General features: G+C 42.7%; 1 protein-coding gene and 1 long non-coding RNA gene across 3 annotated transcripts; one reads left to right on the top strand and one right to left on the bottom strand.

The window, feature by feature from the left end:
- Positions 1-22,454: 22,454 nt before the first annotated feature.
- On the bottom strand, positions 22,455-38,598 carry LOC116981326. The gene is made up of 4 exons (XR_004414211.1): positions 38,432-38,598; positions 30,049-30,088; positions 29,090-29,447; positions 22,455-22,493 (listed from the first exon to the last, which is right to left on the bottom strand). It is a non-coding gene; the product is annotated as an uncharacterized LOC116981326 (long non-coding RNA).
- Positions 38,599-60,494: 21,896 nt separating this feature from the next.
- Positions 60,495-63,513, top strand: ado (2-aminoethanethiol dioxygenase). Of its 2 annotated transcripts, XM_033034283.1 has the most exons (2): positions 60,496-61,100; positions 61,137-63,513. In XM_033034283.1, exons 1-2 carry the CDS (start codon positions 60,723-60,725, stop codon positions 61,590-61,592), a joined length of 834 nt encoding a protein of 277 aa, XP_032890174.1. In that variant the 5' UTR covers positions 60,496-60,722; the 3' UTR covers positions 61,593-63,513. The 2 variants fall into 2 exon arrangements, with proteins under 2 accessions (XP_032890173.1, XP_032890174.1); XM_033034282.1 differs by having other exon boundaries at positions 60,495-63,513.
- The last annotated feature ends 8,576 nt before the right edge of the window (positions 63,514-72,089 follow it).

Genomic DNA, 72,089 nt, shown 5'->3' with positions numbered 1-72,089 from the left:
TGGTAATGCTACTGAATGTCAAGGATGCGTAGTTATGCCCCTGTCCCACTTAGGAAACCTGAACGGAAACCTCTGGAGACTTTGCGCCCCATCCAAGGTTTCCGTGCGGTTCCCGGAGGTTTTTGTCAGTCTCCCTACCTGCTTCCACTACCTGCAACCTCCGGCAGCCACCTGCAACCTCCGGGGACCGCACGGAAACCTTGGGTGGGGCGCAAAGTCTCCAGAGGTTTCCGTTCAGGTTTCCTAAGTGGGACAGGGGCAGAAGGCTCTCCCTTGATGGAGATGATCATTAATGTGTGGGAGAAGGATCATCTAATCATCAACATCTGATGTACACGTGACCACCCCAGTCATGCTGGCAAACATTCACTATACTAGATATTGCCATGCCACATTTATTTCCATGGGTCCTGTGGCCACATTGTCATTTCAAATCCATTCCTGTCCAAGTGGTTGAACTGTGAGTGACACTGTCTGGAGCCCCAGCTGATGAAACCAGTTTGGAATGCAAGAGAGACGGCAGGAAGAACACATAACGAGGCTTGTGGCCCCACAGAGGACAAACACAGCAGCTAATGCGATGTAGAAGCTTCGCTGCTTGCATTAGTGACAACACAGGAAGGGACAATGATATGCAGCCACAGTGGGATGTAGCGGTTCACAGCAGCAGATGTTGGCCTGGACAAACACATATTTACGGAAATGTCAATTACGGAGATTTTATTGAGCTCAAGATCAGAGAAATCAAGGAGCCAGAGAGATCTCTGAAGCAAGAGCTTCAAACGTCACCAATTCCTTCTCTCCAGAGATGCTGCCTGTCCCACTGAGTTACTCCAGCATTTTGTGTCCATCTTCAGAATATAGTCTCTCTGCTGGGAGATAAGGGGGGCTTCCATAGCAGGAGGAAGGAATGGTGAGTTTGCAATTCTCAGAGAAAGACGGAATACACCAGAAAGTATTAGAAAAAAAAACTTTTCCGTGAAGCTTGATCATTAAAAACAATCATAATGGGATCAACATGCAAGGGACAGGATGGAGAGATCGTTTAAGAAATCAGTACCAATAGGTTTAGTTTCAGGTTAGTTTATTGTCACGTGTATCGAGGTACAGTGAAAAGCCTTTGTTGTGTGCTAACCAGTCAGCGGAAAGACAATACATGATTACAATCGAGCCATTCACAGTGCAAGGGATATAAGATAAGGGAAAAACATTTAGTGCAAGATAAAGCTAGTAAAGTGCAATCAAAGATAGTCCAAGGGATATCAATGAGGTAGATAGTAGTTCAGGACTGTTCTCTAGTTTTGTTCGGATGGTTCAGTTGCTTATTAACAGCTGCGAATGGGTAGAGGAGGATTTAATAAGTGGATGTAACGTACCTGCCTCTAAAGTGGCTTATACCTGACTGTCTCTCAGGTGCAGGGGTAAGCGGCACTTTTGGAAAACTGGAGAAGATGAAGGAGGGGTAGGGAGGAACAAACTAGAGAGGAACTGAAGGCCCAGAACTACAAACAAGTTTAGCAGATCAGAAAGCAAGTTTAGGGTGGGATTGAAGTGCGGTAAACAATGAATTACTCCCACACGTGCTTCATTTACTGAAAAAGGATCAATAGGTGTGAGAAATCTGTGCATGTCTCAATGGTGGTTCTGGAAAAGCATTTCCATTTTGTGTTCTCTTGCACCAGTTTGGAGCATGAAGAAAAGGGTGCTGTCAAAATGTGACATGCGGACAGGGCGGTCACAGTGGCACAGCGGTAGAGTTGCTGTCTTGCAGCGTTTGCAGCGCCGCAGACCCGGGTTCGATCCCGACTACGAGTGTTGACTGTTTGAGGTTTGTACAATTTCCCCGTAATCCGCGTGGGTTTTCTCCAAGATCTCACACTCCAAAAGATTCTTTGGCTTGGTAAATGTAAAAATTGTCCCTCGAGTGTGCAGGGTAGTGTTAATGTGCGGGGATCACAGGTCGGCGCAGACCCGGTGGGCCAAAGGGCCTGTTTCTGCGCAGTATCTCTAAAACTAAAAAAAACTAGAACTAAAACATGGAGAATCATTTATAGAACCATAAATAGAGCTACTTGTAGGAAATGAAAACAATGAAATCAGAAAAAGTAGAAACAGATGAGTAAAACATAACATGGGAATTGAGTTAAAATAGAATGTAAATGGCATAAAGGGAAGCCAACCAATTTCATATTGATCAAACATAAGGACACTTCAATCCCATCCTATTTTTTTGTTGGTTCTTTCTCCCACATTTCGCTTCCCCTTATGTACATCCATGATTTTTTCTCTTCAACAACTCTTCTTTCACTTCCCACTACTGTCCTGGTGAACAAATGTCTCCAGAATTCTCTCTGAGGTTGATGAGTGAGCTCGAGTTTCACCCACAACAGAGCAGGAGGGGAAGTGGGCATGCATCGGTACGCTCCACCAGTTGAGATGTTGGGGGCATTTCCAGTGTGATTGGTGACTGTACTGCAAAACCAGTTGGAAGTGGTGTTCAGTTGCAGATAATGTAATCCCAAAATGGTTTGCTGCTTCCGTGATGGCAGGATATGTGATGCCTTGAGACACAAGGAGCTGCAGATGTTGGATTGTTGAGCAAAACACAGAGTGATGGAGGAATTTGGCAGGTCAGGCAGCAATTGTGGATGGAATGGTCAGACTATGGTTTGGGTCGGAACTAGGGTTGCCTACTGTCCCGTATTAGCCGGGACATCCCGTATATTAGGTTAAATTGGTTTGGCCCATGCGGGACCACCCTTGTCCCGTATTTGACTGCTACTACTCGGGTCGAGGGGACTGTCGAGTCAGAGCGCAGTGTCAGGCCCCGCCTCACCCATCCCAACATAGTGCAGCTCATGGAGTGCAGCAGCAGCACCTCGCCCGTGGCCCCGTCGGTCGGCAGACCGGCCAGCTGTCCGACCTTCGGACCTTAGCTCACCGCTGACACCACCACCCCCCCTCCTTCTCATGGCCGATCATCGGTTCATGAGTTGGAAGGGGTGTCGGACTTTGTGCGTGAAAACTCCTCAGTTGGCCCGCCGGCTGGGCTTTGTGTGCAGTCCAGCACCCGGGCCAACTCATCATTCACCCAGCCATGACTGAGTCGGTCAGCGAATTGCCGTTGGGAATTAGTCCCTTATTTTGACCATTTGTCCCTTATTTGGGAGTGAGAAAGTTGGCAACCCTAGTCAGAACCCTTCTTCAGACTTAGTCTTGGGATTATTCCCTGTGGTATTTGCTAGTGAGGGTAGAAATAAGAGGATAGAACAGATGAAAACTGGTGGAGGGGGCCTTTAGGAACTCAAGATCACTGGGATTGCTGCTATGGTACTTGGGACCTGTACAAGAAGGATGGGTTGCACCTAACCTGGAGGGGGACCAATGTCCTTTCAGGAAAGTTTTCTCATGCTGTTTGGGAGGGATTAATTTGGCAGTGGTGCTGGTGGCAGTTGGGCGGAGGGGTGGAAGCCTAGTTGCAGAGCTGCAGACAAATCCATGAAACGGAGCCAGGCTAGGGAGTGTAGGAAGGCTGACAGGCAAAACAACATTTACTTTAATGCAAGCAGCCACACAGGTAAGTCAGGTGAGTTTAGAGCATGGATCAGCACTTGGAATTTTAATGGTGTTGCAATCTCGGAAAAGTGATTGAGGGAAGAGAGGACCAATAGCTTAATGTTCCGAGGTATAGAAGTTTTCGACACAACGGAGGGTAGAAGGGGGAGTCACACTGCTGTTTGGCGACAACATAACAGAAGTACTTGGAGAGGAATCTTGGAAAGTCCCAGTGAGCTCAGACAGTAGAACTTAGGACAAAAAGTGGTTTATTTTGCTGAGATTTTACCTGTATTGGCTTTCCATTAGTTAGCAGGAATTAGAGGAATGGATATGTAAGCAAATGGTAGAAAGGTGTTTGCGGAATAGAGCTATACAATAGAGACCAGTAGAGGGGGATTTTAGCTTTACTATTATTAAATGGGATTGAGTTTCGGCAACGGGCTTGGATGGGATGGAGTTTGTCAAGTGCATCCAAGAAAATTCATTGACACAATATAGGGAGAGTGTTATGGTGTAATGATCAACCTTACCTTAAACTGGACAGGTGTTGGAAGTGTCGGTGGAGGGAAACTTGGAAAGAATGACCATAAAGGTAATTGTGGAAAGGGAAGAGGTTGGTCCTAATGGTAAGATTTTGAATTGGGAGAAGCTGTAGCATTTCTATAGCATGAGGGGAGTCCTGGGGAAAGGTGACTGAGAGCAAGTTCTTGTAGGAAAAAGCTGGCTGAAGAAGGGTCTCGTCCCGAAACTTCACCCACTCCTTCTCTCCAGAGGTGCTGCCTGTCCCGCTGAGTTACTCCAACATGTTGTGTCTCCCTTAGAAACCAACAGGGTAATCTATGTGTGGAGCCAGGCTACCGATGAGGTTTTAAAACAAATACCCCTCATCAGCATTCACCAAGGAGAAGAACGTGGAAGATAATGAATTCAGCAAGGGTTACATGGATGATATGGAGCAGATCTGTATTAAGAGGAGGGAGGTATTAAATATTAAAAGCTTCTTATACACCACTATAACATCTGCCACTACCAACACCTCTGGCAGCATGTTCTAGGCACCCACCACCCTCTGTGTAAAATACTTGCCCCATACATCTAGGTTCTGACCCTCGACCCTAACTATGCCTCTTTTAGAAGACCTTTGGATTCAAACATTGATGCGGTTACATCTACAGGGGAAGAGGCACTGCCTCGTGTCATTATGAGTAACAACATATATTGGATGGTTAAGCTAAAGGTAGATGTGCATCCTATTCTATCTGATACCTCCGTTTTTTTAAATCATAGTGAGCACAATAGTCTTAGAAAGCTGCATGCTCCTCTGTGACAATTTGAAGGGATTTGATTCATGCCTTTAAAATAATAAGAGGACACTCCAGGTGGAGACTTCCTGAATTTGATGTTATATAACAACTGAATTAGGTTAGAGAACTTTCTATTCAAAGAGGAAACTATTAAAGTTTCCTGATCATCATTTTTATTTAGTCATGTTCTTGCTTTGACATATGTGGCCTTACAGAAGTCTTTGAGCAGGGCAGTGCACAGGCAACTGTTGGAGAAGATGCCTGTGCACTGAATTGAATGTGAATTGAATGTGACATTAAATGGATCGTGCTTGGTTAAGGCAGAAAACAACTGCTAAGAGTTAAGAGGGACTACTCACGATGTACCTCAGTGTGTTAGATATTGGACCAGAGGAAATACTCCCAAATGTGCCAATGATAAAAAGGGCACGGTAAAAAAATCTCAACATCAAAGGAAATTAACATTAAGATGGAAAATGGACAAAAATGGACCAGTTAATGTGGTGTTAAATTTTGCATTAAAGGAAATAATTGTATTCTGAACAGGAGGGACGGTAAACTATATGGATGTTAGGACTTGGGGATTTCAGATTCAAAGTATTAAAAGTAACGTGACATATGGGAATATATAAAGATAGCAACAAACATGAGGTCAGCATGTACTTACCTTGCCAAGCCTCTTCAAAGCATTGACAAGATCAAGGGATAATCTGCCATGGCTGATATTGCAATGATTTGCTCCATCATCTCAGGCCAAGCACATACAGCTGCCTGCTGAGGCGGGTGCCCCACCAAGCCAAAGATAAAAATCTTCCAAGGGCTCACTTCTACACATCGGGCCTCAGTCACAGTGCAGACAAATTCTTCCTCCTTGGACTATTGCCAACTCTTTCAACATCCTGAGTGCTTCAAGTGTTTCCTTCAGTATTTAACTATAATAGGAAGTAACAGCAAATCTTTGGGGCACTTGATGCTAACTCTTGCCTGGCATCCATTATTTTCTGCAGTAGATGTGTGGACTTCACAATCAATTAAATGGGGGAAAAAAGGAGAATATTTCTGTTGAAATCTTGCTCTACTGCTGATGAACAGGGACAGGCTGGGAGCAGAGAAACACAGGAGAAGTTAATCATTCACCCCTTTAAACCATTCTTAGCATCAAGTTACCTCACAACTGATCGGTACCTCAGCTGTTTGCAGGCCATTGTTCCGAATCTCTTCATTTCTTAACCATATAAAATTCTGACACTCATGAAACATTCTCATCTCTCCCAGCAAAAAAATCCTCTCGTTTAATTTTATATTTAGTCTAGAAACAAAATACTAGACAGAATGCAACTACAGTATTTTTGAAAATAACTTTATGTTGACTCACAGGGCATAATTTTAACCTCAACAACCCAGAAGGACAAGCAAATTTGCATTTATTGAATGCTTTCACTCTGTATTTATGTAAGTGAAACGTAGGATCTGATCCGTGTAACAGACATTCATCTGGAACTCACATCATACCTGTTTTGTAAGTTACATTAAACCCATTGCTTAAGAGCTTTTTTCTAGTTTATTCATCCTTGGAATGTAAACATTGCTAGTGAAAATGTAATTTGCAGTCAATTCCTAGTTATATACAAATGGTGATGATGTATCTTCTATCTTTGGTGATGGTGGACTTTCTTTTTGAAACTAGAAGCAACTTGAAACAACTACCTTGGGTGACAAAGGAAGGAGCTGATATTGTTGTGTAAATGGAGTTACAGAGAAGCCAGCCAAAGTTTGATTGCCATGCTTACACAATGCATAGGAAAGAACTGCAGATGCAGGTTTACATTGAAAATGGACACAAAATGCTGGAGTAACTCAGTGGGACAGGCAGCATCTCCGGAGAGAAGGAATGGGTGACATTTCGGGTTGAGTCTGAAGAAGGCATTCGACCTGAAACGTCACACATTCCTTCTCTCCAGAGATGCTGCCTGCCCCACTGAGTTACTCCAGCATTTTGTGTCTATCCAATACCATTGCGGTGAATTTTACTTACATTCATGGTGGTCACGGTGGCACAGCGGTAGAGTTGCTGCCTTACAGCAAAATGCAGCGCCAGAGAACCGGGTTCGATCCCGACTACGGGTGCTGTCTGTAGGGAGTTTATACATTCTACCCGTGACCTGTGTGGGTTTTCTCCGAGATCGTCGGTTTCCTCCCACACTCCAAAGACGTACAGGTTTGTAGGTTAATTGGCTTGATTAATTGGCTTGATAAAAATGTAAAATTGTCCAAGTTGGCGATATGCAGAGTATCGCCCTGCGGACTACAAAATTCAGAAGGTTCAGAAGGTTTCATATCCACATTTCAAGATTTTAACCAGAATTATTCAAACAATCACAGTTGGATTTGAGCTTGCATTCTCTGGATCATTACTTCAGCAAAAAAGCACCACATGCTCAAGATGCATAAAAGCAGAGGCTCGCTGGGTTTACTGTTGGATCTCAAAATCATCGTTAGACCCCCTTAGATCAACATGTCGTCAAGTAATGCTAGAATGACCATGGGGGGGCACTTTATCCTCAAACTCAAGTTGGAAGACACAATTCCAATGAACTTTGTGAGGCTGCATTGTTCTCTGAGATAGTGTGGGTGCAGCAATGTGAGCACTAATTATGAATAAACTGGATTTTGCCTGACAATGCACAGTTTATTTGAATTCTGAATGTTTTCATTGGATAATTGAGTGCAAAAGCAGTCACAAAATATATTTGCTCAATTGTGTTGAAGCAGAAAAAAGAGCATTCTCGCCTCTGAGGCAGGTGGTGGAGGGTTCAAGCAAGACACAAAGTGCAAGAGGAGCTCAGCGGGTCAGGCAGCATCTGGGGAGGGAATGGACTGCACAACGTTTCGGGTTGGGATCTTTCGTCAGACTCAGGGGGTCTCGGGTGGAAGGTTCAAGCTCCGTTCTAGCACTTCCATATAACCATATAACAATTACAGCACGGAAACAGGCCATCTCGGCCCTTCTAGTCCGTGCCGAACACGTATTCTTCCCTGGTCCCATCTACCTGCACTCAGATCATAACCCTCCATTCCTTTCCCGTCCATATAACTATCCAATTTATTTTTAAATGATAAAATCGAACCTGCCTCCACCACCTTCACTGGAAGCTCATTCCACACAGCTACCACTCTCTGAGTAAAGAAGTTCCCCCTCATGTTACCCCTAAACTTCTGTCCCTTAATTCTCAAGTCATGTCCTCTTGTTTGAACCTTCTCTACTCTCAGTGGGAAAAGCTTATCCACGTCAACTCTGTCTATCCCTCGCATCATTTTAAAGACCTCTATCAAGTCCCCCCTTAACCTTCTGCGCTCCAAAGAATAAAGACCTACTTCAATTGTAGGCTAACTCTCTTGTCTACACTGAGGGAGTGCTGCCTCACTTGGGTTGACAACTTTCAGGTGTAATATTATAGAAAATCCCTGAGCACTCTGTCTGAAGGATATTTAAAAAATACACAAATGTAATTCAAGAAGAGGAAGAAAATTCTTCCTCATGTCCAAACCAGTGTTTATTCTTTAGTATCTAATACATTAAGCAAATGATGTAGGGCAGCCATTGGTAAGGTACTTAAAATTGGAGAATTCAATGCCGTGTCCTATCCAGCCTCTCCTTATAACTCAAGACTAGTCCTGGTAACATCTTTGCGAATATTTTCAGCAGCCTATCCAGCTGAATCACATCCATCCTATAGCTAGATAAAGAGAACTGTGCATAATACTCCGAGTGCAATGACATCAACGACTTGTACGGTCGTAACATGAAGTCTGATCTCCTATATTAGTGGTCTCACTGCTGAAGACAACTGATGAAGTCCCAACTCCTGTACTTAATGCTCTGACTGATGAAGGTATCACTTAAAATGTTCCTTATCTAGCATCCGACTTGTTGGTTTGCTGGGGAAGACATTGCTGGTCCACTAGTAACTGCATCCCCCCCCCCCCCCCCTTCCCTCTGCCCCCCCCCCCCCCCCCCCTTCCCTCTGTCTCCCCCACTACTGTAAGGTCTCCAGCTGAAGAGGAAATCAGACGCTGGTGACGTGCCCATATCTAAAGAGGACCTCACTGGTTTGAAGTGAGTGCTTTGCCAAATATTAAAAATTCAGGTAAGAAACAAATGGGTAAATCCCCATTCCATTTTCCAACTTTGTAAATGTTCTTAGGTCCTATCATTGTCCTGTGACATGCTTCACAGATGCTGCCTGACCTAGTGAATATTTCCAGAACTTTCTGTTTTTTGTTTCTTCATCCATTTGACCTGTTTTCAACCAGGGTCGGAACCTGGTTTCCAGCATATTTCCTCCAATGCATGAGCAACAAGTGATATTGATGCGGGGAAGGAATATTGAGATAAATACTGGGCATTAGTACAAAAGTGCAAGAGCTGTTCCAGCAACCACCTTCCATCCCCAACATGAAATCTTCGATAATCCTCTTAGAAACATAGAAAATAGGTGCAGGAGTAGACCATTCGGCCCTTCGAGCCTGCACCGCCATTCAATATGATCATGGCTGATCATCCAACTCAGTATCCTGTACCTGCCTTCTCGCCATACCTCCTGACCCCTTTAGCCACAGCTAACTCCCTCTTAAATATAGCCAATGAACTGGCCTCAACTACCTTCTGTGGCAGAGAATTCCAGAGATTCACCACTCTGTGTGTGAAAAATGTCCTTCTCATCTCGGTCCTAAAAGATTTCCCCCTTATCCTTAAACTGTGGCCCCTTGTTCTGGACTTCCCCAACATCGGGAACAATCTTCCTGCATCTAGCCTGTCCAACCCCTTAAGAATTTTGTAAGTTTCTATAAGATCCCCCCTCAATCCTCTAAATTCTAGCGAGTACAAGCCGAGTCTATCCAGTCTTTCTTCATATGAAAGTCCTGACATCCCAGGAATCAGTCTGGTGAACCTTCTCTGAACTCCCTCTATGGCAAGAATGTCTTTTCTCAGATTAGGAGACCAAAACTGTACACAATACTCCAGGTGTGGTCTCACAAAGATCCTGTACAACTGCAGTAGAACCTCCCAGCTCCTATACTCAAATCCTTTTGCTATGAATGCTAACATACCATTCGCTTTCTTCACTGCCTGCTGCACCTGCATGCCTACTTTCAATGACTGGTGTACCATGACACCCAGGGATCGTTGCATCTCCCCTTTTCCTAATCGGCCACCATTCAGATAATAGTCTACTTTCCTGTTTTTGCCACCAAAGTGGATAACCTCACATTTATCCACATTATACTGCATCTGCCATGCATTTGCCCACTCACCCAGCCTATCCAAGTCACCTTGCAGCCTCCTAGCAACCTCCTCACAGCTAACGCTGCCCCCCAGCTTTGTGTCATCCGCAAACTTGGAGATGTTGTATTCAATTCCCTCGTCCAAATCATTAATATATATTGTAAATAGCTGGGGTCCCAGCACTGAGCCTTGCGGTACCCCACTAGTCACTGCCTGCCATTGTGAAAAGGACCAGTTTACTCCTACTCTTTGCTTCCTGTCTGCCTGCCAGTTCTCTATCCACATCAATACTGAACCCCCAATACCATGTGCTTTAAGTTTGTATACTAATCTCTTATGTGGGACCTTGTCGAAAGCCTTCTGAAAGTCCAGATATAACACATCCGCTGGTTCTCCCTTATCCACTCTACTAGTTACATCCTCGAAAAATTCTATAAGATTCGTCAGACATGATTTACCTTTCATAAATCCATGCTGACTTTGTCCAATGATTTCACCACTTTCCAAATGTGCTGCTATCCCATCTTTAATAACTGACTCTAGCAGTTTCCCCACTACCGATGTTAGACTAACTGGTCTGTAATTCCCCGTTTTCTCTCTCCCTCCCTTTTTAAAAAGTGAAGTTACATTAGCTACCCTCCAATCCTCAGGAACTACTCCAGAATCTAAAGAGTTTTGAAAAATTATCACTAATACATCCACTATTTCTGCGGCTACTTCCTTAAGTACTCTGGTATGCAGCCTATCTGGCCCTGGGGATTTATCGGCCTTTAATCCATTCAATTTACCTAACACCACTTCCCAGCTAACCTGGATTTCACTCAGTTCCTCCATCTCATTTGACCCCCGGTCCCCTGTTATTTCCGGCAGATTATTTATGTCTTCCTTAGTGAAGACAGAACCAAAGTAGTTATTCAATTGGTCTGCCATGTCTTTGTTCCCCATGCTCAATTCACCTGTTTCTGACTGCAAGGGACCTACAATGGCTTGTAAATGCTGCCCATGTTTCTCTTCTAAGAAACATCCCGACTTCCAGGAGAAAAAAGAATTTATCGAAATACTTGATTCTGCCTTTATCTAATATCTAACAATAATTAACATTCACCCATTCATCAGCCTTCACTGCCTGTCTTCATGTTTCCCAATGACCACAGCTTGAGATGTGTAAGGCTGTTGTGCTACCACTGAAGACATGCCTGACAACATTGCTGAGTGATCTTGAGTAGCTCTGGGCTTTGAGACACCAAGACTGCATTATCTCTGACAAGGGCTCTTTGACCGGAAACACTCACTCTGTTTCTCTTTCCACAGCACCGCTGAATGTTTCGGGCATTTGAATTTAGTCTTCCGTCATCTGCAGCTTTCTTTTATGCATCGTCTCGGTGTGGGCTGAAGCAGTCTGGCCAAGCTCACAGAGTGAACGATGGAGGAACATGTATGATATCACCCCCAGTGTGAAACAAAGGGCTCCTTTTCCATGGATGCAAGGTCCCTGTCTTGGTTCTGTGCCTCTGTACACTCAGATCTGAATGACAGAAGAATGCTAAAATGACATAATATGACCCAAGTGCCTGGCAATACTAACACCTAGAATGCAGACGGCATCAATCTGACCTTCCAAATAAATAGTGATGATTGTCTGGAGAGTCTCCATTATACTGCAGGCACAATAATACAGACCTGTCTAGTTGGCATTAATCTGCCTCCATAATAATGGCAAATGAGGACACACACAAAACTGGAAGACCAGCATCTTACAGGAGAACCTTTTTCCCAGGGTGTAAATGTCAAAGGTTAGAAAGCCGGGCTTTAAGGTGAGGGGGCAAAGTTTAAAGGAGATGTGCGGGGCACGTTATTTAGAGAGTGATAGGTGCCTGGAACATGCTGCCAGGGATGGTGGTGGAGGCAGATATATTGATGCTTTTAAGAGGCTTTTGGATAGGCACGTGTTTGCAAGGAATGGAGCGATATGGATCATGTTCAGGCAGAGGAGACTAGTTTAACATGGATCATGTTCTGCATGGATGTTTTGGGCCAAAGGACCCATTCCTATGTTCTAAACATTTATTTCCAAAATTATTGACCTGAAAGAGAAGAGAAGCTGGTAGAACCAAGGAACAGAGAGAATGAAGAGACTGCTAACAAGTACTCCAACCTGCCTTGCCTTACAGATTCTGTACTGCAAAGATCAAGGAGTGAAGTAATTCTGCAATGATGCCTCTAATCATCGAAGCGACTGGAGGTCAGCAGCTCATTACTTCCCTTCACCTTCCAAGGCAACTGACTTAGAAAATTAGATGACTTTGCAAGCACTGTATATACATCCCAAAACACAGGTATCAAAGACGTGCATTTATACAGCATCATACATAACTGAGATACCCCAAAGCTTTTAGTATCAAATAAATCAATTTGAAATGTAGCCTTTGTTATGAAATAGAAAACATGGCAAGCAATTTTCACAGTAAAATCCCCTGACAATAATAAGTGACTCTATCAACCGTTTTAGCTAATAGTTAAGGGATAAATATTATCCGGGACCAGGGAGATCGTCCCGTTTCCAAACTAATACAGGGGGATTGATTATCCTCACATCCCCTTTTATGGGACATCAGCTTCAAGTCGGATCTCAAAGATGGCAGCTTAAAGAGAGAGGTACTCACTATAAAGCTAAACTGTCAGCCAGGGTTACCTGCTCCAGAGACAAACCACGGGTATGGATCTATTATATATTTTTTATTTTGAAATCTAACAAGCCCCAGATGACTGATTAGAGACACCCAGATAAATAAGCACTCCTTCTGCCAAATAAATAGTGTTCCTTTCACTTTCACTGTCATCTGGGGCCGTACTTTTTAGTTTTGATTCATTTGTTAAATAGCTACCTAACTTACCTTTAAAGTGTTCATCCACAGGCTGTTAATCATCCTCAACAAGGACAATAAATGATATTGATTTCAATTTGAAACACACCTTGAGATCCCTTTTAAATTACGGTCTTAATATTTCCTCACCCTACCCCTCACTTATGAAATCTTTCAGTCTGGATCTAGCAAGTGACACCAACAGCAATTATTTGTTTTTTTTTTAGCCTTTAAGGGAGGAACGAGCTTGATAGAAATATGTTTTTTGTAAGTTAAATGGGAGTCCAGTCCACATCAAATGCCTTGACAGCCCACCCGAAGATGGAAAGCTGTCACTGAGACAGCCTCACCTCCCCATACGGAACATGCCACTAAATGAAGTTCTTCAGGAATAAAAAATCTCCTTTCAACCATAACAATAACAGACAGTCAGGGAGAATCCATCAGTCTCAGTTTTGAAGGCAATGTTTTCTCCCATATTATCCCCTCTGTCATGTACTTCTCAACTTTTCAAAGAGCCCCTGTCTCGTACATCATTTTTATTACAAAGGTTGAAAGCCCCTGAGGGGTTTCCATTCCACACTGTCCCACCCTTGAAGTCTAACTACCCCCAAGAACCTTTGGCTCAAAAGACAGCAACAATTCCCAGCTACAAGGAACAAATTACCATCCCAATTGAAGGTCCTTTTATATTAAAAGGGCCTAAACTGCACCACAAAGTAACATGCAGTCACTTTCTGGCAGATCAGCAACATTCTGATCAAGCCCAAAACTCCAATATTGTTCACTCACTGAAGGGGCTGCTGACTGGAATCTATTTGTTGCATCAGCAAGGTCTAAAAGACTTTAAAAAATTCAACCCAAGCAACATGGTATAAATTTAGTAAATTGATCTCATCTCAATGACATGAGTGAAGAGTGAGCGATAGAACTGTTTAAATAGCGTTCCACTCTGCAGGCCAAGTGTGAAAGATGTTCAAGTGTAAAAATAAATGTATTTTATCGATTAGCTGTTAGGAGCTACCTTTGTGAAAAATGGTGTTGTAGTAAATGGGTTTGATGGGAATAGCTCATCAGCTCGGACAGGGATCAAGGGGAGAGTTGTCGTCACTGTCAACAGTAACTCGGGCCCCAGCATGGCATGGGAGTTCATGAGGTCCACCAGGCAACCAGCGTGGCATGGGGAGGCAAAGATAGATCCTCACTCTGAAATTGTGATGGTAAGAATCTACAATGGCAGGGTGAGAATTTGAAGAAAAGGAAATGATCTTGGCTGTTAAGGTGAAGACCGTCACTCCTTCTTACGTGTAAAACATAAAGTGCTGGAGTAACTCAGCAGGTCAAGCGGTATTTGTGAATGGAATGGATAGGCGACGTTTCAGGTCGAGACCATTCTTCCGAATGAAGTAGGATTCTGACTTGAAACGTCACTTATCCATTCCCACCACAGATGTTACCAGACCCGTTGAGTTACTTCAGAACTTCGTGGGTTACTCAAAATTCCAGCATCTATGGTTCCTTGAGACTCCTTCTCACAAATTACTCTCACTGTCCTTGCATCTCTTGTACATGTTTCACTCTCTCTCACCCTTCCTCTCATCCCACCTGTTCCTTTTCTACTTTCCTCTTTCTTTCCTCCCAGGGGAACTGACTCACACTCACTCTCTCCCTCCCACCTTGTGCCCGACGTCCATCATTCTGATTCTTATTCGCGTTCAACTGTTTATTCTTCCCCACGCTCCTTGCTTTGATCTTCGCCTTGTTCTTTTATGCACACACTCCTATGGTCCATTGCCATGGCACCACTCTTGCTAAGTTATGCACATAGGGCTATGCCTCACCCATCAAAGAAGACCTCAGCTGCCACTTGTACAGCTAAGTGTCAAGAATGTTAGAGATAAATACAGTGATCTTGCACAAAGTCAGGGAGGGCTAAAACGTTAAATGCTAATTCTCTGACTCATGCTCTCTTTGCATGCCTCCAAAGTTGGTGTACAGGAGTACTGAATTTGCAAAGAGTGAACAATTGAATCACCCTCGCCGAGGGAGATTAATCCAGTATAGAAAGTCCCAAAAAAGCAACTATGCATTATTTGAAATAAAAATAGCTGTAAAATCTCAGCTCAACCAGCGAGCGTGGAATTGAAAAAACAAACTAATTTTTCTGCTTTAGATGGGACCGCTCTTCAAAATGCTCTACTACTTTGAAAACATTGCTTCTTGCTGCAATTCATAAGGCAACAAGGAGTCTTTCTTCATCCCACAATACACTCAGTAAATTGAACTGTAAGTAAGGTATTTATTAACAGAACCTTTTTAGTCTAATGAATAGCTAAAGCAGTAATCAATTTGTTGGTGCAGCTTTGACTTTTAAACCTCACAATTTATTATATAAATTATAGTAATTTGTATGTAAATGCCATATCCTGCTGCTCAGTGGTTTCAATAATTAGAAAGCAGCATGAACTCAGGCTACACATCAAATAGCTTCTCCTTTAGCCACTCTAAATGGGAGACGTCCCTTCTTCCTTTGTAAAGAAAACCCCAGAAGGAATATCCTTTCTGCATCACCCTGCATAAGATTTAAACAGGATGAACAAATTTTCACGAGGATAATTCTTCAGAATGCAATTTTGTTAATAGCACAAAAATAATGCGCTAATAACTCTTGAACATTTTCGGACAACTATTGACCACAGGTGCAAATATCAACATATTTTCTTTTAAGTTAACCCGAAAGAATATAAAATCTGGAAATGTTAAACTGTTAGTAGTGAAAGTCACAATGAAGTTGCTGATGTAATAACAATCCAACCGGTTCATTAATGCACTTTATAATATTTCTAAAATATGTATTGTTCTTAACTGTTCCACCTCTATATAGGTATATATATAATATACTGATATACCTGACGTACAGCCCTCCACTCACTCTGCAGTAACCTTGACTTGATCATCAAACTCGTCGACAAGGGAGGCGCCATGGTAGTCTGGCGCACTGACCTCTACCGGGCTGAGGCCAGGCAACAACTCTCAGACACCTCCTCCTACTCATCCTGTGACCATGACCCCACAGATGAGCACCAGACCTTAATATCACACAACATTTCTGATTTTATTACTTCCAGCTCTCTGCCCTCTAAAGCCTCCAACCTTCTCGTTCCCCAGCTCCGCTCAGCCCGATTTTATCTTCTCCCCAAAATCCACAAACAGAACTTTCCTGGCAGACCCATTGTTTTGCTTGTTCATGTCCCACCAAATTAATTTCCACATTCCTCGACTCCATCCTATCCCCTTGGTCCAATCCTTCCCTACCTATGTCCAAGACACGTCACACGCTCTTCGTCTCTTCAATGGCTTCCGTTTTCCAGGCCCCCAATCCCTCATCTTGACACTCGACACCTCTATCCACCACCAGGAAGGTCTTAAAGCCCTCCATTTCTTCCTCAACCGCAGAGCCAGCCAATTTCTGTCCACAAATACTCTCCTCCGCCAAGCAGAGCTGGTCCTTACCGTCAACAACTTCTCCTTCAACTCCTCCCACTTCCTCCAAATCCAAGGCGTAGCTATGGGCACTCACATGGGCCCCAGCTATGCCTAACGTTAACCAGGGTGTATGTACTACTGCTTCGCTTCCTGAGATCACAATCTCCTTTGCCTTGCTGACATTGAGGGAGAGTTTGTTGGCTTAGCAGCAGGTTACAAGGTTCTCAATCTCCTTTCTGTACTCCGTCTCATCATGATTTGATATCTTGCCTACAACGATGGTGTCATCTGCGAATGTGTAAATTGAGTGTGATTGGTATTTGGCTGCACAGTCAGAAGTGATTAAGGAGATAAATTGGGGGCTGAGAACGCATCCTTCTGGAGCACCAGTGTTGAGGATTATTCCAGAGGTTGATTTGTTACCCAGGGTTTTGGAGATACAGTGTGGAAATCAATGGTCAGTGTGGAAATCAATGGTCAGCCTACTGAGTCCATGCTGACCATTGATCACCCACACACTATTTCTGCATCCTGCACACTCGGGTCAATTTACAGAAGCCAATTGGTCTACAAAGCCACAGGGTGAGTGGGCAAATGCATGGCGGATCCAGTATAATGTGGATAAATGTGAGGTTATCCACTTTGGTGGCAAAAACAGGAACGCAGACAATTATCTAAATGGTGACCGATTAGGAAAAGGGGAGATGCAACAAGGCCTGGGTGTCATGGTACACCAGTCATTGAAAGTAGGCATGCAGGTGTAGCAGGCAGTGAAGAAAGCGAATGGTATGTTAGCATTCATAGCAAAAGGATTTGAGCATAGGAGCAGGGAGGTTCTACTGCAGTTGTACAGGGTCTTGGTGAGACCACACCTGGAGTATTGGTCTCCAAATCTGAGGAAGGACATTATTGCCATAGAGGGAGTGCAGAGAATGTTCACCAGACTGATTCCTGGGATGTCAGGACTTTCATATGAAGAAAGACTGGATAGACTCAGCTTGTACTCGCTAGAATTTAGGAGATTGAGGGAGGATCTTATAGAAACTTACAAAATTCTTAAGGGGTTGGACAGGCTAGATGCAGGAAGATTGTTCCCGATGTTGGGGAAGTCCAGGACAAGGGGTCACAGCTTAAGGATAGAGGGGAAATCCTTTAGGACCGAGATGAGAAAACATTTTTCACACAGAGAGTGGTGAATCTCTGGAACTCTCTGCCACAGAAGGTAGTTGAGGCCAGTTCATTGGCTATATTTAAGAGGGAGTTAGATGTGGCCCTTGTGGCTAAAGGGATCAGGGGGTATGGAGAGAACGCAGGTACGGGATACTGAGTTGGATGATCAGCCATGATCATATTGAATGGCGGTGCAGGCTCGAAGGGCCGAATGGCCTACTCCTGCACCTATTTTCTATGTTTCTTCCCCAGGTACTTTCTCGGGGCAACTAGAGGAAATGTAACACCTGTCCCTATACTTCCTCCCTCACCTCCATCCAAGAACCCCAGCAGTCCTTCCAGGTGAGGCAGCGGTTCACATACACTGGATACTCCCAATGTGGCCTCCTTCACATCAGCGAGACCAAGTCTAGACCAGGTAACCGTTTCGCCAAACATTTGCGCTCGGTCTGCATTTTAATTCCCCTTCCAATTCCCACCCCTACCTTTCTATCCTGGGCCTCCTCCATTGCCAGAGTGAGGCCACACGCAAACCTGAGGTACAGTACTTCATATTCTGCTTGAGTAGCTGACAACCCAACAGTGTGAACATTGAATGCTCAAATTGCAAGTAACACCCCACACCCTCTCTCAGTTCACAATAATTACTGTAATTATTTACAGCAGGAATTTCTTCTGGAGAGCAGAAACAGTTGGGGATGAACTGGCTCAAGTAGAACATGATTCAGTGGAAGAACACTTGGGGAACAGTAATTACAAAACTATTTGGCTTGGAGTAGTTTATCTACCCCCTGTGGAGGATAAATCACTGATGTTATTTAAGGAGGAAGTGGATACGTTTTGGAAAGTTCTGGGAATTGGCACAAAAGAAAAGGTTAGAACTGGCACAGAAGAAAGGGTGAGGCATGGGAAGATCAGCAGGATGCATATTCCTTGGAAGGGCGGGTGACCTATTCTTGGCCCAAGAGTTTTGTATCACGATCCACTGACGATGAAGGAAAAGTAATATATTTCAAAGTCAGAATGGTGCATGGCACCCTCTGATATCATAGAGTCACCATCACAAAATTTACAGAAGTCAACTATCCTAACATCCTTGAAATATGGGAAGACAATGATTATGCACAGATGATTTGACAGTGCCTTGAGGTCAGCATGGAGAAAGTGGCACAGCTCATACCTAAATGTCATGCTCAACCTGACCTTTATCATCAAGGTGGCACAGTATCCAGCTACCAATCCTGACATCTATCCGTGTTGAGTTTACACCTTCTCTCTGTGACTGTGTGAGTTCCCTCGGGGTTTCCATTTGCTTTGCACATTTCAAGAATGTTAGGATAGTTGATTTCTGTAAATTGGTTACGCTGTAAGTGTCAGACGGGTATGATGTTGGGCATGTCAGATAAAATGGGTTACAAGGAAATTGTAGTTATAGAGAAGTTAGGTGGGGACTCGAACCAGTAGGATTAATGTGAGAGATGGCTTAGACTCGAATGTCTGAATAACTTCCTTGACAAGGAAATGTTGAATCATGTATTATTCCTCCATCATACCAGAATCTACAATCCTTCCTTATAGCTGCCCAATATCTAACCATGGTTAAACTCTCCCAGGTTATGGCAGCCTGTACCTACAAATCCAGCTGTCCACAAACCGAATACTTTTTGAAAATTAATGAACAAAAATCAGTACTTTAAAAAAATATTGGAATAATTATTCAGGAAGTAGTAACAAAGCACTTAGGAAAAAAAAGTAATTGAATTGACTAGAATCAACATTTGTGAAATGAAAATTAAGTTGATCAAATATATTATTTGTTTCTGAGGGTATAACAAGTAGACTGTACAAGGGATAAACTAGTGTATGTGATATATTTAGACATTTGGAAGGTATTCAATAAAGTAAAATTGCAAAACATAACTGGAGCACCTGATTTGGGGATGGGAATCATATCTGGTTAGTGGGAGGAAACAGTGACTGGAAATAAATAAGATACAAAGTGCTGGACTGAAGAAGGGTTCCAATGCAAAACGTCATCTATCATGCAAGCCAGCATCTGAAATTTCTTGTTTCTCAACTTGGAGTAAGTCATTTTGGGGTTTGGAGGGTGTAGCTGATGGTGTGACACTGGAATCGGTGCTGGGATGCCCGCTATTTACTATCTGGGTGAGTGGTCTGAATGAGAGCAACAAGTGTATGAAACCAAGGCTACCGATGATGCAAAGCTGGGTGAGAGCGTGGTGAAAGAAGAATTGAAAAAACTTTCAAGGGGCCACTGACATGGTAAGTGATTGGCAGACGGGACACATTATGGAAACATGTGAACTCAACCACCTTGATAGTAAAAAACTATTTTTAAATGGTGAGAAACTGAAAAATTGTGGTTTTTAGAAGGACTTGGTTGTCCTTGTAAACAAATCATTGCGTTAACATCCAGATAAAGCAAGTAATTAGAAAGGCAAAATGTATGTTGCTATATTCTGTAACAGGAATTGATTACGAGACTAAATGCCTTACAGCAATCATGCACAGTTCTGGCGGCTTCATTTATACTTAAATAGAGCTGGACTCCACATCCAAGAAAGCATCTAATTACAACAGAGGGAAGACAACAACCATATAGATAGGTGCTATCACTGCGTTTGGTAAGAAACATTTAAATAGGTACATGATAGGTTTAAAGGGATATGGGGCAAATGCAGGCAGGTGAACTAGTGTAGATGGGACATATTGGTTGGCGTGGCAAAGTTGGGCCGACGGGCCTATTTTCCACACTGTATGACTCTATATACTTGATTGTTTCCTGGGATGAAGGGATTAGCCTATGAAGAGAGATTCAGTGGCCATATTCCCTAGAGTTTAAAGAATGAGAGAGCAGAAAATTCTTCACCCAGAGAGTAATACTTGGACTTCACACCCTAAGAGAGCTGCAGAAATTTAGTTGCTGAGTTTCATTTCTATCCTCGAGTTTAGTTTCATTTCTATCTTCAATAAGGTTTCAACGGATATAGGATAGCAACAGGAAAATGGGACTGAGGTAAAAGATCAATTATTATGTTCACAGAACATTGTAGCACAGAAACAGGCCTTATGCCCATAATGTGTGTGCTGAAAATGATACCAAGTTAAACTAATCGCTGCATGCATGTGATTCTTATGCTTTCATTCCCTGCATGTCCATATGTCTAAAAGCCTCTTAAATTCCATTATCGCATCTGTTTCATCACATTTAGGAGCGTGTTTTAGGTGCCCACCACTCTCTGTGTTAAAATAAAAACATGTCCCACACATCCTCACATTCCTCCTCTGGCCTTTTTAGGCTATGTCCGTTTAGTTTAGTTTAGTTTATTTGGAGAGATACAGTGTGGAAACAGGCACATTAATTGTACAGTTCTCTAAAGTTTGACATTTCCACCCTGAGAAAAAGATGTAAAATTACTCAGCAGTGACTCAGCAGGCATGAGCGACCAAATGGCCTATACCTCTGACTCCATTTCATATGTTCTTTTGTTAAATATCTGGGATTACTAATCCTGACATTCCCCTATAAACACAACTCACCAAACAAGTCCATGAAATGGGTCAAATCGCTCAAGTTTCTATTTAACCATTGTTATGTTACTGATATATAAATGTTCAAATCTCTTATGAAAACTGTGTTACTGGAAAAAAAAGATCTTCGAATTGATTACAGGATTTGATAGAGTAATTGCAGAGAAATTATTTTCTTTTCTGAGGGCATTAAGAACGAGAGGACATTAAAATTAGTGTGTTCATTTAAGAGTGAGATCAGAAAGTACTTCCACACAGAAGAGTCGTGGAATTCTAGCTTAACACCTGTCACAGGAAAATGTTAGAAGTTGTTATTACAGACATTATAGCAGGACACAAAAAATTCAAAGTAGTGCAGAAAAGGGAAAGGAAAATCGTGTATGACTAAGTTATTGACTTCTTTGAAGTGCTGCAGATAAAGGGAAAACACAGACTGCGCTGGGTTTAGATTTCCATGAGGCATTTGATAATATGCTGCATCAAAGGTTATTGTGGAAAATAAAAGCTCAGCATTAGAGCCAACATATTGGTCCGAACATGATTGAATGACTAACAGAAAACAGGCAATAGGCATGCTTTGGTATTGATTTATTACGATCGTCACGTGCACACGATTTGCCATTACAGTAAAAAAAAACTTTGTGTGTTATCCACTCATACTATATATGCGTACAATCAAACCATTACAACAGGTAGGTTAAAGAGAAAAATACCCAAGGGTAGAATATAGTGTTACAGCCACAAGGAATAATGCCTTAACCTTTTACAATTTACACAAATGATTTATTTGAAACAGAGAATGTTGTGGTTGCAAAATCTGCTGAGGACACAAAGACAGGTAGAAAAGCAAAGAGAGATACAAAACGCTGGAGTAATTCTGCAGGTCACGCAGCATCTCTGTAGAAAATGGATAGATGATGTTTCCGGTTGGGAGCCTACTTCAGAACCAACCCAAAACGTCACCTATTAATTTTCTCCAGAGATGCTGCGTGACCTGCTAAGTTGCTCCAGCATTTGTGTCTATCTTTGGTATAAACCAGCATCTGCAGTTCCTTTTTATTACAGGTAGAAAAGTTTAGTTTAGATATACAGTGTGGAAACTGGCCCTTCGGCCCACCGAGTCCACACCGACCATGATCACCCATATACTAGTTCTATCCGACACACTAAGAACAATTTACACAAGTCAATTAACCTACCTGAATGTCTTTATGATGAAGGAGAAAACTGGAGCACCCGGTGCTGTAATGCAGCAACTCTGCCGCTGCGCCACTGTGAGAAGTTGTGAGAAGGGAACAACAATGGGTTTAAGCAGCTTAAGTGAATGGGTAAAGGTCTGGCAAATCATGCACATTGTGGAAAAATGTGAACGTCTCCATTTTTGCAATAAAAATTGCACGTTATTTAAAGGTGAGAGATTGCAGAGCTTTGAGATGCATCTCAATGTCTCAATACACGAGTCACAAAAGACTACTATGGAGAAAGAACAAGCACTTAGGAAAGCTAACAGAATGGTGACTTTATTACTCTTCGAATTTAAAACAAAGATCTGACGATAGTATTTCAGTTACATTGGCCAATGAAGAGACCACATTTGTGAATAGTATTTATCTCCTTAATAAAGCCAATTTGTTAAAAGCCATTCAGAAGAGGTTTGCCAAGACCGATACCTGGAATGGGCTGAGCAAGCTCAATCTGTGTTCTCTACAGTTTGGGGACTTGATAGAAGCAATTAAGATCCTGAGAGGACTTGACAAGGTTCTTGTTGAATCGTTGTTCCACTTCTGGGAGAGTCTAGAATTGGAAGTTATTACTTAAAAATAAGAGGTGATTGTGATAAGCAAAGGGTGAAAGATTTCCACAGTAGATAACATCCCACATGACCTGTTTCTATTCCTGATGTACATGTTCATGTTTTCCAAAAGGGCTGTGCACTTCAGATAAATTATGTTTTTCACAATTGATATTCAATACATTTGAGCACAAATTTGTCCTTCAGATTGATGATAAAACCCTGATGGGTTATAATTATGCAACATCATACACCAAGTAAAAATGAAACACATAGTAGATGATTTGTATTAGATTATGAACTAACTGATATATAACAATCCTAACCATGCATCAAAAATATTTTTATGGTTGTAAAATATTTAAGACATCCTGCAGTTGCGAAGAGCACTACTATAAATGCAAATGCATTCGGCTTTCTTCAACCCGATGCTCCAAATTATGGCAACACAGAACTCCAAAAAACTATAAGACACTCAATAATAATGAGTTGCAAACTCTGAAAAGTTAAGACACAGCTGTGACACCAGAACACAGTTCAAGCCTGCATTGTTGCTTCCCCCCCCCCCCCCCCATTTCCAAGTGTGCTTCAAGGTTAATGAAAAGGAAATGGTTTCACTTGAGTTTAAAACCCTACTGTGGTTTTTCTTTAAAGTCGAGATATCTATTTCACAGCAAGCATTTGGCTTTAACAGAGCTGTGGAAGAAAGAGGAAATTCTTGTTCCATAGATGTGGTTTGATTCTTGTTTCCAAGCTATTGCAAATGTGGAACAAAAACAAGGTTCTGCATGTGGCTGGTCAGGAAATACTTGATGACGATGTATTGCACCCTGTCGTTTTATTCCAATCACTGTGATATTCATTTGTGGAAGTAGACTATTTTGGTACCTCACCCGGACATCCGAAAAAATGTGGTGATACTACAACACTAGGAAATGTCCTGGTATTAAAGGGTCACCCACCACATGAAAGCAGGGGAGAAATTCTTGCCATTCAGTCTCTTCAATTATTACTGGTAGAAAACCAGCTAGAGGCTAATTGAATTCCATAAATACATTAATACTTCCCCTAAGACACCACTCCAAATCGTCTTTGGTATCATTTATGTACCAAGAAAAAAAGATTATGATTTAGAAGTTTATATTCTATTTTTAGGTATACTGGACACCATTGCAGTCTTTAAACAAAATCCTCATTAGTGTTACTATGTTTCCAGGAGCTATCCCTTAAAGACAAACCTGCACCACACAAGAGCCACTGCTGCTATTTGCAGAGATGGTGTTTAATGAGGGATGGTTGCACTGGTGATAGTGATAAGAGAGGGAAGGGAGCATGTTCCAAGGTTACCTTAAAGAGAGTAGAGAGGCTGGTGGAACAGATTCCCGGCAAGGGAAAAATAATGGCCAATAAGTTGCTCCACATCATTTTGTTTGACATTTGACCGATAATTGGTCTTTATTGGATGGTTTCAGTGCAGCCGAGGTCTCAAGTGCTATCGACAGCTTTACAAGGAATCCTGGCAAGCCGTGGCCCATCCCAATGGCAGGCTTAACTCACACATCGCGGAACCAGAGATGCGCCGCGCGGCTGCAGATGGCTATCGGGATGTGCCGTGGAGCCAAACAACCCAGCGGGCAGACCGCCGAGAGTGAGGAGGAACTCGCATCAATGAGTGCGAGGAGAGCCGCTGAGAGCAAGCCAGTGGGGGGGCCCATTGAGAGCGTTGGGGGACCCACACCACTGAAAGCGAAGAGGGTCGCTGAGAGCCAGGAGGGCCACCGGGAGCAATCCAACTCGGCAGCCGTAAACAAGGAGGGGGGGGGGGGTCCCAGCAGGGGTGGGGGCTGTTCGACTAGAACAAAGGGGGAACCCGGCGGGGGGCTGCCGAGAATGAAGGAGGACCCAGTGGGGGACCTGTGGCCACCTACGGCGACAGGCCTGGTTCAACGCTGCGAGATGATAAAATTGTTTGATGAACTTTTTGTAACTTTATCGGCGCCAGAAACTTGCTAACTCTTTGCGCACTGCCTAGGTGAGGTTGGGTGTATGATTTTACCGAACTGCATATAGAAACAAAGAATTTCACTGTACCTAGGTACATGTGGCAATAAAGTATCATTGAATGAATCATTGGATACTGCTGCCAGCTCGGACAGCCCGAGTCCGTGCGACGTTAGCTCAATGGATGTCAATGTATTGGCCAGGAGGTTTTCATCTTGGGCTAAATGTAAAGCGTAACCAGATCCATGACGAGTAGTCAGACAGTCCTGTGAATGTTACAAAATACATAAGACCGTCTGTCGCGCGGTTCATAATAGAACGTTGAATGGCTTCCTTGTATCAGACGCACACTTAATTATATCACCAGTCATAATGCCCATTTCCACCAACAGAAATTGAAACTGAAAAGTTCCAACCTGTACTCTCTTTGGAAGAGTTCAAATGCGACTTGGTGTACATCATGATACTTTGTTAGGGGTTTTCTATATTTAAAGAGACCCTGCTGATATGAAGGCCTCGACTGGATAGCTACACAGCTCGCTGCAGCCTGTTCACATGGGAGAAAAGTACACAGAGTTTACTAAACTCAATAGGGTGAGATTCTCTTGCACGTAGTTTCTGAATTTCACTTGGCACTGAATTGATGACATCAAACATGCCATCAGCAACCTTTCAAGGTGCACAGTAATTGGGACGACAGATGGCACAATGGGCTAAGTGTTCGGCTGGCGACCGGAAGGTAGCCGGTTCGAATCCCGCTTGGAGTGCATACTGTCGTTGTGTCCTTGGGCAAGACACTTCACCCACCTTTGCCTGTGTGTGAGTGATTGGTGGTGGTCGGAGGGGCCGTAGGCGCAGAATGGCAGCCACACTTCCGTCAGTCTGCCTCAGGGCAGCTGTGGCTACAGAAGTAGCTTACCACCACCGAGTGTGACTGAGGAGTGAATGAATAATGCGATGTAAAGCGCCTTGAGTATTAGAAAGGCGCTATATAAATCCCATCCATTATTATTATTATTAGTAATGCTAGCAGCTGAATCAAATGGAGAACCTATCCCTGCAGAATGCAGGATCTTCCATCAATGAGGACACATTTTAACTATGTTATAGATGACTGTAAATGCACCAGCAACACAAAGTGAAATAATACAAAAATTGCTAATCAAAACAGTTGCGTCACTAGGGTTGGCATGGTCACGTTGGGTCAAAGGGCCTGTTTCTGTGATGTGCGATTCTATAACACAAGAAAATATCAGGCCTCTTGGCCCTTCAAGACTGTCCCATCATTCAATATGATCAAGAATAATCTACGCTATTCATTGTAATCACCTCCACCTTAACTACTACTAATGATCTAGCCTCCACAACCCACTGGGGTAGATAATTCAAGAGATTCCCCACCCACTTTGAAAATACATTTCTCATACTTTCACAGTGATCTGTGTCTATGTCCCCTTGTTCAAGGTTCGGTCATGAGTGAAAACATCTCTACATTGGATCTTTAACTTTGTGGTGCCTTTGCCATTTGGCAAGCTTGTAAGTTGCTTAAAATCTCCTGGTGCCCATTATTAACTTGTGCGATCCCTTGTGCAGCTGCAGTCTTGCTGATAGAAGTTACTTCCTTTCTTATCTTCTTACAAAACACAGGAGGAGGCCATTTGGCTCATTGGGTCCATGCTAGCTCTAAAAAGAGCAATTCCATTTGTCCATTTAGAGGGGAAATTTAGAGGGGAGATTTAGAAAAAATTCACATTTTCTGTACTACTGAGACCTATTCTCTCTCACACATGCTCGTGCACATTTGATTCTTTTTAATCTGTATGGAAGGAAATTGGAGAACTGGGGGAGCGTCACTTGGGTATGGAGAGAACATGCAAACAGCACAAACTACTCCTGAGGCTCTGGGCCCTTGCATCTGCTACGCCAATGTGCTATCCTTACCCTTTGAGTCAGCACTGAGTCCCGATTACTCTAAAGAAGTTGTCGACCTGGACAGACTAGCTTCACATGTGGGCCACAGCCAAGTTAGGCCGCAATGTGGAATGGTTGGCTGTGGGGCATGGGGCACTGGAGAGGTCAAGGTGGGAGATGATTTGGGAGTGAGGTAGGATATCAATTTCCCAAGCTTGCGCATTAGAGGGGCTGGATAGATACGATGCTATGGTTTATGGCAGCTCCATTGTTTCAGACCCAGAGCCGAGTTGAATATGTCCACATATGTCCTCTCCTCACAGTTCTCATTCTCGTCTTATATAGCACAGATGAGATCTCCAACTGTATCAGCGAACGACCATCTAGGAAGATAAAATACAGCCTCTGTGCCTCCATTGTCACTGTCACTGGAACAAAAGAGACTGTCAGATGGGATTGCCACCAATCCCCAGCAAACAAAATATGTGGGTCAGGCAGCATCTCTGGAGAAAAGGAATAGGTGACATTTCGGGTTGAGACCCCGCTGAGTTACTCCACAATTTTGTGTCTGTCTTCGGTGTAAACCAGCATCTGCAGTTCCTTCCTAAACATGTGCATGATTTCCAGTTTGGTGGACATCGCCTCTTGGCTCATTCTTTCATGAAGCCAGTCTCGGAGGTGGTGCTGTGAGCAGCAAGAAGCACAATGAGGTCATCATCAATATTCTTCCCTACCTGTCTATGTCCCTTCTTGCACCTCTATTTCATCCTGCGCTATGGCCTCTATCAGCCGGGGGAACATACACGGTCTATTCCGATACTTGCAAAGACAAACAGAAAATGTGGTCAATACACCCTTGTGGTGATATGGCAAAATAGACAAGATAGCATTTGCTGCTGACCTAATCAAATGATGCGTCATAACAACAAAACATTGGCAGCACTTGCTTTTGGAGATTTGGGCGAGCTAGCCCCTTGGCCTGTTAATTGGAGGATGCTGTCCTTTATTGGAACAAATACTGCAATTATGAAGGCCTCATTGGTTTCCCTCCACTTCATCACCGTCTTTGCTTAAACAGAAACATAGAAACATAGAAAATAGGTGCAGGAGTAGGCCATTCGGCCCTTCGAGCCTGCACCGCCATTCAATATGATCATGGCTGATCATCCAACTCAGTATCCCGTACCTGCGTTCTCTCCATACCCCCTGATCCCTTTAGCCACAAGGGCCACATCTAACTCCCTCTTAAATATAGCCAATGAACTGGCCTCAACTACCTTCTGTGGCAGAGAATTCCAGAGATTCACCACTCTCTGTGTGAAAAATGTTTTTCTCATCTCGGTCCTAAAAGACTTCCCCCTTATCCTTAAACTGTGACCCCTTGTTCTGGACTTCCCCAACATCGGGAACAATCTTCCTGCATCTAGCCTGTCCAACCCCTTAAGAATTTTGTAAATTTCTATAAGATCCCCCCTCAATCTTTTAAATTCTAGTGAGTACAAACCGAGTCTATCCAGTCTTTCTTCATATGAAAGTCCTGACATCCCACGAATCAGTCTGGTGAACCTTCTCTGTACTCCCTCTATGGCAAGAATGTCCTTTCTCAGATTAGGTGACCAAAACTGTACGCAATACTCCAGGTGTGGTTTCACCAAGACCCTGTACAACTGCAGTAGAACCTCCCTGCTCCTATACTCAAATCCTTTTGTGTTGAGAGACGTTGGCTAACCATTCTATTATCTGCCCTTGGGTGGTGAGCGGCATTGGTGAGGATAGGAGATGGTTTAAGAGGCAGCGGGTTGTGTGGATGGAGCAATAATTTGTGTGATTAGCAGATGTGTGTGCATGCAAGCTTGTACAGGTGTCAGCATGAAAGAGAATCGTTTATGCCAGCTACCCTTGTTTCACAGCTGTTCTTGTTGTGGAAATTTGCTCTTACAGAATTCACAAATCAGAACCTGGAAACATGAGAAACAGAATAAAATTAGCTCCAATTGAATTTATGTGAAAAAATTATTAAATACTTAAAAAAAAATAAAAAGATTTTCAACTTGCATTGCTGGATGCATGCAAAGATGTGGCTTCGCGCTATGGAAAAGCGCAATAAGGCACATTTTCCGGGAACTCAACCACCCCATATCACCTGTATTGGTGAAGAACTCACTTTGACGTCTCTAATCAGGTCATCAGATTTCTTGTAGCATTGCTTCGTAATCTGATGATTTTCACTCCTTGACGAGACAATACAGGGTACCGCTTGGTAGACGCCTCCAAATGGCAGCTGTGACGGTTTCAGTTACCACGGTGCAGAAGACATCCCTTTTGGCATGAAGCTCTCTTTTAGGACATCAATGACCCTTTCTGAAAATCATGGAGTTCTTTCCCCCCTCTCTCCTCCTTGGCAGCGGGATTTAATGATCTTGCTGCTTTTCTGCCTTTGACGATGTACATTTAAGGACTGACATTCTTCCACATTTGATAGACAACAAGCTGTTGGCAGCTGCGTTCAACCGAGCCTCACCCTGTCGGGGGACAGTGCAGGTTCAAAGTTAGCACATGTTTCTGGATGAAAGTAACGTCAATGCTATTTCAAGTACTTTTTTTTGTTAATTTCGTAATTTTCTGTAGGACACATTTGTGGATATTTACACAAAGCATATGGATGGTTATGGACTATAAAAAAAAAGAGATATCCATCCTTTAAACACGAGCGACTTACTGTCACACAATACTAGTCCAGTTCATTGTGTTTCAGTATTAACTTTTACAAATCTGGAAATATTTCTTGTGTTGATTTTGTTTGTCAATGTTATTTGAGACTTGTTGGTGCCGTGTCTTTCAGTAATTATCTGGTATTAATCTAACACATTGTGTCTCAGTACTATATGGTACTAATCGGCTAACATCTCATTACTTTCTTATATTTGTAAGGATTTGATATGTCATTGTCAGCTGAAACCTACATTGCATTTTATAACTAATTATTACATGTATTAGACTGGTACTTTGTGTCGGTATTATCTGGTATTTAAAAAATAGAAAATAGCAGGCGCTGGTAATGTGAAATAAAAACAGAACCACTGTCAATCATTTCAATAAACAACTGAGAAGAAACTTCTTTACCTGAAGATACAAATGCTGGAAATAGCAGGTCTGGCACCATCTGAGGAGGGAGAAATGCAGAGTTAATATAGTGAAAAATTGTTAAGCTAGGCTAATGACATGAATCATTATTGCTGTTCGGTTAATAATATTTCTGTGGTGCTTTTGGGCAACTTATGGTTAAAAGTGATTATATAAACACAGATTGCTGTTGTTATGGTCACCTTTCCTTCTGCCCCTCAATGTGTTACTGCTCCTACACCTATTTGCTCCCCTAATAACCGCGGCTCGAGAGACTACGGAGCCGCGGCTCGAGAGACTCGAGAGACTAACAGAGACTAACAGAGGCAAAGAGGTTTGCCACGCACTGCAAGGGAGCAGTGGAACAGATAGGAAGAGCGGAAGGAATTACCACTAGACAGCCAAACCAGTAGGTAATTTACGGCTGGGGTGAGTACTTTCCCATTTATAGGAGGTAGGATTATATAAATAAGGGGTGTATCAATACAGTAGGGGATTCTTAAATAGGACCAGTTAATTACTTATATAAGATGGGCGGTCAGGAGATGTGCCAATACTGCGAGATGTGGGAATTTGTCGACACCATTGATGTAGAAGATCCCTACAGCTGCAGTAAGTGTTTGAGGCTAGAGGAACTCCAGCTCCGCATTGATGAGCTGGAGACCCAACTTCATACGCTGAGGTACATCAGGGAGGGGGAGTATTACCTGGATGTTTTGTGCCAGGGGATGGTCACACCGACCAGTTTAACTAATTCAGTAGGCAGTGAGCAAGGAAAGGAAGGTGTGGCCATAAGCGAGGCAGGTAGGGGGAACCAGGAGGAGATGCGGCAGGAGCCACAGCCCTTGTCCCTGACGAGCATGACCGAGGCTCTTACTCAATGTAAGGACGGGATCAGGGGCTGTGGGAGGGATGAGCAACCTGGCTGCAGCACCGTGGATCAGGAGGCCATTCAAGAGGGGGGAGTTAGAAGAAATGCCGTAGTGATAGGGGATAGTATTATTCGGGGGGTAGATACGGTTCTCTGCGGCCAGCAGAACATGTCCCGAAGGCTGTGTTGCCTACCCGGTGCTAGGGTTAAGGATATCTCTGCGATGCTGGAGAGAAATTTGCAGTGGGAGGGGGAGGATCCAGTGGTCGTGGTCCATGTGGGGACCAATGACATAGGAAGGACGAGGAAGGAGGATCTGCTGAAGGAGTTTGAGCAGTTAGGGAATAAATTAAAAAGCAGAACCTCGAGGGTACTGATCTCCGGATTGCTACCTGAGCCACGGGCCAAATCGGCGAGGGTACGTAAAATTAAAAAGCTAAATGCGTGGCTCAAAGACTGGTGTGGGAATAATGGGTTTGGTTTCTTGGGCCACTGGCACCAGTACTGGGACAGGGGGGATCTGTTCTGTAAGGACGGACTTCACCTGAACGGTGCTGGGACTGGGGTCCTGGCAAATCATATAACTAGGGCAGTAGAGAGGTCTTTAAACTAAGTAGCGGGGGGGAGGTATCAAGGGGGGTAATAACGGCAGGGGTAGAGGAAATAGAGCAGGGTATCAGTGGGGAAGCGGTAAGTCAAAATGAGACAGGAGACAGAATGTGTGAAGATAAAGCTCTAGATGTAAAAGGGGCAAAAACGGAAAGGAAGGGTAGTAAAAATCATCTGAAAGTGCTTTATCTAAATGCACGGAGTATTCGTAATAAGATAAATGAATTAACGGTGCAATTAAGTATATATAGTTATGATATCGTGGCCATTACGGAGACATGGCTGCAAGGGGATCAGGACTGGGAGTTAAATATAGAGGGGTACTCGACAATTAGGAAAGATAGACAGGAAAGAAAGGGAGGAGGGGTGGCCCTTTTAATAAGGGAGGGAATAACGGCAATAGAGAGGAAGGATATTGCGTTGAAGGATCAGGATAGTGAAACAGCTTGGGTACAGATAGAGAATAATAAGGGGAAAAAAACACTAGTGGGTGTAATTTATAGACCTCCAAATAGCTGTGACGCTGTTAGTCAGAACATAAATCTGCAAATAGTTGACGCATGTAAAAAGGGAACTGCTGTAATCATGGGGGACTTCAATTTTCATATTAATTGGGCAAACCAAACTGGGCAGGGTAGACTAGAGGAAGAGTTTATAGAATGTATTAGAGACGGGTTCCTAGAACAGTATGTCACAGAACCGACAAGGGGGGAGGCAATCTTGGATCTGGTCCTGTGTAATGAAGCAGGATTAATTAAAAATGTCATAGTTAGGGACTCGTTGGGAACAAGTGACCACAATATGGTCGAATTCCATATTCAAATAGAAGGGGAGCAGGTTGAAACTCAGGCTAGGGTGCTTAGTCTAAATAAGGGGGATTATGAAGGTATGAGGACTGAGCTGATCAAAGTTGACTGGGATAGCAGACTCAAGAATAAGACGGTACATGAGCAGTGGTGTACGTTTAAGGGTATACTGTATAACCTTCAAGAAAAATTTATTCCTATGAAGAAAAAAAGGGGTAAGGGTAAGAACAGTCAGCCATGGCTCAGTAAAACTATAAAGGATAGTATTCGGCTGAAGGCAAGGGCATATAAGGTAGCCAGAGATAGTGGGAGGGTAGAGGATTGGGAAGCATTTAAAGGTCAGCAAAAAATAACTAAGAGATTAATTAAGAAAGGGAAAATAGACTATGAAAGGAATTTAGCGAACAACATAAAAACTAATAGTAAGAGTTTTTATAGCTATATAAAAAGAAAAAGGGTGGCTAAGGTGAACGTTGGTCCATTGGAGGGTGAGACTGGAGAGTTGTTGGTGGGGAACATGGAAATGGCAAAGGCATTAAACGAGTATTTTGTATCAGTCTTCACCATAGAAGACACAAAAAATATTCCAACGCTGGATAAACAGGGGGCGGTAGGAATGGAGGAGCTAAATACTATTAAGATCACCAAGGAGGTGGTATTAGGGAAATTAATGAGACTGAAGGAGGATAAATCCCCTGGGCCTGATGGATTACATCCAAGGGTCTTGAGGGAGATAGCGGTGGGGATTGTGGATGCATTGGTGATAATTTTCCAAAACTCCCTGGAGGCAGGAACGGTCCCAGTGGATTGGAAAATGGCCAATGTAACACCTATATTTAAAAAAGGAAGTAAACAGAAGGCGGGTAACTATAGACCGGTTAGTCTAACATCGGTGGTGGGTAAAATGTTAGAGACAATTATTAAAGAAACACTAACGGGGCACTTGGATAAACATGACTTCATCGGACAGAACCAGCATGGTTTTGTGAAGGGGAAGTCCTGTTTAACGAATCTGCTCGAATTCTTTGAGGAAGTAACAACCCGGGTGGATAAAGGGGAACCGGTGGATGTGGTATACTTGGACTTCCAAAAGGCTTTTGACAAGGTGCCACATAAGAGACTATTGCTAAAAATAAAAAATTATGGGATTGGGGGTAATATATTAGCATGGGTAGAGGATTGGCTAACAAATAGGAAGCAGAGAGTGGGGATAAATGGTTCATACTCGGGATGGCAACCGGTAACTAGCGGGGTTCCGCAAGGGTCGGTGCTGGGACCCCAGTTGTTCACAATTTATATAAATGATTTGGAGGAGGGAACCAAGTGTAATATATCAAAATTTGCGGACGATACAAAAATGGGAGGAAAAGTAGGGGATGAGGAGGATAGGAAGAGTCTGCAAAAGGATATAGATAAGCTAGGTGAGTGGGCAACAACTTGGCAGATGAAATTTAATACTAATAAATGTGAAGTCATTCACTTTGGGAAAAAAAATGATAGGGCAAGTTATTTTCTAAATGAGGAGGAGCTGCGTTGTAATGCAACGCAAAGGGATCTAGGGGTATTAGTACATGAATCACTAAAAGTTAGTATGCAGGTGCAGCAAGCAATCAGGAAGGCCAATGGAGTTTTGGCCTTTATTGCTAGGGGGATTGAGTATAAAAACACGGAGGTCTTGCTGCAGCTGTACACAGTATTAGTGAGACCACATTTGGAATACTGTGTACAGTTCTGGGGTCCATACTTAAGAAAGGATGTACTAGCCCTGGAGGCAGTGCAGCGAAGGTGTACAAGATTAATTCCTGCAATGAGGGGATTGACATATGAGGAAAGGTTAAGTAGGCTGGAACTCTACTCTTTGGAGTTTAGAAGAATGAGAGGCGATCTCATTGAAACATATAAGATCGTGAGGGGCCTTGATCGGGTGGATGCACCGAGGATGTTCCCAATGATCGGGGAAACTAGAACTAGAGGACATAGTTGCAGAATAAGGGGGGGCTCTTTTAAAACTGAGATGAGGAAGAACTTCTTCACCCAGAGGGTGGTTAATTTATGGAATTCACTGCCCCAGGGAGCAGTGGAAGCAGAAACTTTAAATATATTTAAGACTAAAATAGATGGTTTTTTAGCTGCCAAGGGGATAAGGGGCTACGGGGAGAGGGCAGGGATATGGATCTAGGTATGGTTAGTATAGTAAGACCTGAGTGATCTCCTGGACAAGTGTCGATCGCCTGGATTGGGGTCGGAGAGGAATTTCCCGGATTTTTTTCCCGAATTGGACCTGGGTTTTTATCCGTTTTTTTGCCTCCCCCAGGAGATCACGAGGTTCTTGGGGTGGAGAGGGGTGATAGCGGTATAAAGGGGAGGGTAGTGTCTTGTGTTCTGTGTCTTGTGTCTACTGTTTGTGGGTAAGTGTGTCTGTTTAGTGTTCAGCCATGAGCGAATGGCGGTGCGGGCTCGACGGACCTGGTGGTCTACTCTCGCACCTACTTTCTATGTTTCTATGTTTCTATGTTTCTAAGTCTGGGATATAACAAATAGGTGGTAGCAGGAGAGTTGAGATGTAGAAAGGGGCGGTAGACAGGTTTCCCCGAGCAGTAATGTACATGTTCTCATCGCATTCTTGTTTCATTACCATATCATCGGTTGCACATATATAATGACTATAGAGTCCCAACGACATGGATAATCGCCAATTGTGGCAAATCTCGCATGCTCTAATGAACTACTAAGTGAAGTCGGGCAGCATCACCGGCAACGCCATGGCCCTTCCCAATGAACTCAATGAGCAAACTACGCTGGCTTTGAACTGAAGGCTGCACCATTGATCTCAGGTGCGCCTGCACCAACAGTTAATGTGGCAGATGTAAAATCAATTTGTGTGAGAGTGAATGCATGGAAAGCAACTGGCCCCGGATGGAGTCCATGTCCTCAGAACCTGCATGGATCAGCTGGCAGAGGTATTCAAATACATATTTAACCTCTCATTACTTCATTCTGAGATCCCCCCCCCCCTGCTTTAAGAAGACCACATCATCCTGGGGCCAAAGATACAAGGTAGACCTGCCTTCATGACCATTGTCCAGTGGCTCTGACGTCCACCAGCATGAAGTGCTTTGAGAGACTGGTGATGGTGCACATTAACTCCAGCCTCCCAGACTGCATTGATCCACTGCAGTCCACAGCAGAAGCCGTCTCTCTGGCCCTATACTCATCTCTGGAACACCCAGACAACAAGGACATCTACATCAGACTCCTGTTTATTGGAATCCCTTCCTGCATCTCCACTATAGCTCTGCCTTCAACATCATAATCCCATCCAAACTCATCTTCATTGACTCCATCTACACTTCATTATACCTTGGGAAAGCAGCCAACATAATTGAGGACCTTTACGACCCTGGTCACTCCTTCGTCTCCCCACTCCCGTCAGGCAGAAGAAGATATAAAAGCTTGAAAGCATGTACCACCAGACTCTGGAGCAGCTGCTTTCCCTCTGCTATGACTTAGAACGGGGTGGAAGATTGCAACCTTCACGTGGTCCGCCCTGTTTCGACTAATGCAATCAACTCGACGTACACAAACGGAAGATCAAATAGAACAAGTTGTCCAACAACTTTAGGCTGTGCACGCCACACGAAAGAAGAAGAAGACTTTGAACTGACCCTCCATAAGCTAGGGCACAGCCCCAATTTTCTAACTTACCTCATTGCAGACATTGGACTTTTTCCTTTGGATCTGGTATGCTACATTGCTGAGAAACTATATTCTGTACTCTGGGATTTTTCTTTCACTCTACCTCTTGTACATATGTTTGGCTTGTTCATATTCATGTACAGTATTATCTTATTTAATTGGATAGCATACAAACAAAAATCTTTTTACTGTATCTCGGTACACAGGACAATAATGAACCTGAACCTAAAGACTTGCTTGGTTGCCAGCATCAGTCTGGTATTTTATAAACTTAATTTTTTTTAATTTCCTTAGTGTCTGGAATGGTTTGACCATAGGCAGATGGTCATGCAGATCTGTGTCTCCTTCCTAGTAACAGTTGTGACTTAATTTTGACTTTAGTTGTGACTTTAAATTTCTTTATTATTGTTATGTTTGTATTCTTTCTTTATGTGCTGCATGGCAAGACGAATTTCACTACACCTAGGTGTATGTGACCAATAAAATAACCTTTGAACCTTTGAATCACACCAAATAACCTATTAAAATGCACGTGTTTGAAATATAGAAGGAAAGCAGAGCCCCAAGAAGACCCAACAGTCACAGGGAAAACATGCAAACTTCACACAGAAGGCGGTGGAGATTAGAACTGAATGTAGATTTTAGGAACTGTGAGATAGCAACTCTATCGGCAACACCAGTGTGCAACCCTTGATGTCCAATTAGCAGTGTGAATCAATATAATCAGGAGAGCAATCCAATTTATGCTCAAAAAGAACGATTTGCCACCTCTGCACATTTATCCCATGGCATCAAACATGAACGTAATGAGACACACAGCACCAGGCCTAAATCAGATAAAAGCATGTTGAGTGAAATAATCATGTAGCAGATAGCACTGAAGCACACATTACCAAACAAGTAACAGATCATCTTGAGGGACATAATTACAGACTGGTACCAGATGACACTGAAATACATACCATATGTACAGAGAAACATGGAAATGGACTAGTGTCAGATGCCAGGCAGATACAGGGTACCAAATGAGGAACTAATTATATGGAGACACACAGTGACAAACTAGAACCATATAATTCTGAAACACAGTACCACACTAGTATCAGATAATACCAACAGACAGAACCAGGGTAGCAGATTACAAAGATTTACCAAATACAGGTTGTTCTGCTTTTACACAATAGATGTGTTCCTAAACAAGCCTTGCGTTATTAAAAAAAATGTTATAAAACATCACTGGGGTAAGGAGGTTAGGGCCAAGAGAGCTTCTGACTTGCAATCACCTTTCTCCCCCTGCAAGATTTTCAGAAATAAAAAGTCTTTTTAATAAGCATGCCTTATTTATGTTACAGTAAGCTCGATAATGAAGGCTGCATATTACATTGTTTAATAGAGTATCTGCACAAGTGTCAGTAAAGGTGATTGCTTGTCAACTCCAATGACCACCCGCAGTGAAACTACCAGCTGGGTGATAAGAGACAGTTCTAACCAAAAGTAATTGACCTGATACACTAACATTGCTGAGTCTTTCCAGCGTAAGTTTCTTCAAATTTACTTATCTGATTTGTCAGTGGCTATATTTATTAGGACTGATCACAAATGGAAATAAATTAAGAATTCTAGTGTCATCCTTGGAAATCTGTCTCGACACTTCTCCAGTGACCCTCCATGATTTTGGTAGCAGAAAGCCCAGAAGTGCACACTATATTCTAAACGTGGCTTCCAAAGATCTTTTTAAAATGTCATACATGTGTTCGTGCTAGAAACAGTGAATACAGATGTGAACGCAAGGCTAGATGTAATGACAGAAACAGTGTAGGGATAGGCAGTGGATGGATATGATGTGAAGCTTTATGCTGGGATTCCCATCTATTGGTAGACCGTTACAAAAGTAGATTGGCAAGGTTACGGATGTTTGATGAGTGGGATAATGCGGAACTCGATGTGGGAAGCAGAGATTTAAGATTACAGATTATGAAAGGTAAGTATTGGAAAGCTGCAAGAATGGACCAGTATAACTAAGGCTACAGGTAATGAAGACCTGAATGATGGCACTTCTAATAGAGCAACACTATCTCAGTGCTATAATGGACCATCAGCCTCTATCATGCATTCAGACTTCTGGAATGAACTTGAACCCGCCGACCTTCTCTGTTAGAAGTGTGGTTGGCCAAGGAATGATGGATACATTTGCATCTTTCTGTGCTTCAATAATACGTTGTTACATGTTCCTAGGTACATTGAAATGCTTTGATTTGCATACAACCTGGTAAAATCATATAGCAGGCCTCTCCTAGGCAATACGCAAGTGTCGCCACGTCTTGGCACTGACAAAGTTGTAAAAGTGTGTGTTCCAATGATTGATAATGGAGGACAGTGTTTGTGTGCCTTTGTCACTTACCAACTTTAGTACTTTTGTTGCACTTTGTACTCGCTCAGCTGTCTTATTGTCTAGATGTACTTTTCAACATTTTTGACATATTGCGACGCATAAGAAATTGTCCCAACATTGCACATACTCAGCAGACTGCTGCCTTTCAATCTAAAGAAGGGCAAGGACATTTTCGGAAGAATCTAGAATGCAACAAAACAGTACATAGCTCTGGTTACATCTGCACAAAGAAAACTTTCATAAAGAACTATAAGTAATTACAGCAACACAATGCATTGCATGCTAATTTTTGCCAATGAAAGGAAATTAGTTCGCAGTTTATTGAAGATCTCATTGGAAATGTTTCAGGAAAATCCTGACATTCTCTAAACCTGACTTCTCTGAAATGTAAGTCATGCACATTTGAATAGCGATGAATAATGTTACTATTATCCTATGAACTGTTAACAGCTGTAAGGACTATTATAGAGCTGCTTCAAAAAACATCTCCAGTCCACACTCTGCAAACACACTCTGTAGTGACTGAGATTCTGAAATCCCGCCAAATTCCAAAGCAAATAGAATGTTTGAGATTTTTGTTTATTCTGTAACAAAATAGTCTTTCACAATATTATATTAGTCATTCAGGCTTCTGAAATAGCAACTTTTGCTGAAGTAAACTTGTCAGCTAAATTGCACTTAGGACAATGCTTCAGCAATAAACCCCCTTGAGCCCGATAACCTGCACGATAAGAACAAAAGAATGCAGATGCAAGCGTGGGCTCCATGCACGTGCCTCACCAGCCCCCGTCAGCATCCAATAGATAACAGTTAGTCCTGTACCTCATCTCAATTTTGTCAATTGATCCCCATTTCCTTGATTCCTTTGCATTCCAAAATCTTTCAATCCTAACTTTGAACATACTCAGTAAATGTATATCCAGACGCCTGGGTAGTGAATTGGAGTTTTATAAACTTAAGTGAAAAAAAAAATATTTTCTTGGCTCTGCTGTCCATTTCTCTAATTGGTGAAGAATAAGGAGCACTCTGTTGCTCGATTCCCTCTCCCCCATGGGACCCAGATAACATTCAGTCACAGTCATACAGAACGCATACAGACCCTTCAACCAAACTCTTCCATGACAACCAAGATGCCCATCTAAGCTAGTCCCATTTGCCCAAAATTGGCACATATCCCTCTAAATCCTCCCTGTCCATCTGAAAGTCTTTTAAATGTACCTGTCTCAACTACTTTCTCCTGCAGCTCGTTACATATATCCACCACTGTCAGTGTGAAAAAGTTGCCCCTTAGGTTTCTATTAAATCTGTCCCCTCTCATTCTAAACCTATGCCCCAAGTTCATGAATCACCAACCCTGGGTAAAAGACTATGCATTAACCCTATGTATCCAGCTGTAATAATGACGCCAGGCACCCCAGAAGCTATGACTCTAGCCTAGCAATTCCCAGCAGGTTCCAGTGATGATGTCAAAATGCCACTCACAGTGCACCAATTACAATGGGTTCTCAAGCTGCCGAGTGCCACAATGATATCACAATGGGATGTTCCCAATGGTAACCGCAGCTTCTCACAGAGAGCCTTTTTCCAGCAGTTTCCAGTGATGATGCTATATTTTAAGGCTTTAACAATGCCAACTTTAACAAGTTTTTACTGTTAAAATCATTCCTGCCAGCTTCCAACACACTTTGATACAAAGTTGCAACACAGGAACACTCTGAACATTTCACCTCAATGGGATATCACAGCAAGTGCTTCAACAGGAGGGGGAGGACCAATTGGTATTACAATTGGAACAGATGCAGCAGGCAGGGGAAGTGCAAATAGATTTTTATTAAAAGATTTTTTAGGCTGAGGGAGGCAGGTGAGTGCTGGAATTTTACATTCGGGAACGGGTTCAGTTGCATTGGGGGAACGGGTGAGTGGTGCAATATTGCGTTGGGGGAGCACCCCGTTGGGGGAGCAGACCCAACGAGTCTGCACTTGGTCTAGTCTCCAATAAAGGAGAGGTCTTCAAGCACATAGGAACACTGTCACCTGCATATTCCCCTCCAAGTTACATGCTATCCTGATTTCAAGATATATTGCCATTCCTTCATCATCACCAAGTCTAAATCAGGGAGCTCCCTAACCAACAGCACAGTAGAATAGAAACAGTACTTTTAGCACAAAAAATACGGGCCAAAAGGCCCATTCCCATGCATATTCTATGTTCCAGAAGTAAAATCATCAGGTCTATGGCAGTTCAAGAAGGTGGCCCACACTACTTCTACGGAGCAATTTGAGTTGGGTCAATAAATCCTAGCCTTGCCTAGGACGCCAAGATTCTGAAATGTAAATAACTTAAAAAAGCATAGGAGGTACAACATCGCTGTGGCTATCCTAGTTTTCAAACGTCCACAAACATTTGTTCAAATACCCAATTGTGGCACTGGATTTGGAAAATCAAGCATTAAAATCAATACCAATGGTGACACCGCAAGGCAGATTTACTGGATAGCAAAACTCAACTAATATTGCAATCACTATCAACATTCTGGACCATAGGCAGAACATGGGAATGATGGATCTGTTTCAATTTGATGTTCTACAGAAGGAGGCTATTTGATCTCTCACAACTGCACTGCCTCTTTGAAAGAGCTTATCAATTTGTTTCAGTGCCCAGCCCTTTACCCGTCCTACAAATGTTCCCTTTCAATTTCCTTTTGTAATTAAAAAACGGTTAAATAATAAATCAAATTAAAATACATTAAATTAGAATTATAACAGGCCTTGCAGGCAAGAATTCAGCTTAATAGTTTGATGTTTATAACAACTTAAAATAGATGATATCCTATAAGCAGACACTGTATAATATAAAACTTTGCTTTGGCCCCGTTGGGAATATTGTGTGCAGTTCTGGTCACCACATCACAGGAGTGGATGCAAAGAGGTTTACCAGAATGCTGCTTAGTTTAGAGAACAGTAGCAGAGGTTGAACAAACTTGAATTGTTTTCTTTGGAGCGTCAGAGGCTGAGAGGACATCTGATGGATGTATATAAAATTATGAAAGGAATAGAAAGGATAGAGAGCCAGAGTCTTTTTTCGCCAAGATGGAAATGTTAAATATTACAGGGAATAGTTTTAAAGTGAGAGGGGGAAAGTTTAAAGATTTACGAGGCAAGTTTTTATTTTAAAAAACAGGATAATAGGTGCCAGGAAAGGGCTGCCAGAGAAAATGGGGGAAATAGGTATAATAACATTTTAGAAACTTGTACAGACTAATGTACAGGCAGGGAAAGAAGGGATATAGAGCAAGGTACACAAAATTGCTGGGGAAACTCAGCGGGTGCAGCAGCATCTATGGAGTGAAGAAAATAGGCGACGTTTCGGGCCGAAACCCTTCTTCAGACTCAGGGATATAGAGCATGTGTAGACAGATGTGCAGTTTAAATGGATGTCAACAATTGATGTCGGTTTAAATCATGATCAACAAAACCATCATGGGTTGAAGGTCATCATGAGCTGTTTCTTGCTGTACTATGAGATGCAAGCTTATCAAAATATAACAACATTCTTAAAGCTCTTGATCGAGTGTATGGAGCGAGGATGTCTCCTCTGACTTTAATCATAAGAATCTAGGACCAGGAGGCACAGTTTCATAATGATGGCCAAGCGGTTAAGACTTAAAAGTCAGGATTTTTTCCTCACTTAGAGGCTGATAAACCTTTGGAGTTCTCTATCCAAGGGAGCTGTGGAGGCCCAGTCATTGTGTGTTCATTCAAAAACAGATAGAAATTTCTGAACTTATGGGGCAGGTCCTTCATCTTTCAGGAGACACTAAGCTGAATCCCAATCTGCTCTCACAAAAATACATAAAAGATCTAGTGGCACAATCTTGAGGAGCACAGGAATTCTCCCTGTACCCTGGCAAAAAATTATCCACATATTCAAAAATTATCATCTGATCATTCATGACATTCTTCCTCAACGGTCTCGTTTAGCTCAGTTTAAAAATAAATTATGCCTTTAAGGATAATATATTATATGGTGCTCATTTGAAAGCCAAGATCGCATATAAAGAAAATCTTGTTGGTGCCGTTCTTCTGTTGTATTGAAATGTATTGCATTTTTATGCAACATCCATGCTTAAACTATTATTCATGAGTTCTTTTGAACAATAACAAATTGTACGTACAGCATTTAAATCTGCTGAACTTCTGTTTCTGTTCTACATACCAAATAAAAAAAGAACGTGAAGCTATTGCAAATTCAATTAGGCTGAGCATAGGAAATAGTAGGGGGGGGGGGGGGGGGGGGGGGCACTTTGTACCGAAAATGTTCAGGAACTACAGCATGAGGAATAAACCAATTTTTCGGAATTCCAGAGGTGATTTGATTGCCCTTGATAGAAATGCAGTATTTAACTAGATGTGATATGAAGGTATCCTGATAAGATTGAAGTTTATGGGTGTCAAGTGGAAAACATCCCAATGGTTGGCGTCATCCCTTGCACAAAGAAAGTTGGTCATGTTTGGAGTAAGTCAGCCATCCCTTACCCACATTTTGTGATTGAAGCACTTTCAATCTGATCCCCATTTCTGATGCTCAAATTAAAAGCCTTTAATTTTAATAAAGAACTGGCATAGTCATTCACTAATTCTCTTCAGCTTCTGGGCTTGCTATAGACAAGGTATGTTGTTGCAGTAATTAACAACTAGTCACTGTGATTGGCAAAACCATACATAGATTGGTCAACCTTCAGGGATTTGTGCCATAGTTACGAGAGATGTCTTGTAGATTAGCAAAGCAACAGTCTTATATATTCAGAGTCACAGAAATAATACATTAAGATAATCACACAAACTCTTCATTGCCATGCCTAGGTTAATCGTGTCTCACTAACAAGACAATCCATCAGAGTTGACAGTACATTGTCAAAGCCACAGACAATGAACTACTCAACATTGACTCCTGACTACTTTAATACCAATGGCACTGGATCAGGCAAGGATAAGGAAACCTCTGGATTACCACTTACTACCCTCCCTCACCTGAATTGACCAGTATTGTAACCAGCCCAGCCGAATAAATACTAAAATAGCAGGTCAGAAGGTGGGTACTCTGCATCTACAAGGCATGTTGGGTATTGAATGTAGACTATTCAAAACACAAAGTGCAAGAGTAACTCAGTGAGTCAGGCAGCATCTCTGGAAGACATAGACTGGTCTTGACTGAAGAAGGTCCTGACACGAAACGTTGCCTAACCACGAGCCCCTGAGATGCTGCTTGACCAACTAAATGGCGAATTTTCCAAATCCCCTCCAAATTACATTGAGAGAAAATGGAGTCAACATTTCAGGTTTATGATCCTTCATCCAAATAGATGAAAGGTCAATGAATTATCACATTAACTCTATTTCTTCAAAGAAGCTGTCCCCCTATTAAACATTGCTTGAATCATTTTTATTTCTAATTACCGGAATGAACTTTGGTATTCTTGTTTTAATTTAGATTCCTGGTTTCAATCTTGGAGTGTAAAATAACCTTTAGACTTTACAGATAGAGCACAGAAACAGGCCCTTTTGTTGGCCAACCAACAATCATCCCGTACAATAGCACTATCCTACATACTAGGGACAATTTACATTTATTACCAAAGCCAATTCTCCTACAAACCTGTACGTCTTTGGAATGGGAGATGAAACCAGGGCACCCAGAGAAAGCCCACACGGTCACAGGGAGAACATACAAACTCCATACCGACTGCACCTGTTGTCAGGATCGAACCCGGGCCTCTGGCACTGTAAGGCAGCAACTGTACCGCTGTGCCACTGCGCTGCTCTTGAATTCTAGATTAATTTAGAATTTTCTAGATTAATATTCTATAACCTTTAACAATCTTAGATCTCAATGGAACATAATCTCTCAGCTGTTTCCTTTACAGCCTAAATCGTCCAATTCACTTCTGTCTATCCTTCCAATGCAGATCCTCAATACTACAACAAACCCTGGTGACCATTCACTGTACTTTGAATGACTCTCTCGTTTCCATACAACTAGAACTACTATCACAATTCAAGATAGCCAGATTATGGAACCATAAAGTTCAATCAACATTTCACTCTGACTCATCAAATCATCAGACGACTAGATCGGGTAGAGGCAAAGTCTCTTGCCCAGAGTAGGTGAATCAAGGACAAGACGACATAGGTTTAAGGTGAAGGGTAAAATATTTAATAGGAATCTGAGGGGTAACTGGGTGTATGGAATAAGCTGCCAGGGGAGGTAGTTGAGGCTGGGACTATCCCAACGCTTAAGAAACAGTTAGACAGGTACATGAATAGGAGAGGTTTGGAGGGATATGAGCCAAATGTGGGTAGGTGTGACCAGTGTAGCTAGTTGGATGATGAGGGTAAGTTGGGCCAAAGGATCTATATCACTCTATAACTTTGACTCATGCTCCAGTTACACTGTTCAACATCTTACAACTTTGTTGATTTCCCATTGCATTGGTTCGATAAAGGATTTGTGTAAAACCCATGAATCACAGTCTACCACCATATGATAAATGATCCCTTGCAATGAATTGGCGGTGACACCTTTAGTCGTTTGAAGCTAGCAGCTATGTTTACTGAAAGAGATTACCACAACTCCCCTACAAAGCCTGAATGCTTGGTTGTATCTGTCCAATTTAAGGTGAGCAAAGTGGGAAATATGCCAGTTTTAAAGAGGTTATATGGCCATATTTGAAGATGGGCCTTGTTATGCCCTGCCCATACTATACGTCACAATTGCTCGAATTAAACTCTACCTGCCATTTCTCCGCCCATTTCTGTAACTGATCTATATACCACCAATCCTATAACAGCTTCCTCACAATTCAATTTTGGTGTTCATAAGTCATAGGAGCAGAAGTAGTCATTTGGTCCATGGAGTCTACTCTGCCATTCAATCATGGCTGACCTATCTTTCCCTCAACCCCATTCTCCCACCTTCTCCCCATAACCTTTGACACCCTTACCAATCAAGTATCTGTCAATCTCTGCCTTAAAAATACCCAATGACTTGGCCTCCTCGGCCCTCTGTGGCAATGAATCCCACAGATTCACCACCCTCTAACCAAAGAAATTCCTCCTCATCCTCTTTCTAAAGGTACATCCTTTTATGATGAGGCCATGCCCTCTGGTTCGAGACCCTTCCACTAGTGGAAACTGGTGATGTCTTCAAACTTCCTAACCAATCTATCTACATCTACGTCCAAATGATTTATAAATAACCACAAACAGGGGTCCCTGCACAGGTCACTTCAGAATGCCACTGGTCACGACTTCCAGCCAGAATAACACTCTTCCACCACTACCTTCTTCCATAGGTAAGCCAATTCACAATCCAAGCTACCAAGTCACAGTGGAGCCTATGCATTTTAATCTTCTAGCTTAATCTGGAGGACTTTATCAAATGCCTTTCATGAAGAACATGAAATGCCTTAGTAAAGTCCATGTAGCCAACACCCACTGCCCTACTCTCAATCACCTTTGTAACTTGAAAAATCTCGATCAATTTTGTAAGACATGACCTGCCATGGATAAAGTCATGTGTAGGAAAGAACTGCAGATGCCGGTTTAAATCGAAGGTAGACACAAAATACTGGAGTAACTCAGCGGGTCAGGCAACATCGCTGGAGAGAAGGAATGGGTGACGTTTCGGGTCGAGACCCTTCTTCAGACAGATAAAGTCATGTTTGTGGTTTATCCCATTCTCTTCCAAATTCTCTTCTGAAGAATCCTCTCCAATAGCTTCGTACCACTTAATTGAGGCTCACTGTCCTATGATTTCCTGGGTAACCTCTAGTTTCCTTAAACAATGCAACAATATTGGCTACTCTCCAGTCCCACGTCTGTGGCTAAAGATACAACGATCTTCGTTAAAGTCTCTGAAATCTCCTGCCTTGCCTCTGTCAATAACCTGGATAGATCCCATGAGGCCCTGGTGATTTTATCCAACTTAAAGAGGTCCAAACGCCACCTCCTCCTTGATATCAAACTGTCCTAGACTATTAGTATACCCCACACTGATCTCATTATTCTCCATGTTTTTCTCTTTGGTGAATATAGATGCAAATACTTGATTAATACTTCATCTACAATTTATGACTCCAAGCATAAATACCTTATTTTATCCTTGTTGGAATTGTATTTCAATATTTTTTTCATGTTATTAAATGTTGGAAATATTCACATTTTTCACATTTGAGTATCCTATTCCTGTTGTAGAGTCTCAACCTGAAACGTCAACTATCCCTCTGCCACCACAGATGCTGACTGACATTCTGAGTAGCTCCAGTGATTTAGGCTCTTCACTGAAGATAAGTTAGGTTAAAAACTAAGAGGGCAGGACAGAAGGTTAGAGAGTCTCGAACAAGGCATAGTAACCAGATAAAGGAGCAAAGGTACACAGGATTTTTTTCTAGAATGCTCTACCTTGCAGTGTTGTGGAGGCTAGATCACTAGAGAAATTTAAAGAGGAGGTGGTAAATTGTTGAAAGATCATGGAATTAAGTAGGACATAAAAGAGTGATTGCGTCATAATCGCATCAAAAAATGGGGACCATCTTGCTTATTTTCCTTGTGTTCCTGTTACTTCCAGATCGCTGCGCCTGGAACCAAGAGCTCAGTGTATTTTTTTAAACAAAGATTACACCACTTTTCTCTTCCTGGTGATCTTGTAACCGCCGGCACCAGCAGTGACAATTTGTAACCATATACCATTTTAGAAATAAGTAACCCTTCTAAGTGCTACCATACAAAAACTGACAAAGCACATGGGAAGCAATAGGATAGGTGTTAGCAAACTAAGTTTTAAGCATTTTAAAGAACAAGTAGAGAGGTGGACAAGTTTAAGAAGGAAAATCTAGAGTGCAAGTTATAAACAGCTAAGGACCGTTGAATCCAATGGCCTGACATTCTAAGAAAAACTGTTTCATTTCCAGCCGAGAGTGATTCACTGCCAGGCAAACATACGGTCACTTTATATCAACAGTGGTATTAACAAAGCATATGTTTCACATGTGAATCTGAAAATATGCTGAACTTTGTCCAGCTAGAAAGCTAGATCAGTAACAAAAAGTCTTGGTCTTTAACCCACAACCTTTGTGCACCTGAAGAAAGATCTTACATTTGCAGTAAGTAATGCAGTGACTCACATTTTCAGACACTAGCCAGAGTGACAATCCCTTATAAGTGAACCACTTATAATAGTAAGATTAAACGAGAACTTACCAGTTTGAAGTTTGATCTGTATTTTATGAGGAGTTACGGTGAGGGATTACGTGAAGAACCCGCTCAGTGCGCAGGCGCGGCATACTTCCAAGCAGCGGTGTGGAATCACAGATAGACAGTTATTTGAAGCAAACATAGTAAAGATAAGGAGACATCAATTTATTAGTTTGATCCATATAATGAGGGTGGGGGCGGAGGGCACGTAATCCCTCATCGTAACTCCTCATAAAATACAGATCAAACTTCAAACTGGTGCGTTCTCGTTTAATCTTACTATTTTACTTCGGAGTCACGTGAGTGACTACGTGAAGACTTCAAAGCTCTGTGATTTCAAACCGTGTAACAGTTTTATTTCACTCACTGCCGAAGTTCTTGAGGGAGGAAGTGTTATCGTAATCAACCAATGAATCTATTTGTAGAAAAACACAATGGTATTTTTTAAACAATAACAACAAAGAATTAAATTAAGCCCTGGGCTTAAATTAAATATTTGCAGTCCGTAATTTTGCTACAAATAAAACAGGTTTTGCCAACGGTTTATTATAAAATTTCTGAACGGTCTTTTCCCCCCACCATCCTGCTGTAGCCAGGATGTGGTCTATAGGCATGTCCATTCTTTTAGCCGTCGACATGGATGCTGCCCTGGCGGAATAAAATTCAGGTCCACACTGACATCCCATGTATGGGTGTACCTTGGTCAAGGGGTTAGAGTTGTAAATACCCTTCATTAGTTTGACCACCAGCAGATGGGACCCCATTGCCTGTTGTCCTGGAGCTGGTTTTAAATAGACAGGCATGGCTCTTCTAGCCGTGTTGATGGCTCTGTAGCTGAGTCCTTCATCGTGGTGAAGGTTCGCCAGGAATTCCAGTACGTTGGTAACTGTAGCGGTTGAGCAGGTGGTCCCTTTAGCCAAGCAGTACTTCTCCCATTTATTGATGCTGGACAAGTGCTGTTTTTCAGTGGATGTTCGAAGGGATGCTGACATGGTGTCGATGGTTTGTTCTGATAATCCCAGTCCCAGAAGTGGTTTGTGCAGAATCTGCAACCCAGGAGTTTGACTTTCATGGCACGGGTGGCTTGTGCCCGACACTGGGTGTAAATAACTCTGGGTCACTGGGGATACCATCGGAGTTTCAACAACCATGTCATGAAGTTTTGGGAACCATGGCTGTGTAGGCCAGTCGGGTACTATCAAAATACCTGAAGCAGAGTCCATTTGTATTGTGCGTAGTCCCCAACTGATGAGGCAGAAGGGAGGAAATGCATAGAAGAAGAATTTCCCCAATCCAGCGCAAACGCATCTACCGCTGCTGCCTCAGGGTCTGGTTCCCAAGCGACATACATAGGTATCAGGTGATTTAGCCTTGATGCAAATAAATCGATATCTGGCATGCCATATTGCATGATAACTTTGCAAATTATTTGGGGTTTAATATCCATTGTCATTAAATTTACGTGACCTGGTGTCTGCCACTGTATTTAGCTTACCTGGCAGGTAAGTTACTGATAGCCAAATATGTCTTTCGACACACCATTGCCAAATTGTGTTGACCAAATTGTCGCATGATACCGATTTTATGCCGCCCATATGGTTAACGTAGGCCACCACCGTAGTATTATCTATTTGTAACCGTACATGCAAGTGATGCATATTTGTGCATATGCTTTTAAACCATAAAATTAAGCCAAACATTTTGCCCACCACTGTGGTTATGATATTGCTTCAGTGGGTGACTTCAATGACACGATCATAATTACCTGTATGTCGTTTTGGTGCCTGTACCTTTGCTCTTTGTAAGTTTTGACAGTGCAAAGGTCTGAATTGTGTAGCCGGAAATGCTGCTACCATATTCCCAATTACTCTGTTACTTGTCGAATAGTTGGGAGTACGTGGACCATTAATTGTTGCATGATTGTGCCAATTCAACTGTTTTGTCTCTTGGCAAAGTTACAGTCACGTAGACTGAATTAATTGTGAAGCCCAAGTAGTCCATGATTGTGGATGGCTTCAACCTAGATTTATCTGGATGTAAGACAATCCCATGGTCTTGCCTATTTTCCCATTGGGTAACGCTTTAAATTGCCATAGCTGCCCCATCCAGGTAAATTTCAGGTATCTGCGATGATCCTTGTGAATGGTACTAAATTAGTAAACATCTTTAAGATCAATGCTTGCCATGAAGTATCCTTTGGAAATTAGTTGTTTGGCAGTAACAACCGTTTCCATTTTGAAATGTATATACTTAACAACCATATTTAGTGAAGTTAAGTCAATGATGATGCGACATCCACCATCTTTTTCGGTTTAGTGACGAATATTTGATACGAATTCCAAGGGTTCATGTTTCCCATGATACCCTTTGTAATTAGTCTCACCAGTACAGCTTGTCCCTCTCGTTTCTTTAACGGAGAGGGAAAATACCCTCTGGGGTAAATGTTGAACTGGTGACAATTTTTCTAGTATGAATTGTATTTTGTATCCACTAAGCCATTGAGTATATACTGATCACTTGTGATAGACTCCCGTGCTTCTTAAAACAGGTGTAATCTCCCCTGTTAGTATTAAGCCCCTATTTTGTATACGTTGGTAGGAACCAGACCCACCTACCTCCATGGTTATGGGTATTCTTCTGTTTCCTGTCGGTCCAACGAGTCTTGCACGTTGTCTGACGTGGTGGTGGTATTGGGGGGTGGCGCATTTTCCATGGGGCCTGCTCTGGGCCTTGGCCTGAAAGGCTTACGGGTTTGGCATGCAGGCCCCGAGCTTTCACCAGTACCATGAGGTGGACCCTCCTGGTGGATGCGTTAGAGGTACTGCTGACTGGTTTACGTGTGGTGCTCATTCCAGACCCTGCCCTCTTGCGCCGATATTTTGGACACTTCGTCCAGTTTTTGTGAGGTCGCCGTTCTTTGAGGGCAGGTTTTGTAACTTCCTGAGAAGTTGCGGAGCACTGCGAACAGTAGGTCAGGTGTTTTGCCATACTACCGTGACCCTCTGGAAGAGCATGCGAAAATGATAGCCGACGTCAGGGATATCAAATTCATTTTTTGATATTTTGGCTTTTTTAAAGCGATGCTCAATGTACCCTCCAATAATGGTGGCCACTTTGAGTAAATGCAATTTAGGGGAAGCGTGATGAACTCCAACACCTCATGACTACCTGTCTTGGAGATTTTTGAAAGAACAGGTAGTAAGCTGGCCATCAGTTGAGACTGAAAAGCCATCTCGCCAGTGGTGGAGCCACATAGCGGCCACACCCAGCAGCTCTTCCTGATCCTGTATCTCAAGCATACTCCCGATGTTGTTCAGCCAGTGACCCCTCTTCATGACCAGCCCAGCCCCTGGTCACCCCAAAGCTAACCACACTAAGGAGGAAGCGATGGGCAGTGCCTAGGCACTGTGGAGGGTATGCCTGAACCCCCAGCGAGACTGCCCCTCACGTAGCGTGTCTCGCAGGAGCTCCAGCTCCAGGAGCCGCTCCAGCGGCTCAGGCGGCTGTCTCTCTCCCTGCGGGTGGAGAGACGTCCCCTCCGACAAGTCGGAAGCCACCGGCCGGATGCCTCTTCGGATGGCTAAACATCCAGCCCGCAGCTCAGGCACTAGCGGGACTGGGCTCGGCGCGGTGATGGGGATAGCGGAGCGCCCGGTAATTGTTCCTACCACCTTCTTCTAGAGCTTTTGTGCCTTGTAGTAGCGAGAGCGCCCCTCAAGCAGCGCGTCTCGCAGGCACCTGCTCCGAGAGCCGCTCCAGTGGCTCAGGCGGCTCTCTCTCCCCTCGTGCGGGTGGAGAGACGTCCCGTCCGAAATCGGGAAACACCTGCCGGATGCCTCTTCGGGTGGCTATGCATCCAGCCCGCTGCTCAGGTACTAGTGGGCTGGGCTCGGCACGGTGTCGGGGAATAGCGGAACACCGGGTAAACGCTCCTACCGCCTGTTGCTGCCCCGCTCCCCGACGGAAACCGTTCCTCCTCGAACGGGGGACAGTTTTGTTCCAGAGCCTTTTTCTCTGCCTGTAAAACACAAGCAGAAAAAGGCTCCCCTGTAAAAGAAACCCGACCTCAGGGTACTCACCTGACGGTCCGTTTCATTCTGTAGCGGGAGCGCCTAACTCCCGCTGCAGCCGCTGTTGCACTGCTGGCGTAATGCCGCGCCTGCGCACTGAGCGGGTTCTTCACGTAGTCACTCACGTGACTCCGAAGTAAAATGCAATTCGCATGAAACATATTTGTGCTTTAATATATTGCCAAATTCTAATATTTTGGCCATCTTTTTGCATGCACAAATATTACTTAGAAACAGAATTCCTGTTCAGATTCTAATTAAATAATAGTCAGCCAATAACATTTCCGTATCTAAAATGCAGGAGATAATGTTTTGCTCTATTAGGTTGGAAACATTAATTTGTCCAAAATGTCAATATGTCAATAGCAGTTTTTGTCCAAATCAAATCTACATCCCTTCATAAATTTTAATACAGTGAACCTTATGCATTAAACGTAAATGATAAAAACAATCCAAATATTAGCCCTCAAACCAACTTTGATTTGTCTTGTTATAATGGCCATTTTACTCTCTAACCTCAAAAACACACATGGCTGGAGCTTCTGTTCATTAAAAAAAGCATCTGATTAAAACTTTCCCTGATACTTTGTGAATACAGGTACAAAGAACCAAGAGTTTGCAACGGGTGGGATTGAAAAGAGGGATGATATGCTCTACTTGCAAGCTAAACAATAAGCCTGAATGTCCATAATTTTCAATAGTGAAGAAGTATATCTGAAAACATAATAATTACAGCATGTTCACTTTGTGCTGAGAATCAAGTAGCTAATAAAACCAGAACATTAAATCGGAAGTGGCAGTGATGCAGTTGAACAAAGGGGACAATGACTAGCAGGAATGACGGTGGAACAGCAATGGCTGGAATTTTTGGGCATAATCCGGAAGACGCAGGATTATTTCTTTCCTAAAAGGAAGAAAGATTCTGAGGGGAGTAGGAGGCAACCGTGGCTGACATGAGAAGTTAGGGATAGAATAAAACTAAAAGAAAAGATGTATAGCACAGCAAAGAGTAGCCGGAAGCCAGAGGATTGGGAAACTTTCATAGGACAACAGACGGAAACAGAAAGAAACAAAACGGGCAATACAGGCTGAAAAGATGAAGTATGAAGGGAAGCTGGCCAGGAATATAAAGAAGGACAGTAAAAGCTTCTTTAGATATGTTACGGGAAAAAGAGTAGCAAAGTTAAATGTGGGTCCCTTGAAGGCAGTCACGGGTGAAATTATTATGGGCAACAAGGAAATGGCAGAAGAGTTGAATAGGTACTTCGGATCTGTCTTCACTAAGGAAGACACAAACAATCTCCCAGATGTACTGGAGGACAGAGGATCTAAGGGGGTAGAGGAACTGGAAGAAATTTTCATTAGGCGAGAAATAGTATTGGGTAGGCTAATGGGACTGAAGGATGATAAAACCCATGGGCCTGATGGTCTGCATCCCAGGGTCCTCAGGGAAGTGGCTCTAGAAATAGTGGATGCATTGGTGATTATTTTCCAACGTTCAATAGATTCAGGATCAGTCTCTGAGGATTGGAGGATAGCTAATGTTATCCCACTTTTCAAGAAAGGAGCGAGAGAGAAAACGGGGAATTACAGACCAGTTAGCCTGACTTCGGTGGTGGGAAAGATGCTGGAGTCAATTATTAAAGAGGTAATAATGGGGCATTTGGATAGCAGTAAAAGGATTAGTCCAAGCCAACATGGATTTATGAAAGGGAAATCATGCTTGACTAATCTTCTGGAATTTTTTGAGGAAGTGACAAGTAAAATGGATGAAGGGGTGCCAGTGGATGTAGTGTATCTAGACTTTCAGAAAGCCTTTGATACGGTCCCGCACAGGAGACTGGTGATTAAAATTAGAGCACATGGTATTGGGGGTAGGGTGTTGACATGGATAGAAAATTGGTTGGCAGACCGGAAGCAAAGTGTAGGAGTGAACAGGTCCTTTTCAGAATGGCAGGCAGTGGCGAGTGGAGTGCCACAAGGCTCGGTGTTGGGGCCGCAACTGTTTACCATATACATTAATGATTTGGAAGAGGGAATTAGGAGCAACACTAGCAAGTTTGTCGATGACACAAAGCTGGGTGGCAGTGTGAACTGTGAAGAGGATGTTAAGAGATTGCAGGGTGACCTGGACAGGTTGAGTGAGTGGGCAGATGCCTGGCAGATGCAGTATAATATAGATAAATGTGAGGTTATCCACTTTGGCGGCAAAAACAAGGGGGCACATTATTATCTCAACGGGGTTAGGTTAGGTAAGGGGGAGGTACAGCGAGACCTGGGTGTCCTTGTACACCGGTCACTGAAAGTTGGCGTGCAGGTACAGCATGCAGTGAAGAAAGCTAATGGAATGTTGGCCTTCATATCAAGAGGATTTCAGTATAGGAGTAGAGAGGTTCTTCTGCAGTTGTATGGGGCTCTGGTGAGACCACATCTGGAGCATTGTGTACAGTTTTGGTCTCCTAATTTGAGGAAGGACATCCTTGTGATTGAGGCAGTGCAGCGTAGGTTCACGAGATTGATCCCTGGGATGGCGGGACTGTCATATGAGGAAAGATTGTAAAGACTAGGCTTGTATTCACTGGAGTTTAGATGGATGAGGGGTTCTCTTATAGAAACATATAAAATTACTAGACTAAGTTGGACCCGTTGGGTCCCATGTTCACACGGGAGGGCTGGTCCCCCGACGCAATATTCCACCTCTCCACCAATTCCAATATTGGTGGCCAGTGGGGGGTTTTCTGGAGCTCTGGTATGGGTTCTTGGGGTGGCAGCTCAGTCCCTCAAGCCTGATCTGCTGGCAGCTCACTCACGGCTGGTGGGCTGGCAGTTGATTCATGGCTATTCCTTGAAATTCCATTTCAAGCAGGGTGCAAGGCCACCAAATTCAAATCCATTTTCCTACCATTTCAAGCAGGGTGTAAGGCCACCAAATTCAAGTGCAGTTTCTTACCACTTTGAGCAGGGTGCAAGGCCACCAAATACAGGTGCAGTTTCCTACCACTTCAAGCAGGGTGCAAGGCCACCAAATTCAAGTGCAGCTTCCTACCACTTCGAGCAGGGTGCAAGGCCACCGAATTCAAGTGCAGTTTCCAACCACTTCAAGCAGGGTGCAAGGCCACTGAATTCAAGTGCAGTTTCATACCACTTCAAGCTGGATCCAAGGCCACCAAATTCAGTGTAGTTTCATACCACTTCAAGCAGGGTGCAAGGCAGCCAAATTCAAGTGCAGTTTCATTGCACTTCAAGCAGGGTGCAAGGCCACCAAATTCAAGTGCAGTTTCATTCCATTTCAAGCAGGGTGCATGGCCACCAAATTCAAATGCAGCTTCATACCATTTCATGCAGGGTGAAACCACCATAAAGCCACACCAAACACCAAACTCACAGTTCAGTAGACATTCAGTGTGTTCAGTTGATTCACAGCTCAGACAGAGTCGTGACCTCTCCCTCCCCCATCATGCAGAGACTGAGCCACACCCACACTTCCGGGTTTTATAACCCCTCCCCCTCCCACCGGAAAAGGTGTGGCCTTCATGGTGTGACATTTTTTAAACACTAATAACACTTTTATTTTTTAATTGATGGGAAGAATTCTCTGCACCTGCTGAGCGGAGGGGGACTGAGTAAGATGGCCAAAAATCACAGCCGTAAGTGGTAGCGTTTTATCTAAAATCAATATACAGTGCAAACAGGAAGTAAGTGCATTTGCAGTAGTGCCTTTCAACTTCAAGCCAAAGCACCCAAACCACCATTTGCAGTAAGTAGTGTCTTTCAACTTAAAAGCCAAAGCACCCAAACCACCATTTGCAGTAAGTAGTGCCTTTCAACTTCAAGCCAAAGCACCCAAACCACCATTTGCAGTAAGTAGTGCCTTTCAACTTCAAGCCAAAGCACCCAAACCACCATTTGCAGTAAGTAGTGCCTTTTAACTTCGCCAAAGCACCCAAAGCACCATTTGCAGTAAGTAGTGCCTTTTAACTTCAAGCCAAAGCGCCCAAACCACCATTTGCAGTAAGTAGTGCCATTTAACTTCAAGCCAAAGCACCCAAACCACCATTTGCAGTACATAGTGCCTTTTAACTTCAAGCCAAAGCACCCAAACCACCATTTGCAGTAAGTAGTGCCTTTTTACTTCAAACCAACCGTATTTTCATTTTCAAACCACGTTAAGGGGACTCACCGTTGAGTAGACATGTGTTCATTGTTATTCAGAGCTCAGAGAGACGTGACCCTCTGGCTTCCTCCATCTTGCAGAGACTGAGTGAGGCACACCACTTCCTGGTTTTATAGTCCCTCCCCCTCCCTCCAGCAGGGGCAGCAGAGAGAATGGCAATTAAAAAAAACCCATTGATATCTCTCTGAATTTTTCATCGATGGGGAAAATCCTCTGGTCCAGGAAGGCGGATGTGGGCTCTGAGCGAGGTGGCCAAAAATGACGGGTGTAGGTGGCGCGTTCTCTTGGAAATCGCACCACAGTGGGCCAAAAGCAGTCAAGATCAGACTTTTAGAGATAGATAGATAGATAGATAGATAGATAGATAGATAGATAGATAGATAGATAGATAGATAGATAGATAGATAGACAGATAGATAGATAGACAGACAGACAGATAGATAGACAGATAGATAGATAGATAAATGGACTGGACAAGCTAGATGCAGGAAAAATGTTCCCTATGTTGGCCAAGTCCAGAACCAGGGGCCACAATATTAGAATAAAGGGGAGGTCATTTAAGACTGAGGTGAGAAAACACTTTTTCTCCCAGAGAGTTGTGAATTTATGGAATTCCCTGCCACAGAGGGCAGTGGAGGCCAAATCACTGGATGGATTTAAGAGAGAGTTAGATAGAGCTCTAGGGGCTAGTGGAGTCAAGAGATATGGGGAGAAGGCAGGCACGGGTTATTGATAGGGGACGATCAGCCATGATCACAATGAATGGCGGTGCTGGCTCAAAGGCCCGAATGGCCTCCTCCTGCACCTATTTTCTATGTTTCTATGAATGTCCACACCACAGGAAGAAGTTTCTCCGGCTGTCACCAGTTTCTCCTGTCTCCTCATGGCAACTGGCATTGGTATTAGTTTATTATTGTCACACGTACAATACCGCAAAAAGCTTTGTCTGTGTGCTATCTAGTCCAATTATTGTATACTGTATGTGAGTACAATCAAACAAGTACAAAAGGCAGTGCACAGAAAAAATTACTAGTGTAGAATATGGTGCAGCATTAAACCATCAGTTAGAGAGAAAGTCCAAGGTCCATAATGAGGTAGTTTGGAAGATTGGGACTAAACTTATATTTCAGTAGTATAATAACAATAGTTAAGAAGCTGTTCCTGAATCTGGTGGTATGTGCTTTCAAGCTGTTGTTCTGCCTGAATTATAATTATGTTATGAGGCAGAGTGAAGCTTAGATGGAGTCAATCGTAGGGAGAATAGTCTGTGTGATGGACTGGGCTGCTCTCTGCAATTTCTTTGCAGTCTTTGGCAGAGCTGTTCCCAAACTGAGCTGAGATATATCCCAATAAGATGCTTTCTACAGAACATCTGTAGAAGTTGGGAAGAGTTTTTGGAGACATGCAGAAGTTCCTTAGTCTTCCAAGGAAGTGGAGGCATTGGTATGCTTTCTTGGCCATAGTTTCAATGTGATTGGTACAGGACAAATTGTTGGTGATAATGACACCAAGTAATTTGAAGCGCTCAAACATGCACCTTTGATGCAGACTGGGGCATGTGCAGCACCTTGTTTTCTGAAGTCAATAACTAGGTCCTTTGTCCTGCTGACATTGAGGGAGAGGCTGCTGTCTTGACACCAGGTTAGTGGCCCCATAGCAGAAGCATCCACGTCGCAGGGCTGGAAACTGGAAGTATCCGGAGCTAATTCTGCTACCACTATCATCTATTGTGACAAGTGATGGCTTCTACTGATTGTCGCCGGAAGCTTGCGTCCTTTTCAGGACGGACGATGACAGCGAGATCAACATTTGTAACAAGATGGACACGAAAAGAAGAAGACCACGTTAGTAAGCTGTACTCCATCTCATCATTGTTTGAAATCCTGCCACTGCTATGGTATAATCTGCAAACTTGTAAATGGAGTTAGAGCCCAATTTGGCTACACAGTCATGAGTGTATAGCAAGCATAGAAAGGGGCTGTTATCACAGTCTTGCGAGTCCACAGCACCAGAATAGTATAACAAAAGCCTCACACAAGCAACTGAAATTCTGATGAATTACATTTTAAAGTACATTAAGAGAAAGAGGGTAAGTAGAGAGAGAATAGTGACCCTTAGGGACCAAACCAGTCCTCTTTGGGAGGAGCTGAAGAGATGAGCAAGGTCTTAAATGAGTATTCTCCTCTGTATTTACTGTGGAGAAAGACTTGAAGACGAGAATTTAGGACAATTAATGGAGATGTATTAAGGACATCTGTATTAAGGTTGAGGGGGTATTGGGCACCCCAAGGCATATGAAGGTAGATAAATCTCTCGGGCATGATCAGATAAATATGGGGACACTAGAAAATAAATCAATAGGAGCCCTGACGATGATATGAATCATGGTGAGGTGCTGGATGACTGGAAGGTGGCTAATGTTGTGCCGCTATTTAACAAAGGCTGGGAACTAGACTAGTGAGCCTAACATCTGTGGTGGATAATTTACTGGAAAGGATTCTGAGGGATAAGATACATATGCATTGGATATACTGGGGCTGATTAGGGATATTAAGCTAATATCAAATGTCAAACATTGCACCAGCATATCGGAGGTGCCAAGACATGATTAGAGCCTCAAAAATAGACACACAATGCTGGAATAACTCAGCGGACCAGATTGCATCTCTAACTAATTTCAGGTAATCCAAGTAAGATTGTTTCATATTTGTTTCAGAATGCTTCAATCTATAGGGAGGTTTCACAGCAGTCGGGACACGACCCATGACCCGTATTGTTGCTGCGCTACTCCAAATGGATTACATGCGATGTACTGCAGGTAGGCACTTACCATTGTTTCCAGCGTAGCGGGCCCGTTAAAACCCGCCGAAAATGTCAATTTTTTGCGCTGCAAATAATTATGGAAATCGGGATAAGCGTGTGAGACATTTATCCTACTTCAGAATTCCAAAAGTGAGAAGAAATGACGGTAAATAGAAGTGAGAGCTGAAGGGACAACAACAGACAGAGTGCTTAGCGAACATTGGCCGTTTGCTCACGGCATTTCATCAACTAAGGCATTGTTTGTGTTTTTTCTTGATTTCTTTGGCATCTAAAAAGTTTCAGAAGTGATAAATCTGGCTGTAAATTTTTTAAATCGCCCATGGTTCTCAAGTGGGTTTTTACATACAAAATGAAAACGCATCTGAAGAAAATTTTACAGCCAGATTGATCACTTCTGAGACTTTTTAGATACCAAAGGAATCAAGAAAAAACACAAATATTGCCTTAGTGTTGATGAAATGCAGTGAGCAAACGTGATAATTCCCAATATTTTCAATTACGATATCTGCACGGCCAATGTTTACCAAGCACTTTAGCTGCTGTTGTCCCTTCAGCTCTGCTTCTCTTTATCTTCATTTCGCTTCACTTTTGGAATTCTAATGGATGATCAGCCATGATCATATTGAATGGCGGTGCAGGCTCGAATGGCCGAATGGCCTACTCCTGCACCTAATTTCTATGTTTCTAAAGTTGGGTACATGTCTCTCACACTTACCCCGACTTCCACAATTTTTTTCAGCGTAAAAATTCAACATTTTGGCAGTTTTCAACAGGTAGGAAAGTACGCGTTTCTTGCATTAATAACATATACCGGAAGTGACGGATGTCCTCCAGATGGATTGAGCGGCTCCGAGCGTCAAGCCCTATGACCCAGTGACCTTACGTGCAACCCCCCTATAATAACTGAACATTTATTTCAGTACTCTTAAATTTTAAGAAAGTTATGGGCTTTTGACTGTCCTTGATCACAGCTTTTGAGTTAAGTCAATGGAAAAGCAATAGGGAACAAGATGCTAATTTCCGAGTATGAAAATGGCCATAACTGTTTTAATACTGAAGATATGGAAGTGAATTAGGTGTCAAATTAAACTTTTTTATGCTTTATCTGATGGGAATAAAATTTTTAAATCTCAAAATGTTGTAACATTGCTACCTATGTGGTGAAGTGGAGAGATAAAGAACAAAGAATGAATGATATGCAGAAAAAGTAACGATGATAAAGGAAACAGGCCATTGTAAGCTTTCCACTGACTGGTTATTTTAGCACGCAACAAAAGTTTTTCACTGTACCTCGGTACACGGGAGAATAAAACGAAACTAACTGCGATGAGAGATTATTACTGCAGCCGACTCCTGCGGCGTGAGGCGCCTCAGACTCACCTCAACAGGGGACGCGCTGCGGTGTAATAACGGTCCCCAGCCAGTGCTCGTGGGTTTAACGTCACGGCCAAGGTGGTGGACCTGTGACCCGCGGGCACGCGCGGGGCGTGACGGGAGTTGTAGTTCCCGTTGTCTTGGGGGAGGTGCACGCCCATCCTCAACAGGGGACGCGCTGCGGTGTAATAACGGTCCCCAGCCAGTGCTCGTGGGTTTAACGTCACGGCCAAGGTGGTGGACCTGTGACCCGCGGGCACGCGCGGGGCGTGACGGGAGTTGTAGTTCCCGCTGTCTTGGGGGAGGTGCACGCCCATCCGACCAGCGTTTGTCCCTGTGACGCACAAGGTGGGGAGGGGACTGGGACTGGGACTGACTGCGCGTGCACGCGGCTGCGAGCGAGCGAGCGAGGGCGCGAGCGCGTCCGTTGCAGGCGGGCGCCGGGTCAGTCGGTCGGCGGGAACTGAGCGGATCTTCGTCCCGCCGTTCGCGTTGCTGAGGCGGCGAGAGTGAGAGGGGGAAGACCGACTCACCCCCTCCGAGGAGGAGGAGGAGGCGGTGGTGGAGACTCTGAGAAGGGGGAGAGGGAGCTGAGGTACTCCGGACCATGCCTCGGGACAACATGGCTTCCTTGATCCAGAAGATCGCCCGTCAAGCTCGCACCACCTTCAAAGCGCTGCCGCCGGCCGACGCCGGCAGCTTCCAGGCCAATCTGGCCAAACTGAGCAAACTACTGGAGAAGATCCAGGCCGAGGATCTCAACCTGGGTCCCCGGAGGAACGGCGGGCCGCCTCCGCCCCAGCTCGGAGCTCACCAGGGACCCCCGGTCACCTACATGCACATCTGCGAGACCGACTCTTTCTCCATGGGGGTGTTCCTGCTGCAGAGCGGCTCCTGCATCCCGCTGCACGACCACCCGGGCATGCACGGCTTGCTCAAGGTGCTCTACGGCCAGGTGGCGATCAAGTGCTTCGACAAGGAGGAGGAAGAGAAGGAGGAGGAGGAGGAGGAGGACGAGAAGGAGGAGGAGGAGGAGGAGGACGAGAACGAGGAGGCGGCGGCCGGATCTGGTGCGGACGTGCAAGGCGTGCAGTTCAACCCGCCGCTGTTGCAGTGCCAGCGAGCGGCGCTGCGGAGGTCCCTGCGGAGGTCGAGCGACGTGCTGAGCGAGGCGAGCGACCCATGCCTGTTGACCCCGGTGCAGGGCAACATGCACCAGATCGAAGCGAGGGACGGGCCAGCCGCCTTCCTGGACATACTGGCGCCTCCGTACGACCCGGACGAGGGAAGGGACTGTCACTACTTCAAAATGCTGCAGGTGTCGGAGAACGCGGGCGATGACAGCCCCGAGTCGCCTCAGCAGCAGCAGCAGCAGCAGCAGCCGTCGCAACCCATCTGGCTGCTGGAGGTGCCTCAACCAGCCGACTTCTGGTGCGGAGGGGAACCTTACCCTGGTCCCAAGGTCTCCCCTGACTGAACGGCTGGCAGTTCTTGCTTTCAGATCATCACCATCCATGGTGTCTTTATCTCCTTCCTCTCTCTCCCTGTACAGTGATGAATTATCAATGTGCTTTTTACAGATTCGGCCTTGTTTTTGCATCTTTGTCCAAGTAATAGACACCCCAAATTACCACTGAAGAATAGGACGCTTTAAAGCCTGGAGTTCCTTGGTAAAACTGAGATATGTGTGTGATCGTGCACGCATCTTGGCTTGCCCAGAAGTTATTTCGAGACTCAATTTAAGGTCTGGCCTAGCACTTAGTGGCATACATCCTACTACATACATTTACCAAAATTTGGGTGCTATTTACTTATTAAACGTTAATCAACTTATACAGACTGTATTAAACACTCATTTCTCTTGCCCACTTCATAATTAATTTATTCAAATGGTTGTGTATACTTTTAGTTTTGCCCATAGAATGGGAACAGACTATTTTTCCAGTAAGTACTTAACACCACTGGTAGCACACACTGCTAACAATCAGACTTTTTGGATACATTGGACCAAGTGGTGTTTCCCTCGTTAAGAACCATTGAACATCTTTAAAGTTGTCGTCAATCTAAACATTTGGCAGACACCAGAAAATGCAGGCCCACAAACTTGGAAGATTTTTGTCATTGTCAATTATAACAATTGCATGCAGAATAATCCAAGCAAAAATTCATTATCTTCATTAAATGTACTTTCAGCTGAATCTGACCGTTTTAAAAAGAAAGGAAAAGGGCATATTGAGAGGTTAATGCTCTAATGGTTGCCAGCATGAGGCCCTGTGTTTGTATTAAAGGTTACTGCGATGCCACACAAGTGAAGAGTCTGCATTCTCTCATAACGATGATCTCAGCACAGTGGCAGCAGGTTGATTCAAAGCTCTGTGTACTTGGATAGTATCTGGGCATCTAAGGTAGTGGAATTGATGAGGGAATTTTATATGACCAGTAAATCACTTGTGATCTTACACATCATATATGTTTTAAAAACCACTTCCATTTAAAAATATATAAAACCTTTTGTTGGTTAGTATTTAATTGTTATCAGATCCATTATTCAATAGCATAATCAACAGATTTGATACGATTCGAACTTGAACCTGTGAAATTCTTCTTCATTATAAGTATTTATAATGGACAAATACACAATCTTTATCTAAACTGGGGCTGGATTTTCTTGTATTCTGCTGAGTTACTCCAGTTTTTTGTGTCTACTGCTCGTAATGCATGTCCTAATACTTTAGAAAAGCTAATGGTCTTATGAAGAGAAACAAAGCCAAATAATTGCTTTATAGCATAAGAAACAACTGTCAACATCAGGTTCAACATGGCCATAATTCTCAAACATAGCTTAAGATTTAGTATATCCATCCATTATTTGACAGTGCACGATAAATACTCGATACTCATCTCAGGAAATGTTCCTTTCAGACCCTTTTGCTGAAAGACTTCTTTCTAAAACTTAACAGTTCTCCAAACTAATGAAAAAGTTTATTTTTACTGTATTATTAGTTATGTTTTTAATCACGGTGCCCTTCTTGGAGGGGTACAAATATTTTGCTGTCCTTGACGATGCAGAATCTGAATTATCATTTTAAAAAAAGTTTCTGAAAGATCACCATGTAGTTTTGCATGCTATGGGATTGTAACCGATCAACCAATATATTAGCTGAACTGCAGCAATCTGACATTGCAGGTGTGAAAATTATTTCCTGTTAATTTCATTCACGTGTGAAATTTGATTTCTGATCAACTTGGAATCCAACTGGTTTGTCCAGATTTCAAGTAAAAATCATTTAACAACTTGTATTATTATTTGGTTGTACCATTTCAAAAGTACATGGGAGAAGACTATTCAAAATATTGGAAAATATTAAGAGCAATAAAACATTGTGTGATTTTACTAATGCTGTATTCTGCAGTGTAAATTCTTAAACTTTAAGCATGCAAAGCAGCATCCAAAATCTAAGATACACGCCTATTTCATAATTAAGTTCTCAAATAATAAAACTTGCACTGACCAGATTGGGTATTTCTGGAAAGTAACGAGTTTTGGTGCATAAAGACTGGAGATTTTGCCCAAAACCATTTGAGTTGTGCACATAAACCAGAAACAGTGCTGGATAAAAGAATCGTAAAGAAAGTATGAGCTTGCTGTAACCCATGCTAAACAGCACATTTAACAATGAGAAAGCTCACACTATTCTAATGTACGCATTTGTAACATCTTAAAAGAAGTTCAACCAAATTATTCAGACAGGATCTTCCCTTAATGAAGCCACGGTAACTGCCGTGGATCTCTCCAAGTGCAGGTTAATCCTGTTCCTCAGAATTTTTTCCAATAATTTCCCTGCAACTGATGTTCAAGGCACTGGCAAAATTACCTGCCTTATCCTTGCTCTCCTTGAATAAAGATGCCATATTCGCATTTGTTTTCCAGTCATCATGCATCTCATCTGTGGCAAGATAAGATTTAAAAATTCTGGTATTTTCCTTCATCTTCCCCTCCAATCTTATTTTGAGCACTTCAACCACTGCTCACACCTTTGCCCTCCTAATTTATTATTTACATACATCCTTACGCATTTTACACTCCTGTCGGGCCTTTCCTGTTTCTGGTTCTCCAAACCTTCCATCAGCTATCATGTCTCACCACTACATACTGAACCTAGTGCAGTGTTCCTGTCTCATCTGGTTGTCTTTCTTCAGCCTGCATTAGACCTTCCCATTTATTGTACCATCCATGGCAAAAGTTTCAATTGTACCATCTCTTGATAATGAATGTTCTCGCAGAAGTCTTTCAATGCCGCTATATCTGAAAAAATATAATGGAAAATACTGGGAAGACCTGAAGGATAGGAAAGATGGTATGTTAGCATCAAATTTTGTTCTCACCTGAATATAGTTGCATAATTTTACAACTAACATTTCTAATAAGTATTTTGCATACAATCAGTTTCATATTTAGTGTTTATAGAATGGACCAGAATAGCTACAAACGAGAAGAATGGACAACAACTCATGATGTTATCCTGCTAGGCACTTTGCCCCAAGCACGTATCATCCACACCCATTTTTAAATACCATGGGGTGAAACAAATGCTTCTTTCATTCTTGTTCTTCATCATGGCCTGATAGAGATTTTAAAGTTTCATCTCCTTGTGAGCTGACATGAAGTTCTTTAATGTGTTCTGCCTTTCCGTCATATTATCCCTCAGCATTTCTAATATATTCAATCTAGTGAAGAAACTTTGTTGTCAATAAGCAGAAGAAATGATTTGATTTTGAAAATGGATAGACTGCTGGTAGCTTCAGCAAGTGAGACTATTATGCATGGCTTAAACTGCTAGTTGGCACAGTCGGCTCTGTTTTATTTAAGGAACACTTGTGAAAAATCATCAGGCCATTGTGAACCTTAGCTGGTAAGGGACTGAAACGGTACTTACATGGATCATGTACACGGACTTTAGCTTAAAGGCAGAAAATCCTATTTGTGGAAAAGAAACAGGACGAACCCTTCTGGTCGAAGACTCTTTGTATTTCCAGCATGTTCTGTTCATATTTTAGATTTCAAGCATCTGCAATTGTTTTGACTTTACCTTAATCTGGTATTTATTAGGCTATGTCATAAATTTAAGTTTTAATTTAGCACATTTCAAACATTGTCTGATAATTTAATAATCATCCAGCAGTCATTACTATGGACTGGTTATGTTTGTTTGAGTCAATGAGAGTGTAGTCTAATGGGCCTGTCCCACAGGCGATTTTTCAGCAGACTGCTGGTGACTGTCAAGTTGATAATGGTACAATTGAAGTTTTCTTCCGTGCCGTGTGGATTTTTTAGACAGTGCTTCCCCCGCTTGCCCAGTCCAAAAAATTCACACGGTGCAAAGCCAAGGTGATACAGACACACACCGCGATGAATAGGAAGGTTGACACTGTAAAAATACGGCTAAAGCACTCCCTACAGTAAGTCCTTTAAAAGAGGGAGGAGAGGGGGGAGAAGGAGTGAGACAACTTTTAAGAAGCCAGAGACACACGGCTGTGAAGCTCGGTGGACATTTAACATTACCGGTCGGTTATCCTTGGTTCTGCGAATTACTGCTTTTTTTTCCCAATGAGCCAAAGAAATTCACCGGTCAGCACTGGCTACAACCTCCGAGAACCTTCAAGCTCCTGGCAACCCATTAGGACCTCCTGGTGACCCACCTATGGCTCGAGAATTCTCGCTACTCTTTGCCGACTAAAAAGGCACCTAAGGGACGGCCATATGTGCATGTTACAAAATTTGAGATTTAAAAATCAGTCTGTAATTTCCCTCAGATAAAAAAATAGTTAATTGACACGAATTCACTTCAATTCAGTATAAAAAGTTCGGCATTTCATACTCGAAATGAGCATCTTGTTCCCTATTGATTTTCTATGGACATAACAAAAAAGTTGTGATCGTGAACAGTCAAAAGCCCATAACTTCTTAAAATTAAGAGAACTGGAATGAAATTTTCAGTTATCATAGATTGAAGCATTCTGAAACAAATATAAAATATCTTACTTGGATGACCTGAAATTAGAAGCATATAATTAGTTAGTTACCTAATTGTAGCTAATTTCAGACTTCAATTACTAGATCTAACATCTATCCATTTCTTAATAATATTAACATTTTAAATAGCCTAAATGTCCAAATAATATTCACAAATATTCACAATAAAACATGATTTTAAATCTCATTTACATTAATTATAGACCAAATGGAAGGAATTCAGTGTTCAATTGCTGTAAATAAATGCCCATTTAAATCAGCTTCTAGTGGGATCCTGTGGAACGCGCTGGTTTAGAACATTCACATTGCGGTAGATTTGTGCCCCAAATGCCCAGAAAAATACTGCGCGATATAATGGGGCCAAATTGAGCTACTCGCAATATTAAATTTTGTATAAAGGGATCTTTAGAAGCCCTTTTTAATGTAAAAATATACAACCTAACTTCTGCTATTTGCTTTATGAGACTCTGCGGTTGCTGGCGGTCGCGGGTTTAGAGATTGATTTTTAAACTACTATAACTATTATACGAGGCCTTTAAACCTAATAATAGCTTTTGCGACGGGGTCTTCCAGCGATTTTTCGTTAATAATTAACTAGGCTGAACATCTTCGATTTGAACAGCCTAGAGAAAATCGCGTTTTTAAACCCGCCCCCTCTAAACGGCGCCAAAATCGCGCACACCCGCAACGGCAGATTTTCAAAGACGCTTCAGGTAGGCTTTGCAACATACCTACATACTGCAACCATGTCAGGAAGGATCTCCGTTCCGACAAATGAATATTGGAATTGCACTACTCTTCTGTTTAATTTAATAAATAAGAATACAAATTGAGACAATTATAATGGTTTACATTATTTTCAAGATGGTCACTTTAAAATAACCCGTTTTCTCTCTCCAACATCACTGCTTATTTACATATGCCTAATATAGCCACCTGTTTATATATAATGGCCTTCTCCTGAGTATTACTAATTGACCCAATCAAACCAACCATGTACTTAAATAGAAGACCAAATCTAAAAAAAAAAATAAATGTTTCTGCTAAATCAAGAACATCCTTGATGGCAAATGGTTCTTATTGAGTAGACTAATAAGGGGAGAAGACAGCATTCTGTGGATAAAGGCTTAGAATATATCCATGAAAGGCGGTATGGTGGCGCAGTGGTAGAGTTGCTGCCTTACTGCGCTTGCAGCGCCGGCAACCTGGGGTCGATCCCGACTATAGGTGCTGCGTGTACAGAGTTTATACATTCTCCCCGTGACCGCGTGGATTTTCTCAGAGATCTTGATTTCCTCCCACACTCCAAAGACGTACAGGTTTGTAGGTTAATTGGCTTAGTATAAGTGTAAAATTGTCCATAGTGTGTGTAGGATAGTGTTAATGTGCGGTGATCGCTAGTCGATGTGGGCCGAAGGGCCTGTTTCTGCGCTGTATCTCTAAACTAAACAAAGATGATGGAGATCTAAATGAAGTGTTGATTTGAATACCTAGTCTATTTAAAAGTCTTGATTTATGAGTAAATCATAATTACCAAAGGATGAATCAGCCCCAACGAACAAGTCACTCAAAGCAATTAACACTGAACTATAATCTGACAATAATTGGTTCACATGGATCTGGCATGAAAAGGACTGTTGAGAGTTCTGAGAATTCATTGAGGATTTCAACGTCCAGGGAATTAAAAGTTGGAGCAAGTTATTTTCCGCAACATCAAGCGTGGGTTTAAACAAAGTAAGTCCATTATTAACTTATAAAAGTCTAAGAAATGGAGTTGGGATAAATCTTGAAAATGCACAGTGCCCTCCATAATGTTTGGGACAAAGACCCATCATTTATTTATTTGCCTCTGTACTCCACAATTTGAGATTCGTAATAGAACAAAATCACGTGGTTAAAGTGCACATTATCAGATTTTAAAAAAGGCTATTTTTATACATTTTAGTTTCACCATGTCGAAAATAAAACTGTTTGTACATAGTCCCCCCCCCCCCCCCATTTCAAGGCACCATAATGTTTGGTACACAGCAATGTCATGTAAATGAAAGTAGTGATATGTTTAGTATTGTGTTGCATATCCTTTGCATGCAATGACTGCTTGAAGTCTGAGATTCATGGACATCACCAGTTGCTGGGTGTCTTCTCTGGTGATGCTCTGCCAGACCTGTATTGCAGCCATCTTTAGCTTAAGCTTGTTTTGGGAGTTAGTCCCCTTCAGTTTTCTCTTCAGCATATAAAAGGCATGCTCAATTCGGTTCAGATTGGGTGATTGACTTGGCCACTCAGGAATTGACCATTTTTTAGCTTTGAAAAACTCCTTTGTTGCTTTAGCAGTATTTTTGGGATGAACTGCCAGCCAATAAGTTTTGAGGCATTTGTTTGAACTTGAGCAGATAGGGTGTGTCTATACACTTCAGAATTCATTATGCTATTACTATCAGCAGTTGTATCATCAATGAAGATAAGTGAGCCAGTACCTTCAGCAGCCATACATGCCCAGGCCATAACACCCCTACCACCGTGCTTCACAGATGAGGTGGTATGCTTTGGATCTTGGGCAGTTCCTTCTCTCCTCCATACTTTGCTCATGCCATCACTCTGATATAAGTTAATCTTCATCTCATCTGTCCACAAGACCTTTTTCCAGAACTGTGGTTGCTCTTTTAAGAAGTACTTGGCAAACTGTAACCTGGTCATCCTATTTTTGCGGCTAACCAGTGGTTTGCATCTTGCAGTGTAGCCTCTGAATTTCTATTCATGAAGTCTTCTGCGGACAGTGGTCATTGACAAATCCACACCTGACTCCTGAACAGTGTTTCTGATCTGTCGGACAGGTGTTTGGGGATTTTTCTTTATTATAGAGGGAATTATTCTGTCATCAGCTGTGGAGGTCTTCTTTGGCCTGCCAGACCCTTTGCGATTAGTAAGCTCACCAGTGCGCACTTTCTTCTTAATGATTTTCCAAACAGTTGATTTTGGTAAGCCTAAGGTTTGGCTGATGTCTCTAACAGTTTTATTCTTGTTTCTCAGTCGCATGATGGCATCTTTGACTTTCATTGGCACAACTTTGGTCCTCATGTTGATAAACAGTAATAAAAGTTTCGAAAGGTGGTGGAAAGACTGGAGGAAAGACTAGGTGTTGAGAGCTCTCTTATATCTGCATTAAGGAGGCATTTAAACACATCTGAGCAATTACAAACACCTGTGAAGCCATGTGTCCCAAACATTATGGTGCTCTGAAATGGTGGGGCTATGTATAAACACTGCTGTAATTTCTACATGGTGAAACCAAAATTTATTAAAAATGGCCTTTATTAAAATTTGACAATGTTCACTTTAACACATGTGATTATTTTCTATTAACATTTTCAAATTGTGGAGTATTGAGGCAAATAAATAAATGACAGGTCTTTGTCCCAAACATTATGGAGGGCACTGTATAGAAAATCTTGAACTTACCTGGTTGAGGCTTAACCTTGAATAGAGCGAAATGTAACATGCTTGACAAAAATATATACGTTGTACACATTTATATAATATATACAGAAGGTTTTATTGAAGGAAGATGCAATGTATGTTATGCCTAATATAACGTTTGAGGAGCAGTCTGAAAGTTTTTAATGGGGAAAGAAAATGGCAGAAACATTTTCAAACAATGATAGTGAATGATGTAATATAAAGGATAAATATTTTCCTCAACAATCTTCTGACTCAGTGGTGAGGGTTGTTCGATAATTAAATATACAATCTACTTGGTTTAAAAATAACTACTCGTGTGACACAGCTTGTACTTGTCAAAAATTATCAGATTTGTAAATGTACTCTTGCAACAGGAGAAACATACCTTTCTCGTACATTCTTGGTCAAAAGACTGGAGATTCCAGATAAGAAGTTCAATGTACAGACATTGTTTTCCAAATTTTCATGAGGAGGAAAGAGATTGCTGCTTATGAGTACACCAAATTACCACCAGAATATTCCAAATGCAGCATTATATTGATTTTTGTTTTAAATCACACTTATCTAAAAATGTTTGTCCCACATGAATTGTGGGTTATCTTTCCCTTTTACCAATGTTAGTGGAAAACGTAACAGAGCACCAAACAGGTTTTCCTGCTATACTCTCACCAACGTCTACAATAAAAACAAAGCAATAGAAAAGAAAGATGAATCAGGTAATCCAATGATTGTGGACCACATTCTTTGAAATGAGATGAGGCACTAAGAATATGAAAAGAGGGCCTGAAAAATCTCTTAATTGAAGCTTTGGAATAAGAAATGTTCTAACATAGAGCATTTGGTGAGAAGTCCATATGTTCCTTTTAAAAAGCAAACAGCTATGGAGTGGTTTTAAGAAAAGGAATATAAAATATATGGTGTTGCATTTTGTTTGTCAAACCAGGGTAGGAACTTCATAGTGAACGATTGGGCCCGAGGGAATGAAATAGTGCAGAGAGATCAAAGAATACGTACTTAATTCCATGATAGGGGCATTGCAGATAGGTAGTGAAGATGCTGGCCATAATCAGTCAGAAAATTGAGTATAGTAGTTGGGATGTTATGTTATAGTTGTACCAGACTTTGGTGAGACCGCACTTGGAGTATTATGTTCAGTTTTGATCGCCTTGCTATCGGAAAGATGCGTTAAGCTGGAATGCGTGCAGATAAATTTTACGAGGATGTTGCCAAGACACGAGGGCCTGAGGTACAAGGAGAGGTTGGCCAGGCTAGGACTTTTTTCCTTGGAGTGCAAGAGGTTGAAAGATAATGTAATAAGAGGTGAATAAAACCATGAGGGGAATAGATTGGTTGAACAGTTTTTTTCCCTAAAAGTCAAGAACTGGAGGGAATGGGTTTAAGGTGAGATGGGAAAGATTTAAGTAGGAATCTGATGGGCAATCTGTCCACACAGAGGGTGATAAGTGTATGGAATGAGCTAGCAGATGAAGTAATTGAGACAAATACAATAACTATTTAAAAGACATTTGGAAAGGTACATGGATTGGAAAGATTTAAAGAGATATCAGACCAAGTGCAGACCTGTTGGGTCTGCTCCCTCAATGTACCCATTCCCTATGCGTAGCCCCCACGGGAGGTGAGGTCCTCTAACCAAAGCTGTTCCCGAACGTAAGATTCCAGCACTCCCCTGCCTCTCAGCAGTGCGCTTTAAAAAAAAATCAAATTTTTGACCTCCCACTCCTGTGAGGTGAAAAGTTCAGAGTGTTCCCGTGTCGCAACATTTTATCGAAGTGTGTTAGAAGCTGGCAGGAATGATTTTAATGAAAAATGTGAATCAGAATGTCTGCTCCCCCAATGGTGTGGTCTCCCAATGCAATGTTCCACCAGTCAGCCGTTCCCCCAACGCAACTTAACCCGTTCCTGAACAGGGGATTCCTGCACTCCCCTACCTACCTCAGCAGTGGACTTTAAAAAAAAATCCTATTGCACTTCCCCTGCCTGCCGTATCAGTTCCAACTGCAACAGCAATTGGCCCTCCTGTTTTAAAATCCCATTGAGGTGAAAAGTTCAGAGTGTTTCTGGCTTGCACGTTGCATCGAAGTGTGTTGGAAGCTGGGAGGAAGGATTTTAACAGTAAAAATCTTGTTGAAGTTGGCATTTTTAAAACTTTAATCGCGAATAACTTGTCAAATATAGGATGAAATCTTCAGTGAAGCTGATCACTGCTAGCCGAGCCATTGTGATGTCTTCAGTTGAAGCTGGTCATTTTAAATTCAAAGTCTTTTGATTTTTTTAAATTTTAGTCAGTAATAATTCGATAAATAAACCATAAAATGTTCAGTGAAGGTGATCTCGGCCTAGAGGGGGAAAATGTGAATCAGAATATGTAAAAATCATGTGAAAGTTGGCATTTTTAAAGCTTTAATTGCGAAATATAGGATGAAATCCTCACTGAGGCTCAGCACAGCTAGTTGAGCCATT

Source organism: Amblyraja radiata, chromosome 15 (genome assembly GCF_010909765.2).
Source record: "Amblyraja radiata isolate CabotCenter1 chromosome 15, sAmbRad1.1.pri, whole genome shotgun sequence".
In the NCBI taxonomy this organism is placed as follows: Eukaryota; Metazoa; Chordata; class Chondrichthyes; order Rajiformes; family Rajidae; genus Amblyraja; species Amblyraja radiata.
The sequence above is the reverse complement of the archived record's forward strand: the minus strand, read 5'-3'. Positions and strand labels throughout refer to the sequence as shown.

What these genes read in the sequence shown, in the direction of transcription:
- ado (XM_033034282.1), top strand. Translation starts at nt 60,723, where the DNA reads ATGCCTCGGGACAACATGGCTTCCTTGATCCAGAAGATCGCCCGTCAA.